The following is a 72,089-nucleotide window of genomic DNA, read 5'->3' as shown; positions in this document are numbered from 1 at the left end:
ATGACTGAGAAGGAGAGACCAATGCACTCCCTACTCATTCTTCCACTCTCAATTTTCAATAAACCTATGATATCTAGATCTAGTCAATATATTTATTTTTTATTTGTTATTATGTCTCTATCGTCTACGAATAAATAACTACGTGTAATGAATTCAACCTGTATGAAATATATAAAGACTCTATCGGTGTATGGCTTTCATTTATCCAACTAATATACCTACAAATGTATTATGGAACAGGTTGGCTGAAATGTTCGTAGGCTAACATGGTAAAACATATTTATTTGGTAAAATTCGATTTATTTTTTTCAATTAAGTTACTTTTGAGGGGGATGCAACATAAAAATCTCTTTTGATATCCTTGGTTGAAGTACTAAAGAATAGTACTTCACCGTTAAGTGTCCCACAATTTGAAGCGTCCGGCGATACGTTACTTAACCTATGTTTATTTGATTATGAATTTTTAAATCAATTTACACTAAAGATAGAAGAGAATTCTTGCTTTAAAGGACCCCACGACTTATTAAATAATGAACAAAACAAAAAGGAAACAGCAGACGCATGAACCATTTTTCATTTCTAAGCCCTACACTTAGTTTCTTTTTCTTTACACAGACCCCATCTTGAGTGATCATTAATCTACTTAACTACTTTGGAACTACTTGCATACAATACTGAGAAAAATGATTCATACTTTTTATCAAGTCCTTATTAAAAACAGTCATGCAATAATCTCTATTATCATGGATTAAAGAGACTGGAGACATAATTAAACGAATTAAGTTCGCAAAATAACGTAGATAGCCTCTTAAAATATGCATAGTACATATTTCCAAGACGGACAAACAGGACATAATCCATTATAAATCCCAGATTAATGATTAATACAACTCCAATTACTATGCCATATTAAAATCCCCTTTTCATTTGCAATATCCCAAAGAGGCATTTGTAAAAGTTTCTTTTGGTTTAAAAAAAAATGATTCATCATTTCCTTCACGAAATTTAATCGCCATGATTGAAATTATATTGTTTCCATGAAAATTTGACTCACGTGAAACATTGATTCATTCTAGTTCAGTACCTATTAATATTACATACATACCTTCTACATATTGATATTTGTATGTTGCGTTTCTTTGTAGAGATCTCCGTCAATAATGTTATGCATTACAAATCCTAATAGAACTGTAATTAAATCAAAGCCACAAATATGTCAAACAGTAATTTACCTCAAAAGAAAGTTTTTAAGATACAAAAATGTTAAATAAAGAAATATTTTGAATGAATTAACAGGAAGTAAATACGGAATAAGGTCGTGGAAAGTTACTGACTCACTCCTAGGAGATGAATCATACATTTTTGTGTTGCGTTTATATATTAGTAAACATATCAAAATGATATTACATTGAAAGTATGACTCGCTCTTTGGGTGTTCAGTATTTATTTCAAAATTTTTAAACGGAAATAAAAAAAATTTCAACAACTTTGATATGAGGTGAATTAAAAGAAAAAAAAATATGGGGACTTTTAATCTTTTCTAAAAATAATAAAGAGCACTTCAGACAAATAATCTGGTTCATTTTCAATCAAATGACAGTTTTTTATAGATATTTTGTTTTTTTGAGTACCTTTTTCTTTGACTCTATTAATATTTAGTTTAAAGACGTTTTTATTTTATCTAGAAAGTATTATTTTTTTTTTTTCAAAGTCACGTCAATCAAAAGTTCTTTGTGATATCCTATTTATTCCGACTCTGATACTCCATGAACAGTCACTTACACCCAAATTCCCCGGACACAATAGCACTGGATCTGAAAATTTGTCTTTCAGAATATTCTTTAGATATTTGCATATAAGTGGAGGGCCAATAATTGTACTTTTTTAAATGATTTTTTTTTTTTGCTCCTATATGTTGAGTGACCGAACTAAGGAAGCAATATTTTTTACATTAAAGTGATTGCCTGGAAATTGACTAAACCCATAAAAGCAGGATGTAGGATGAATTTATAAAAAAGTATTCTGAGCAGATTGTAAAAAGAGTGTAAATTTACGGGGAAATGACTCAATTTAAATAGTCCTCAACGTCCCATTATTAATTATAATTATCATAGATCATCATATGGAAGCGACTTCAAGCAATATGTTCATGAAAAACGATCAATCATGTATGCAGTATAGTGTTGTAACTATTGAGGAGCACAAGAGGGCTCTGTTTCTTCCCCAAAATTGTCCTTGAGTTTCAATAACTCAAATATAAATATACAAATAATTTAAAATTTATTTCCAAGATTTTCCCCCTTAAAAGCAATCGTCTATATTTAAATGATGATCCACTATAGCGCAGTGGCGCCCAACCTTACAAATATAGGAACCCATTTCAGAACAAGTAATCAGAAAACGACCGCAATTATTATTTAGATTTTTTGTAGAAAAACTGCCTTATATTACAATTATGAATTATAGCTTTATTTACTCGTGAAGTAAATATATGTACATTCCATAAATTATTCATCAAAGAAGAAAATAGTCCTGTCAACATGATGTTTTAAGTCATTAAAAAGACTCCATACGAAATTTTTGATGCACTTGGGAGAAGCATTCCCTCTCCGTAAACCACTTTGACTTTCTCTCAGCAGTATTGACGACCCTTGACAGGATTACAAAAGAAAACAGCCACTCATTAGAAAAAAATTGCCCAAATGCTGACAAATTTGTTTAGTCTAGTCCAAAATCGGCTAATCTGTCGATAACAGTTGGAGAAACAACATCAGTGGCGCGATTGAAACAAAAAGGGGTCCAAACATATTCAATACTGGCTCAGACGTTGTGTTTTTGAGTGACTTAAAGAACTCATATATTTAAACTGTATTAATATTTTATATCCGTGTTAAACGTAATATTCTCCTTTGTCTCAAAATCAGTTAATGGTAATTTTGCCTTAAGCTATTTTACCTCAAGGATATTTCACCTTAATATATAAATATATGAGCTTTCCTTTATTTCTGTTTAAAATCCTGGAACTTTTAATTCGAACTATGTTATGTGTATCAACATAAAACCCATTAAATAATTGTTTTCTATTGGAAAAATGATGGAATCATGCCATCAAATTTCAATACATTCACCAAAAAAAACTTACTTTGCAATGAATCTGAACCAGAGACAAAGAAGATAACACAATGAGTATAATAAGGAAAACAAAAATAACTATACACGGAAATGATTCGAAACGAAAAATTGTTAATCACTTCTCCGTTAGTAATTATTACGTCTAGGAAGCACTCATGGATTGACGAATTGTATAAAATTAAATAAGAATAAATAAATAAAAACATTAAAAAACTTATTATATTCAGTATCTATTGGTGTATTTAATTGTCCTCATCCGTATTTCGCAGACAATAGTAAAATTTTATTAGTATTCCCGGAGAAAACAAACATTGAATGAATTTTATAGATATGTAGGTACACAAATATGTTGTAGATAGTTTAATATTAAAAAAGAATTAAATTGAAATTCATGCAATTATATATACATATATTAATACTTGACAAATCTATATTCATCCTCATATTTGGTATACTAGACGTGGGCTGATACCATGTATCGGATGGAAATCGGAAACCTGATATATGGAACAAAATATCTAATATCAACATTGTATCAGTTTCGGAGCAAATATCCAATTTTCTCAAATATTTTAAGTGATATAATCAGAATTTTTTTTATCATAACATTTATTCATTGACAATTTTTTTACTGCAATTTACTCATAATTGTATCTTGAATTAAGGGGAAGGGGTTAAATTGAATTATTGAAAGGTTCACTTTTTAGCCCGTTGAAAACTATTTTTTGGTTATTAAACTAGCGATATTTATGAAGATATATAAGAAATTTTAACGAGGATACAGATTTCACTAAAATTTGGTATGTAGTATTATTGGCAGACGACAGGCGTAGAAATGAAATTTTAGATTTCTAACTCTGAGCTCAGAGGCCTCGCCGATGAAAAAATTAGAAAGTATTAGAAAAAAAAGTCAGTCATTTTGGTAATTCAGTTCCTTTGCTAAGTTGGTTACTTTGCAGTGGTTTGTCAGCGTAAATGAGAATGCACTCAGAGTAGCAAAATAATGCAATACCCTGCGTTACACAAAAATAGGCTCCTTCACCTGAAAATATTTATAATAACTTAACAAAATAGTCAAAGTGAATAACAGTTTTTGAATGAGGTTGATTGATATATTTTATATATGGAAAACATACGGTACAAACGAACGAAACACTCACGCAACTGAATCGGTTCAGTACGTTCACTAAAAGGAATAGTTCAAACGAACAAATCGGTTGCCAATGATACATTGCTACGCATGTCTGTTTCTAAAACTCATCCAAAGTCACATTCATTTTCAATATTTCTTATATACTGTTTCTATAGGTATCTATGCAGTCCTAAGATATACACATAAGTGTAAATCCACAGTTATCTACAAAAATTAATTTTTTTTAGAAAAAAAATTGTTAATTCATAGCTGTTCTCAAAAAATTGAATTTTTTGAAAAAAATCTCAAAAATAACATCTGTTCATGGAAAATTAAATTTTTAGGAAAAAAAATTGATAAATTAAACTTGTAATATTAAATTTTTTGGCAAAATTTTTTAAAAATCCACAGCAGTTTACAAAAATTAAACTTTTTTTGGAAAAAAAATCAAAAACTAAATTCAAATATCACATTTATTGGCGAAAAATTTCAAAAGTCCATAGCTATTCACAGAAAATTAAATTTTTTTGAATTTTTTTTGAAGAATCTATTTTAATTATCTATTTAAAAGCAAAAGTTCCTTAATTTGGGGAGGGGGCTACACCCCCTGCGGACATCCTTCTGAATACACAGGACATTTTCCCAGGAATTATATTTGCTTTTTTACAAAAACTATGAACAAATCTGCATTCTTCTCTAATATTATATTTGTCAGGTCTTACACATACATTTGCTGAGTAGTAGGATCAATTAATAAAGATTGATTGCTTTCTGAATCGATTTTCCACATTTCTTCATAGAAATTACCCGTCTATTACATATTTTAATGAATTAAACATTAGAAGTTTCTCGATATTTAAGGATAAGTCTGATTTTCCCCCAACTTTTTTGTTGGCATGTATCTATTTCTCTCTCCTTGAGAATCGATGGAAACTTATGTGAACATAGTATATTCTCTGCTTGACTTGTTTTCCCTACAAAGGCAAAACAACGATCGGACATTCACACAAAAAATTAAATATATTTTAAAGTAAAACAGACTTTAAAATAGTAATTAACTTCTCAATTCATAGTAAATTCAGGGACGTATGTATATTAGGTTATAGTGGAAAATAAGGAGGGAACTGTATGACGACTAATGTATAGACACAGAAAAATATTAACTCTTCTATAATCCATGTCTCTAAGTATCTTGTGTAAAATGAAAAGCTTTTTTTGTCTACTCACAACCCAATTTGAAAAGGACAGCATTCACCGAAACTTGAGGCAGCTTTGTGATTTTTTAAATGCTAAACTACCTTTGAATAACCAAAGCTGTATTAATACCCTTTTTAATTCATTAATGATATAAAGTCAACTGTTTTAAATCAAAAAGAGTGTACGGATCTAAACAGCTGAAGAGAAAATACATTTTATTTTTGTTTTTTCAAAAAGAAAGCTATAAGAATAGAGTATGAACACCCTTTACTTGTAGTAATATGCCAGACCCACATTAAACCAGCTCAAGAAGGCGATACTTTTAGGCGAACGCTATAAGCTGCAAACCTTTTTTTCACTTTTCGGTTTTTTAAAAGTACCTATTGGTAATGCGGTCCTTATTTTGGACCGATGGCTGCAGTCTCGCTTAGTCCAGTCTAGGTTCGATCCCTGCATATCTGTCCCGAAGCTTATTGATTAAGTTCGGTCCTTCATGACATCACTTAATTTTTTTTTCTTCTTTTATAATTAGTTTTAGTTCTTATAGTCCAAAGGACCGACGGTCTAAAGTACCATTCCTAAGACTGAACTGGACCGAATAAATAAAAACTGGCATTAACAGGTGCTGCGGACATTTTCTATGAGTTTCTCACGTGCATGCTGTGCATCTAATCATGTGAGAACTGACAAGGATCATATCAATAAGTAGGGAGGGAGAATGAAGGCTATAATGTTTTCATAGATATTATCAATCCGTTTTGTGTAGCAGAGTCATTGGTTCTTGAACCAAATTAGATCAATCGGTTACAGCAACTTGATGCAAATCTACGTAACTGTTCTATTTTTTCACATAAAAATCACAAGTAAAAATAACGCTAAATATGGCAGTAAAAGTAACCAAATGTCGAGTCGTTAAAGAACCAAACAAACAATGTTGGTTGTAAGGGGGACAGGTTGATTACCTTAGGTCCACCTTTGATTGTAAAAATAAGGAGCCGGCTCATTTTTGAAAAAATATAAAAGGAAAAATTTAAAAATAAGGAAATTAATGTTGAAAATATTTTTTCAAAAAAAAAAAAAAGACATAAATGTCACCTCAACAATGAAAAAGTACCCCGGATTTTGTCTTTGCTACGGTAAAACTCGCCATTCTTCGATCCCGTAAAATTATTACCTAAACAAATAAATAACAAGTATAAAATTTTTAAAAAGAACAGAGAGGCCCTTTCTTATACATTTAACCTTTGCCCATGCCCAGAGTATTAGCCGATTCTTCTCGGTGAGCAGGGCTAAGGAATACTCTACACATAGAAAATGTAATCTTTTTTATTTGCCTCCCTGAAGTTGGTTAAAGTAGGGGTGATCTTTTAGAGTAGAATAGTTTTACATACAAATAAAGATGGAATATAATTAAAACAATCCTGTAATGAATGTCACAAGGAAATAAAAGATCTTTTTTGGGTTGATTTTATTATTTTATGTCATCAAAAAAGTAATTATTAGAAAGCTACTTTAATTCCCTTAAAACAGTCATTACACAATGGCTTTAATTCAATTTTCTCTTTCATTTCATAACTATGTTCAAGAATAGAAAGAAAAAATAGTTTTTGCTTGATCTTAAAAAACACAAAATCCATGAATTTCGTATTCTTTGCTAGAGCAAAATAATTTGCCTCACTAATCGAAATTCCCATCACTATTTACTTAATTCCTTCTTTCGTGCCGGGGTTTTTGCCACACTATATAATTGCAGTCTTTTTATGTTATGAATTCGATCTTATTGTTGTATCTCAGGCAAAAAAACATTCTCACCGACGTCTTAAATTGCATCATAATGAAGGAAGCGCCATTTTGGGAGCTCAGAGTTGATATTTTTACAACATGAAATGTACAAATTTCCAATAAATCTTGATGAAACTTCATCAAATCCCTCAAATAATAATAAAAGATTTAACAGTGCATTGAATACTACTTCATTCAAATGATAAACACTGATATTTAGCTTAAATCAAAGTAATATATATGTACTTAAAATCCCTTATAATGGTTAGATTTTTATAACAAAAAAATTATGAACAACTAAGGACGAGAAAAGTTGGATAATTAGAGAAAAAATATCTTATCATTTATTATTTCCATTAAAATAGATATTGTACCAAAAATAAGATTGTACATTGATGTAATTACTTATTTTTAATACACATTAGGTAAGAGTATTAGTCCGCTCTAAAGCTTTAAGACAAGTAGCAAAACGCAGTCTCATGAAATACAATAGTGCAGCGTTTTAACACTTTTTCGCAAGATGTCACGTTTCATATGACGTCATTTTGAATACTTTTTTGAATTTCCCGCGTAAGAGAAGAGGCTGGAGTTTTCAATTATACACCTATGATTTATTGATTGTTATTATAATAATATATGTATTATTTAAGATACAATGGTCAATTAGTGTCAGAGGTGGGAATTTGGACTCCATATCATGCCCTATAGAACACCACAAAAATCTTCTCTAGTAAAGCTAAGTCTGTCTTCAGGACTTCGAATGCGCATCTTATAAAAACTACAATATGTTGGATAACATCATAACTCCTAATTGTATCTCCAAATAATAACTACATAGTACCTAGAGCGGAAAAAAAAAGTACATTTTTCAGCTATTGATCACGGGGGTCCTCGTTTCCCTACTTGCTTTAAAGCTTAGCACTCTCTCGCTCCTGCTCAATTACTAATTTTTTTTGAGCGTGTTCCTATTCCAGCTCAATTAAGGATGAGCGGAGCTCATTTTTTCGCTTTTACAGGTATATTTGAATTTGACAACTCTTTATAATTGTACTTCACTTAAATTCAATATATTGCAAGTTCAAGAGTGCGGTATGATTTGTGACAACCATAAATAATTTGGAATACCATATAATAATCCAAATGACTGATTTAATTAAAATGAGTGCGTCAAGAAATTTGTATAAAATTTGGGACCCACTGTCTTTAGGAACATGAATTTCCTAGCAATATCATTCAGTAAAGCCTGATTATAAGCTTGAGTTTGTATAAAAGCTTCTCAAGTTTTTGAGCTTATACTTGTGTGAGATTTTGAGATCCTAAGTCAATTTACTAAATAAAAATATAATGAATTTGTATTTCGGGTGGGAAAATTCGTTTACAAAATATAAAAATTGATCTTCCAACGGTATCTCAAAAAAGGAAGGAGCTGGTGGTGTCTCTGTGGGTAACCATAGCTAAGTCTTCCTTAAGTCACGAGCTAGCTACATAAGAGGCAAACCCATCAACCGAAAACAGCAGAGAGTCATAGATGCAGCATGGAAAAAAAGATTCTAGCTTATGTTTGATGAAAGAGATAGAAACAGAGAAATAAATAAAAAACTTAGATAAATTAGCGAAATTTCGACGATTTTATCACTCTTCTAAAATTATGAGTGAGCATGGAGGTCCTGCTCTCACTCGTTAGGTATAATAATGAGGTCGCTCAAGAATTTTGAGATTCGGTCATTACTGTAGATAATAAAACAAGGCAATAGAAGGATATATTCTTGAAAGTCAAGTCAAGTTGAAGTACTTTTATTTGTTGGTCTCATTTTGATTTCCAATAGCTGACGGTTTTTATTAATAAGGATGAGAAAAGGGTTTTTATTCTTTAAAAAATTGGTAGTTTTGACCTCCAAAATGGCCAAGATCAACAATGCTAACGTCACGTGAAGACGTTCTATAGATTGAAAGTAAAATGGTAAGGAAATAAAGAAGAAATAGTGTTTATAAGGAAGGAATGATTAAGGATTTATTGGGGAGTTGGCAAATCTATATTATTGAGACAAAGTTCATCTGTTCATCGACGCCATTTAAATCCGGTCAATACCGAGTACTACCACTAGTTAGTGCATAAAAAAAGTAAATTTAATGAATTTATAAAATATAAAAAAAGTGATTAAAAAGTTGCAGCATTGAATTTTCCTTTCCTCTTCCGCAGCCTCTACCTTTTTGGATCAGGGCAGCACCAAAGAAACAAGTATTTATTGGGTTTAAGGGATAATTAAAATAACAATTCAGAAAATTAATATTTTTCTATAATTATGATTTAAAATACATTTTTAATTGGGGAAGGGGTCATCAGTAGTGTTGTGTACTATTTAGTGCCACGCACCGGAGTCCAGTCCCGTTTCATTCAGTCTACTGTCCAATCTCACTTGTCGCTCCTTAAAGAAAGTAAAATCAAATCATTGAGGGTATTTTTCCTTTTTTTAAATTATTGTTAAATTTAATTTGTCTATTTTTTTCTCCCAATAGAGTTTGGAAATTTATTTCCTAACAATTTAATATTTGAATTTTTTTTTCAAAAATATTTATATTAGAAATTTAAATTTTGAAATACGTGAACTAAAAAAATAAATATTTTTGAGAGGAGCTGGGGATCTCTGGGATTTTTTCAAAAAAAAAAATCCCAGAAACCAAGCCTCCTACCCCGAAAAATAATCATGTGGACGCCCTTGTATTCTATTCTATTATAATAAAAACAAAATCTTTTTTTACAACATATTTGAAATGATCTTAATACATATCTCATATATCTATTTGCACAAAAAACTATCGACATTTTTTAGAAAAACTAACAAGAACCGGTGCCAAAGATTGGCAGTCTTGACTAGTCTAAGATGTGACTGTAATGGACCGAATACGTACTGACACAGCACTTGCCGTCAGTGAAATCAGAAGTTAAATGTCTAATTACTAGAGTATGAACAGTCAAAATTATGAATATTCTCTTTTAAATCAAGATTAACAGAAATACAAAGTTATACCTTAACGCTTTTCCGACTGAGGTTTGATTTCCACCATTCTTTTTAACAGTGACGTCAAAGAGTATAACTATCGCCTCCCTTGACTGTTGCTGTTAGAATACCGTTGTTACATATCTATGACGTCAATATCTGCCTGTCTTGCCCAGCAGTCGGTACGGTATATCATTGTGAAAATTATAGCAAGCCCTATTACATGATTGTCTAACTATGTATTTCCTTCCATAAAATATATACGGAACATTTCAAAATCACATAACCTACTTAGTTGAAAATCCTAAAAATTCCGAAGCAATGTTTCTGCTGAAATGTTTTATAAACTGTCCACCCCTTTTGCAACTCTATATATTTTACTTATTAGCTAGTACTTCTCTTCTTTAATCAAGTGATGTGATGTGATGAGGAAAAGATGAATGTAGGTAAGTAGCAAGTTTCAAATCTGCTTCATCATTTGCTTCATACATATTTGTTTAATCATATACAAGTGTGCTTACATATAAGTTGGTAATTTTTCTGTACATACCCTCTATTAAAGTCAATAAAACAATTATAAGCCTTCATTCAAGTACACAACTCTCATATCATGAATGAAAGTGATGAAACTAGGTTTTCTCTTCATTGACACTTGGCAAATAAAAGCTTCAAATTTTTTTCTATTATTTTAAATGGAAATTAAGTGAGTGTGCCTCATACATAAAAAAAATCTTATTATATATGGTTATTATGCCCGTAAAATGTGGATTCATGTCCAAAGTCAAATGTTTAGTGTCTCAACAAGAGAGCCTCAGTGTCTCAGTGACACAAGATGGGTCTGTCGAATGTTGATTCACTTCTTGCAAAAATATCATATTAAGGTTCCTGGCTATAATAATATAAAGGGGTGTTCATTTGTGAAAATAGGAATTTTTAATTTTAACAAAACTTTTCTAAAGGGCACATATCTTAAGAGTATTTCAGTGTGGAAAAAAAGTAGAATAGTCTTTTTTAACCAGTTTTCAAATTAATACGGAACAATTTACGTATGTTTTGATCATTTATTCCTTTTTTTTTTTTAACTTGAAGTAATCACTTTATAATATTTTAAATAATTAAATTATAGTTTAACTGCCAATTTTCCTCCATGGCAATCTTCCACGGGCAATTTTCTCTAGGTCAATTTTCCGTGCATGATTTTATATCTACAGATGTAACTCATTCTGATTGAGGCACATGAGCCATTCACCTTGGCAAGCGACTTACTACTTTTATATCAAAAGTCTAGATTTGGAAGTCTTCATATTCATAAAATAGTGATTGTATACGATATTGTACATAGTATTTAAGAGACGAAGGATAATTAAACGGTACATAATTAAATTTGGGCGTAGCAAATTTATTTATGTTGTGTAACATTCCTTTAACTGTCCTGAATGATACCAATTTCTCCAAGTTTATTGAAAAATATACTGGAAAAACTACTCCAGATCGATGGGTCGTTAACAACTTGGTGAGGAAAGTATGTCAATGAGTTTTGAATATGATAAAAGAAGAGGTGAAATAAAATGACATTTTCGTTGTGCTAGATGAGACAAGAGATCATCAAGGCAGATCAATGACGGTCATTTTGACTCGCCAATTGGAATGACATTTCTGCAGGACTTGATGTAAATTGAGATAGCAAACGCCAACAATATAAAGAACATCGTAATAAGCTTAGTAAATAAGTTATTGAGGGAAGAATTTGTCCCGTGAAGACTTAAAGTTTTAATCACTGATGCCGCATCGTATTGTCTCAAAACAGGAGAAGATTTTCGAACAAATTACCCGGAATTGATTCATATTACATGTGTTGCTCATGGATTTCATAGGGTTGCAGATATGGTTCAACACAAGTTTCCTCTAACGAACGAACTTATTTCTAATGCGAAGGAGATGTTTTTGAATTCAGGAAGAAGAAAGTGAGTATTTACTACTTCATATGAAATTAATCTGCCTCCATCACACATTATAACAAGATAGGGAGCTTGGTTAAAAGCAATGGAGTACTACTACCATCTCTTTGACGTCTTCAGAGAATATTTCAACAGACTTGTTGAAGATTTGCGATCAATCCGAAGAGCACCAGAAGTAATTGATAATGATTCCATACGAGAAGAAATTTATTTAGACAGAAAAATTATCGTCAAATACCTTTGGGAATAACTGCTTCTGCGAAAAAAGTTGCCTCTTCTTACCAGCCTGATCATTGTAAGAAATCTGACTCAAGATTTGAAGGAAGAGCCTTCCACGACCAAGCTAAAAGAAGTGTTTTAAAAGAACCCTGGCTACAGAAAACTATATGAAATCTCAACAAGTGAAAACCTTGTATGCAAAAATACTCCTAATTGTTAATTGTGATGCTCAGAGAGTCTTTGGTATGATGAATATGATCAATACGGTGAGGAGGTCCAAACTAAGTACTAAGAAATTGAGAAAATTATTCATAACCAAATGGAATGAATGTTTAGTAAAAATTTAATTGTCAACATGTAAATATTAACAATATTTTTTAAATAATTTGTTACTTTATTGCCTCATTTCTATTCTTTAGATTTCGTGCCAATGTTATCTATTCATCCTTCACATGTATTTCCTTGTATGTTCACTAAGAAGTAATGAGTACACTTCTTGTAATGATGGGTTTGATGTTTTCTTATTAAATAACAATATATTTTGTCTTGTATAAATTTACTGATTATAATACAGATTTATATATTAATAATATACACAAATCCCTCTTCCTTCATGTGTAAATAAATAAATAATTTAAGTTAAAGTTATATTCTAAACCATATTCGTTTAATTGGGTTGGAATAGATATTTAATTTGAACTCTTTATCCCGCGACGGATACAAATGCAACACTTCATATGTAGCTATTATATGTATGAAGTAATTTCCCTGCATATACAATGCATTGATGGGTAATTTTTTTAACACCCTTTGATATTAAATCATTCAAACCAATTTGATTAATTTATGTCGTTTCTACTATTCTCCATTAATATATACTTCACATATTCTATTTGTAGCATCAAAAACTCTTAATTGTGCTTCTTTATACTTCCGGACTCCGGTGAATTAGATCTCCTTATTAGACGTCCTCCTTGAATGTTCTTTCAAATAGGAGCCTCATGCACAAAATAATATAGGTTGCATTTAATTTATTCACATGCTATTTACGATTTGTTATATCCAGCTTGTATATTGATATTCTCAAATTAATTTTTATATTATGAAAATTAATACTGATTGTATCATACAATAAATTATAACTAATATTAAGATATTGTCTTGATAATATTAATTTTGATTGAATAGTACCAAGTTACAGCTATATTTTGGTGAAGGAAAGCTTCTATGTATAGATAACTTTCAGATAAGTTGAAATTAAAAAAAAAAAAAAAAAACATAATTAAGATATATTATAAGTATTTTCGAAATTACCCATTGCCATCGGCCATCAAGTATGATTTATCAATAAAGGTTTGTTTAAGTCCGAAAGAAAACAGAGGAACCAGATATTTAAGTTGTATTTGCGGGTGTGCTTGCACAAACAAGCCTAGGTATAACCTTGTATTTCTATTAACCTTGATATATTGTAAATGCATCTGAACTATGAAATTAAAGCTGGGCATAAAGTTTAAACAAATAATTGTTTTTAGATTAGAAAAGGAAAAACGGCTGTTGTGTGTGCTCATTTTTCTTTTTTTCTATTTTTGCCAAATCATTGTAGTGATAACATCTCCCTCTAATAAAAAAATTATAGTTTGCCGCTCACCTTAAGGAGTCTGTCCAGACTAGTGGAAAAGTTCTTACTTCTTGCAGCGTGGAGAATAAATAGTACCTTTGTTATTTAGCATTCTATTTTGAAGAGAAATCAATGTTTAGGTGGTGACATTACCAGTCAATGCCCAATCTTTTATTTCTGAATTGTAGTATTTTCTCAAAAACTCAGTGGTCATGTGCACAGTGCTAACTGCACTTGGGCGATCCCAAAACAGATGTTCCGAAGTCTGTAAATAGGACTGACAGAATGTGCAGCTTCTCCCCAAATCAACCAGAAACCCCAGAATTTGGCTTTCGGTGACTTTCTTGCAGACACATGAAATGGGTATGGTTTCTAACACCATACAAGGGGATTGGGGAGGGGGTAATAAAACTTTGTATAATACGGCTTAATCGTTTTTTTATTATTCGTTTGATATTCACGAATGTCGTTGGTCTGGCATCTGTGGACTCGCTCCACAATTATCTAATTGCTGAAAGTACTGATGCCTTGAAGAATTCATCCCTAGTGTTCAACCTGTGGCTGAAGTTCAATGTTTCGTCTACGCTCACCATAGGAAGAACAGAGTCCACAATTGATTTCCATGAATAGATCATTTTCTTCCAGTAAGCACTAACCATACTTGAACACTTGAACAGCTCAGCAGGACCCATGAAAATTATTTCGTTGAATGGATTCCTTTTGAAATTGTCTTTCAAGTATTTTGCCCAGAAATCGGAACAGGTTCTTTCTGAGTCTAATCAGCCATGTAAAGTTTAAAGATTTCTACACGGTTTCTATATTTTTTAAACCTATGTCCCACGAGAAATTGGAGCATACTGGTTGCTCTTTGAAGGATTATCTCGCATTGAACCCCATATAATTTTTTCCTGGATGAACTGTATTTTGTCTTTAACTTTCTCTCAATATGGGGTAGAACTAAGTAAGTGGTGGAGTACTCGGATTTTTGCGACTGCATTCCATAATTTTACCCTATCTAATACATTAATATAGTACCGATTGTGTATATAGTGATATTGAGACTCCAAGAAGAGTTGATCAACTCGAGAATTTCAATAACGGAAAACATCCCTTCAAAGTTCTTCCAGTGAAGATGAAAATTCCGTCTTACTGGTATTGATCACTATACCTAAGGGCTCTGAAAACGATTATAGGGTCCGAAACACCTCTCTCATATACTAAGTGATCTTCTTCAAAGATCCCGTACAGTTAATTTATCTGTCTAAAATAGAGCCATCGTTGCCATTTCATTTTTAGAGATAGATCGAAGAGTTTCACGTAAATGTTTGTTTCTTGACAAGGTTGAAGAGGCACAAACTATTAAATAAAGAAATCCAGGACGACTGAGAGAAATGAGGAGAGAAGAGACGTGTAGGAATAAGGCAAAGATGTAATTTAATAGGAAACCGTATATATTCTTATTAATACATAATCATTACACCTCTGACAAAACATACACAATGCAGGGCTATTTATACGAAGAGCAATGAGGGTAGTACTTTATAAATATATTAAATAATAACAATAACTAAAAGATGAGGAGGTAGGAAAGGAGTCATGAATACATAACATACGTAGTCCAACGCTATAAGAAAAAGGCTTGGAGACAAAGGATCTCCTTGCTTGCATCCCCGAGTTATCTAGAAACACTCTTCCCCATACAAAGAGCTAAGTTTAGAAGAAGAGTATCTTAATGTAGCTGCTAACATACGAATCATTTTCATGGAGAATCATAATCTTTTTAGCTGTGACTGTATATATTTATGGGAGATGGAGTCGAAGGCCTTCTGACAGTCAACCAGCATAACCGAAAAGTCCGTCCCATTGGCATTATTTCTATCAATAGCGTCTTGGATCGATCTTGGAACATCTTCTGCCCGTCTTCCTTTCATAAAGCCCTTGTATGATTCCAGTATAATGGATGAAAGTGCCTTGACTATTTTATTGTTGATAATTCCTGTTGTAATTTTGTACGTGGTTGGGGAATACTTTTTGTAAATGTAACGTAGGAAAGTTTTCCTTGGGAAAGTTTGCAGTGGGATTTTGAGCAGAGGAATAACCTTCTTTTATTTAATATAAAATAATATTTACATTAAATAAGTAAGGAGATGGCAGGCGAGCTTTATACAAGGCTAATTTTCCCAGGGAGTGTAATCCCATGGCAAACTTTCTCAAGCAAATGTTACACAGGCGATATTTCCTTCCATAAAATATATACGGAACATTTCAAAATCACATAACCTACTTAGTTGAAAATCCTAAAAATTCCGAAGCAATGTTTCTGCTGAAATGTTTTATAAACTGTCCACCCCTTTTGCAACTCTATATATTTTACTTATTAGGTAGTACTTCTCTTCTTTAATCAAGTGATGTGATGTGATGAGGAAAAGATGAATGTAGGTAAGTAGGAAGTTTCAAATCTGCTTCATCATTTGCTTCATACATATTTGTTTAATCATATACAAGTGTGCTTACATATAAGTTGGTAATTTTTCTGTACATACCCTCTATTAAAGTCAATAAAACAATTATAAGCCTTCATTCAAGTACACAACTCTCATACCATGAATGAAAGTGATGAAACTAGGTTTTCTCTTCATTGACACTTGGCAAATAAAAGCTTCAAATTTTTTTCTATTATTATAAATGGAAATTAAGTGAGTGTGCCTCATACATAAAAAAAATCTTATTATATATGGTTATTATGCCCGTAAAATGTGGATTCATGTCCAAAGTCAAATGTTTAGTGGCTCAACAAGAGAGCCTCAGTGTCTCAGTGACACAAGATGGGTCTGTCGAATGTTGATTCACTTCTTGCAATAATGTTCATTTGCATGATCATCACAGCTCAATCAAGTTTTATCTATATAAAGCGTTCGGTGTCGCGTGCACCATGTCTTATGCATTATCTTTACCTCTCTTTCTAACTACAAATGCATCTCCAATTGGTCTAGGAGCGGTACTTTTCCAACAGAACAAAGATATGGAACCCCATGTTGCCTATGCATAACGTAAATTGTCTACGTCAGAAGTAGATTATTTACATATTGACAAAGAAGCAACGACAATTATTTTTGAATTGCTAAAATTTGAGAAATATTTAATTGGGAGAAAGTTCATGATCAAAAACTTTACAATACATTTTTAATCGGGGAAAAGAACTTCCTCCTGTTGTTTCTGCACGGCTCCCACATATTGCCATTAAGTTATCAATGTTCAATTATAATATATCATATGTAAAAGGGTCAGATATTACTCACGCTGATTATCTCTCCCGTGGTCCCTTGGACAAACCATGTATTAGTGATGATGCAACGTACGTAATTATATGCAATTCGCTTTTGTCGACAGGCATAGATGAATATGAACTCATTAAACAGACGAGTAGCGACAAAATGTTATCTTTGGTGCTATCTATAGCAAAGTCTAGAGCTTTGAATGATGTAGTAGATGAAGTGTTCGTGAGGAAACGCAAGAACACGCACCGGCTCCACCGTCTCAATTTGTCCCCTTCTCTCCGGCAAGCGAATGGGAGCGTATTCACGTGGGCTACGCCAAGATAAAGGGGAAAGACGTCCTGGTTATGCTAGATGCTGGTTCAAAGTAGATCGAAGCAACGAACATGCCCACTACAAATAAACTCGCTTAACTGAAACAAATGTTCGCATAGTTTACGAAGCTTGGGTTTCATAAAAGTGTTCATTCTGACAATGGTCAAGAATTCTCAAACAGCGGGTTCAAGTCAATACTTCGGCTATGGGGAGTCTCCCTCTCACTTTCTCCACCGTATCAACTGCAATCAAATGGGTTGGCAGAACGGGATGTTCACTCAGCTAAGGAAATGATAAAGAAGAACCCTGGCGTTTCTCTTGATGAGATCTTGTTTTCATTTCGAGCAGCTCCATTGGCTTTCGGGAAATCCCGAGCGGAATTGTTCTTCTCGCGGCCTCTCAAGACGAGACTGGACGGAATGCTGCCTTCAGACGAGAGAACGAGAAGAAAAAATTAAAAATGGAACGGAGGGTTGGTACCTTAACTTGGGGAATAGAAATTCTAAATGGCTCCCAGGCATTATCATCTCCAACATTGGATCAACTGTTTTTAAAATTGGACTTGGCACCCAAGATTTAAAACGCCATATAAATCAACTCCGACCTCGACCATCTCATTGATTGGGGGTTAATGTAGCATTTACATGTAAAGCTGATGTTGATCAATCATTTTAAGAACTCTCTTTAAATGTCCAATATTTTATTATTAGAATAAAGTTCTGTTTTGAACCTTTATCGGAGTATTACTTTCTTTCCTCCCGTCCCCTTTTTCCTGTTCCTTCCTCTCTTAAGTTCCTCACGGTGCGTCCTGTGCTCCTTGCCCTCATCACTTCGACGACTAGTTTATGATATTAATTATATCTATTAATCCAATTATTGTCATACACAACACATTCAAACTATATTCGTATTACATTTTATAATTTCTATTGACATTATGGTCACCTGGCGTTGGATGTTGATTTTTCGTGCTTATATTTTTCTAAATACAAACTTTATTTATAGAGATTTAAATAGAGATTAATAATAATGTTCTTATGAACTTAAACACACAAATCATTAGATGACCCAATCACTTTTAACAGAACAGTCCTTCATTTGAATATAATATCCTGTACTGTGGTAGGGACCACCTTTTCTGAGTTCAAGTTATACTTACGACTCTGGGACTACTCAAAGTCCCCATGCCTCCATGTCCTCATACTATCTTACTTGAAATGAGTCTGATGCATCATGATCAGACTACAAGTCTTAAGTCCAATTACTCGAATACAACAGCTCTGCAATTATCCCACTTAATAGCAAATTACCAATACATGGAGAGGATATCTATATAATATATCACTTCGTTTTTGCTATCACAGTTGCACTGTTTAATAATCCTTAGATGCAGTAGCGGCTGGTAACTATCATTCATGGGGTGTGCTGTTACATAAAAATTGGGTGGTTGGTAAGGAATGTGTGCCTAACAGCTGGGGGGTGTTGTTATCTTCCCCAAGAATTTTTTGATAATTGAGTTCTTTTAGGGTCTTTTTGAGGCATATGGAGGGGGTCAAATCCTGAAAATTAAAGGAGTTTTAATATATAATATATGTACAGTGGATTTATTATTTTGTAATTATCATTTCCTATAAATTTAAATGCATTTTTCCACAAATAACTTTTTTATATAGTATTTGTAATTAGGACTTTTTTATTTTTATAATTTTGTTATATTCATTTAACAGTAACCCTTTAGTTCGTTTACATGTTTTTAATATATAAATATGAACACAAATGATCTAATCTTAAGATCTAATAACATATGATATTTCAATTAAACAACACAACTTTATTAAACATCAAGAGAGTTAAATAAAATTTTCAGGAATTACAGAATACAGTAGTGTGCAAAAGTATATATTGTTAAATACCTGCAATTGAATTGTAAAATATATCATTCGAGTATATGAGTACCTTCCCAAGCTCTTCAGACAATAAATGATAATTATTGAAAAGGAAAAAAGAGAGGTTAAAAATTAAGACTATGTACTTTCATATTGTGGAGTAATAAAGATTGAAGGAACAATAATGTGGGGTTATAATTTATGTACTTGTCTGCAAAAGTGAATGATTTTATGCGTAGATAATGACTATCATATTTTTTAAAAGTAAAGTGATTTTGATGATCCAAATATACCCTTTGCTTTTTTGTTTAATATTTGAAATTTAAGTCGAAAATGGCTTGAACAGTAAAAACACTTAAAACAAATTAAAACATAATTTTGATATCTATTTTCAACAAATATGTGTACAAAAATATATAATCAAGTAAATCTGGGATCTGAAGTCTCTAGAAATAATACAACTATGTTTTACGTCTCTTTGATATTCCTTCTTTTAAACCTGGTATTATGTCTTCAGGTGTGCTACAAGCAGGTTTTTCATTTGTTCCTCTCCAATACTTATTCATTTGAGCTGACGTATATGCAGGACTATGATCCAAATTATTTAACTTATCGCATAAACGACAAAGAGTCTTTTTAGCTTCTTGTGCTGTACTGCTAACTATATAATGACCATCTAGTTTCCATTGGAAGTATTCTGCGTAGGCAGTATCATTTTTATCAAGATATGTGAGATATTCGGCTAAAGCCTTTGGACTCTTGAAATCCCTTACATCGATAAATGAATGTGGAGGTGAGATTACTGTGTAATTGGCCTTACCATATACCACAGGCACAATAGGGAGACGTAGTGCTTGAAAATACTTTTCCGTCACATAGTCATTACACAACGAATTTTCAGATGCAAAGTAAAATTTGTAATAGGGAGAAAAATGCTTCTTACAATCGACTCTCATGGGGTTGGGTGAGTCAGGACAGTAATTAGGACCTAATGCTCCATATTTATCTGCAGAAATATGTTCAGTTAGAAGCTCAAAGTAATCGTCTCTTTTCCCCCTTGACAATCTGTGTGTAGAAATCCAAAATAGAAGTTTGTTTTTTTTCCTCAAAATACTTTTAATGTTCGGAACGGGCTGTATTTTTTTCACCTTATAGGTATTACCGTACATTGATGGAATGTCAGCATTTGGGAGATAGTCCATTGTCCAATTGAATACGCCATCATATAGATTAAAATCAAATTGGCAATCGTGTACTGGACTCTCAGTTACATAATAGATGAAAGCGCCTTTCATCCAACTTCGACTGTTTCGTACGCGTTTAGCAGCTTCTGGACCACAAGTATCTTTGACAGAAACTATAGTTGCCGAATATTTATGAAATGGAATAGGTTTTGAGGAGTCTCCGGAGAGATAGCAGTTACTAAAGGAATATTTATATTTAATTATGACTATAATGATTTTTTGTACAACGCTTAATATGTATAGAAATGACAGATATATTAATAAAATATGTATTGACTTAAAATACCTGAATTCGCAATTCTCAAACGGCTGCTTTCCGTAGCCAAATACCAGTTCCCAACTTCCTCCGTAAGCAGTGGAGTAGTAATAAATATACTTGACATTTTCTTCTCTCTTTGGTGGCTTATCATTGACAAGATTTTTTTTAAAATTTGAGTCTTCCGCACTAAATGTATTTAAATTCAAATGGCTTAAAATAATTCCGAATATAGCGATAAGAGACAGTGCTAATATAATCTAAAGGAAGTAAAAAAAAACATATTTTAATGTTAAATGTGTTTTTTTTTAACTCAATATTTACTTTATTGAAAGTTGGTCTCATGATATTCAAAAGAATAATTAATGTTGATGACAGCTTTAAATAAGAATAATTGAATTTAGGATTAAAACAACTTTTAAAAAATGACTTTTACTATTTGGAGAACACTTGTTAGTTACCATGTCCGTTTATTTGAGGAGGAAATATACTATAATGATGGAGAGCGCACTCCTTTCTACATGTTTTTTTTTTTTTTTAAGTACTCTTGTAGTCATTCACGGGCATTTTCCACATTCCCGGGCAATCTAAAAAGATTACAAAGGAGTGGTCAATTTACTTTTATTTACATTGTCAGGAAAAATAATTTAGGAAAATCTCAATAAATTTGTCAGCCTGCGTCCCTTGAAGACAAAAACCGCTGAGGAGGTTGATCAGTATTTATTTCCCATCTTTAGTTACAAGGGGGCACCACAGATATTATAAAGTGACAAAGGTAGGGAGTTTACTGATATAATAATGATTGAACTGGTTACGATGTGGCCAGACTGCAAACTTGGGCATGGAAACCCCCGTCGCTCAAAATCTCAGGGATCCGATGAGATAGCCAATCGAGACATCCAAGGTATTGTTATGATGTGGCAGCCTGACAATATGACAAATAAATGGGCTGAACGATTGTGTTTGTGCAATATGCAAAGAATTGCCACTTTCACTCCGGTATTGGGCGAACTCCATACGAAGCCATGTATGACTATTCAATACAGGTTGGACTTGAGAGATTGCAATTATTAAAGGTGTGCAATATAACCACAGAAGAACAGCTGTTGGAGATATGGGGAAATAAAGACAAGCATAGGCCGGAAGTGGAAGGCATAGAGCGAATACCAGATGTTGATAATAAATGTGTATTCTGTCAGTAGTTTGTAACTAGACAACAAAAGCGTTTCATCTGATGCTATCAATGCCACTTTTGAGCACTATGTGGCGTTGTAATTGGGGGAAATGATTGGACAAATATAAAGTGATCGCATTGCCAATCTACTGAGGACCACGAAGAAAAACAAAAAGGAGCTAATAAAAAGAGCAAGCGAGCCAAATGAGGCAACTCTCCTCACGGCGATAAAAGAAGGCTGAAGTAGGACAGTGTGTCAAAGTCCCAGTTCCCAGCACGGACACCTGGAAAAACAGATTAATTGACTATTATTTTGATTGGTTTAATAGAAGTTACAAATGATGTAATTTAATAAAAGTTACAAATGATGTAATTTAATAACTTGCCACACTTATTTGAATTAGACATACAAAATGCTTGAACCCAATTTTTTTTATTAACTAATAAACTATTCAGTGCGTATGCTGATGCAACATCAATATCATACGAATATCTACTCACACTTATCAAGGGATTGTTGCAATTTGAAACATTATTGTTGAATATTATATCAAATATACGTTTTGTTGGTATGTTTCATATGTGCAACAAAACACATTCATTTGTTTAAAAGTGTAATATTAATCAGTAATAGCTGATGGTTAGTGAATTAATTATTTTTACTTATATATATGTATGTCGTAGCATATTAGTGCTAGTTACAACTTGTACTTATAATTATAGTTGATAATATTGTAGAGAAAAACGCGTGCGAGGAGGAGGGGGGAAAAAGACATACGGTATCATTGTTTAAAATACTGATGTGATTATCATCTGCCTGCTTTATTATGATTTTTGAGAGTATAACTAATGTATTTATTAGCAAAATGTTTAATGAAGATATACTACGTATAATTGACTTCGACGTTTTTTATCCGTTACAGTAAATTTGAAAACGTCACACTCCATGAAATTGTAATTCATTATGAACCTTATTCTCAGAATAATAGCTAATGAAACGACAAAGTAGAGTATTTGAAATATATTTGAAGCTCAAAGTTTAAAAAAGAAGGCTTAAATTAAATATAATCTACATACTAAAAAATAAACCATCATACATTTATGTTAAATATACAAAATTAAACAATTGGAATCATATAAATAATAACAATAAATTATAAATACAGAATATTGAAATAATAGATTGATCCAAATAATATTTTCTTGTTCTGACATCGGAATTCAGTTAAATATGTCATAACTTTAGGTTGCAATACACAAGCGAGACGTGGAGTTTAATCAAAAAGATAATCACCCCTCTTCTTCATGTGGAAGTTGCTATATACAATTGTGCACAGGATAGATATATCTCTACCGATGAGATCTAACTAATTATTAATAATAAAGTAAATGTCAAAATCATAAAATTAGACAATAAATATACTAATAAAAAAATGTTACAAATAAATCCATCTTAAAGATTTAGAGCAAAAGCTAATTATGTAGTAATGTCCGGCGATATTACTCTTTATTAAGAGCAAAAAAAAAAGACTTTCCCCCCGTTATTTATGCTTGGATAACAACATACTATTATCATGAAGGATATACACAATTGCTAATTATAACGCTACACCCAATGTAACTACCCCCGTTGTTGTGACCATTTAAGCAGTTGTTTTGCCTTTTATGAGTTTTCTGAACACCATTTCTTGGAGTCTATCAACCATAGCTAAGCCTTAAGTGATAAAAAAAGTAATATTTATAGGTTATGTAATATTGGAAAACCTAATGATCATACCCAAGTCTTTAAGTGAGGAAACTAGTCTCAGACAAACTAGTTGCGAACCATCCAAAGCTAATACCCCCGTTGTTGTGACCATTTAAGCAGTTGTTTTTGCTATTTAATGAGTTGTGTATCATAATTATTGATATGTTTAGCTAAAATAGAATCATATTTTATGGTTAGATTAAAAAAAAAGTTGAATACTTACTGTTATATAGTACAAAATTCAGAGTTCCATTTCGAAATTAGTAAATATTTATATTTTTTACTGATAACTTGATCGTCATTTGGTGTGGATGACTCAAAACATTTTTATATGTATTTCTATAAATGACATCAGTACCAACATCCTCCATTAATTTAATGATGGTTCCTCGGGAAGGGATATGTTTACCCTTGTATTTCTCCATAATTTTTTTGAACGTAGATGATTAGCAATGGATATGGTTATATTACATGCAATAAGCATCGTTGTGAGATCAAAGTTAAAGTCTGACTTGATGTAGTCATCGTCAAATTGATTTTATAGATGAATATCCATACTCTTGTTATGAGATGAGGATAATGAGTGGCGTGTAATTCTAGACAGGGGACTAAAGGCACATTTATATCGACAAATCCGACAAACCATCTGTTTCTCATCTGGTAAGTAATTCCCAAATTCCTGGGCCTCCATTTTCAGAAATCCAGACAGAAGGCGACTTTATTTTAGGCATTTTATTTAGTTCTCTATCGACTATCACCATCTAATATTATATTAATATTGAATAATAAAGGCGGGAATGATGACGTTCTTGATTGATAGAAGAAGATGTATATTATTTAATCAATGATGCCATAAGTATTTCTTCTCTTCTGCTCGCACGCTTTTCTATTCTTACCAAAATTATCACCCTTACTTATAATACTTTTACCAATCTATCTTTTTGTACGGTTCTAGAAAATTTGGCCAAAAACATTTCTGCCGAACGGACATTTTCCCCAAGTACCATTTGTACCATGAATAATATTGAATATATTGATATATGTGATCTAAAATAAAACTAAGATAAATAGGTATTGCTCATATGCTATATATGCCAGACATTTAAATTAATTAATGATATTTTCCAGGAAATTTTTGTGTGCTTCGAATCTTTACTGTTCCATTATTTTACGTAAATTATGTAATAAGCAATCAAAAATACAACTCGTATGGAAGAAGTTATTATGCTTCTTCGTCAATCCATGAGTAATTTCCAATATAAATAATCAAACATGTTAAAATGATAATTAATTTATAACGAAAAAGTGATTAGCACTTTTTCCATTCGAGTTGTTGTTGTGCTTATTTATTATTCAAGTTATTTAGAGTACTACAACGATAAAGGTCCGAAATACATTCGAGACTACTGTGTTGTATTTAAAATAATATTAAATAATATAATTAATCATTCTATATGGAGTATAAATCGTATATAATAAATATCATTTTTCGAACAAATGTCCAAACGGTCCCTCGGCAAATTGTCCTTTGGTAAAATGTACATTCAGAAAATTATTCTTCGGCAAAATATCCGTTTGGCAAATTGTCCTTACATGAAATGTCATTCTGCAAATTGTCCTTCAAATTGTTTTCGGCCAAAAGTTAGTTGTAGGTATAGTGTTTAGTTCAAAATCAGCTAATACACTGATGGGATTAAATGTAACTCAATATGTGGTTTTCATTAGTAGGATTGAAAAATAATTTACCGATTTGCATCCCTCGATTCAGAATCAAACAATAAAATTGATTCTCCTGAGTTTATAACTATAAGGTTCGGTAGAGTTTCATATCCACGCCTAGACGCTGGCGAGTACTGTTATATCTCCTTATTCCTCTTATGGTTTTAACTAAATTTATCATTTTTCCTAATGATAGTGGAAGCTACATCACTGATATTTTGAAATTTTTGTGTATGTCTCAATGTAGAAATATTTTCAAAAAAAAAAAACTAAGCCCCAAAATATAAATCTGCGTTCACCCCTAATAAGGTAAATCATTTAATTATTCTACATTTGATGAATAGAAAATATATTCTGGCAAAAACTTGATAGACATTAAAGTTCGAATTTATAAGACTTCTTAATGAGTAATTCCTGGGTAAAAAAAGTAAATGAATACACTTTTTGCAAGTGCTAATTCGTATAATTCAGTAGCTCTTAAAATTTTTAAACTCTAAATAAATCATTTTTTATCTTTTTAGCTATTTCCCATGATTTTAGACACAAGTTCTGTTTTTCTAGCACATGATGCATTCCTTTATTTGGATACCAAATCATTATCAAATTAAGAATGGGTTCTATCGGCAGCAGAGTGCAAGAATATACCACTGAATTGAGTATTGTAATCTTGAAAGATACATAAACAATTCCGACAAAGGCTTTTCCATGAATTTAAGCTAAAAAAATGTAATATCTCCAATTGTTAAGTATTATATCTTGAGAAAATGATTGAAATGATTATTAGAACATTTATCTTCCCATCTGTAATTAAACATAATCTAGAGTCTTATTACACCAGTTGATACCTGGGAAATAAATGAAGGCTATAGAGCAGCATAGGAGTTTGTTAAGTCAGTAAAAGTGACCAATGAGGTTGCTGAAAGTGGCATAAAACTTATGAGTGACATTGAAACTAAGATTACTACCGATCAAGAGCAAAGAAATTGTTCACTGCAAGTTGTGGAATATAGCCGAAATAAATATATTAGTTTCAAGAAATCTCATTTAAACTATTTAGAATCAATGTATTTCTAGTGTGATATATTGTATTTTTTTAAGTATAGAGTTATTAGTTTTGTTCAAGGAAAAATTTCATTTTTTATATTTTATTCTATTTTTGTATTCATGAAGGAACACACCACGTAGAATTACTAACTTAAACTGATTGCATTTCATCAAAGTTATCATATATAATATAAAATGGAATACAACCTGTCTTGTCTTAAAAGTCCTATAACACTCCCCAAGAGTCTGCGTCTATTATAATCATTAATTTATGTGTAAAATAAATAAATTAGTTACATGCGAATAAATTAATAAGGTAAAACGAAATATGGATTAAATAAAAGAATATGATTTTAGATGCAGATTCTTATCACTGAGACTTGTCCTTGTATGTAGGAAGAATAACCCTAACTCTGAAAGCCGGTTTCAAGCAGTCGATTGACACAAAGTTGGTTCGATGTCCCATGTCCAGACTAAAGGTTCTGTCCGACTTAGACAGGACTTTAAAAGGGCCCAAATATGTCAGAGCCAGGGATGGTTTTATCGTCTTATTTCTGACCGAAACATAATCCGACTTCTGAAGAGCTTCCAACGCGGCCCTCATTTTCGCCTGAGGCTCGGGAATAAGTCTTGGTGGAGCATGCTTAATCTCATTAAATCTCTGAAACAAGCTTTAATCGTTTGGCGCACCAGTCCATTCGGTTAACGATAAAGGTAGCCTTGGAGCTGAACCTAAGACGTTCAATGTCGGATAAAATGTTGCTCCTGGAATAGCTGGGATGGCAGAACGACGTCCCAGCATCATGAATGGAAGAGCGTCTACCCAAAATTTACCTTCCTGGTTCATCCTTGAAGCGAGAGAAGTGATCAAAGTACTGTGAAACCTCTCAATAATGCTGACGGACTGAGGGCTGTACGAGGTGGTAAATAGGGTAACCGAACCGAGGAGTTGCCCCACCCATTTCGATAGGGAACCAGAAAATTGAGCTCCCAATCTGAGTGTATAGTCTGAGAGACTCCGAATCTCAATACCGATCCCACGAAAAAGACACTCACTATATTTCCTGCTTTAGTGTCTTTTAAAGAATGCGCTACTGTTCATCTCGTGGCCCTATCCAAAAACGTTAGTAGGAATCGATATTCCTTTGATAGAGGCAATGACCCAACGAGTTCGACGTGAATGGTACTTAGCCTACTAGGATTCTGATTAAATGGCGTTGGGCCATTAGGTTGTGTGTGCACTGAGGGCTTGTTTCTTTGACAAGACAAACACTCGCCAGTCCAAGACATGACGTCTTTGCCATGCGAATCATTGTCCTATTTTACGTAGAGTCAACTTAAATCCAGGATGTAAGAGACCATGTGCGGTTTCAGAAACTCTTTTCCTTATCTCTAACGACGACACCATTGCTTTAAAGTTTTCTTTTGAACGAAAACCCAAAGTGTTTTGTTCCCAAAATTTTCCTCGTAAATTGTTGGGATTTAAAATCCAAACTCTGAGGATCAGACAATACCTGTTCAGGTACAAGTTCCTCGAAAAAGGGAAATGCATCTGCTGTGACCTGTGCTAAAAGCCGTGATAATGTATCCGCCACAAAGTTCGACTTGCCAGAATTGTGAACTCTGCTATGAATGCAAAGTATCTTAATTTTGTCGAAGTACAGGATGGATTTCGAGACTCCAAAGCCGGTACCAACGGCTTTGGACTCTCGAAATGCCGTTGTTCCTCGAGTTACTTAGAAAGCCACCAGAATCTCATCGAGGTAGTCGAAAACTCCCGGAATGCCACGGAATAGCGAGTATATAAAGCGTTGAAAGGACTGGGCTGCATTTTTCAATCTGAATGACATCCGAGCGGACTCAAAGAGTCCCCTTGGAGTTACAATGGCAGTCTTGTGCACCTCCTTAGACTCTAGACTCTAAAGGGAGTTGATGGTAAGCCTTACAAAGGTACAGCTTGGAGAATACACGCAGCCTCCTAAGCATTGTGAGAAATTTGCTCATGTTAGGGAGCGGACATCTATCAAGTTCAGACACTCTTTTGAGACGGTGGTAGTCCAAACACAACCAGAATCCTCCCTTAGGTTTTTTCTCTACATGTACAGCCGAGAAGAACGATGACGAGGAGGGACGAATTACTCCAGACTTGAGCAATCCATCTATCTCCCTCTTAAGAAAAGTGAGGTTAGGCCCGCTGAGTCTTCACGACTTAACAAAAAAAGGTTGCAAGAGGTGATGCTATTGTACGTAAAAAAGGTTTTTTTGGAGGTACATGAGCAGTGACTTCAGAAAACAGCGAAGGAAAACTAATAATAATTAACACAATAACTCATACTTTCAAAAGAGATGAAAGGTTAGGTGATTTTTATATTTTAAACGTTGCGATATTGGAAATAACGGTCTATTTTTTAAATCAATGCAAAAGCCTTTCTCTCTTAGGAAATCGACATTCAAAAGAGGTTGTGCCTGATCAACAACGTAAAAGGTCCAAAAATATTTAGTCCTCTCCTAAAATATTTCCATCGAAGATATTCCCACTGGAATGGCTTTCTGTCCTCCAAACGCAACAAAAGAGGGTAGATTTGATTTGTTTAATTTATGAGGGGCTAACTTAATTGGTATAATAGACACTTGTGCACCTGAGTCGATTAGGAAGTTAATGTCCTTGTGGTAGTCCTTGAAATAAAGTAAATCTTTGTTCGATTTGATACCTCAACTCAAAATAGCTGTGGACTTTGCTAGTTTTTTTATACCAAAGAAGTAAAAAGGACAATGTTATCAGGCGCACGTTCTTGCCTTGACTCCATACTTTATATGCTGCCTATAAATTCTTTTTTCTCTATTTAGTAATCTATTTTTCTTATTAAAAACAGATGAAACCTCTGTTTCGCCTTCGTGATTTAAATCTGGGGATGGAGGACAATGAGTAGGGTTTATCAGGGTGGCCACGCAATTTGAATTATAGAAATCCTTAAGACCGTCGCAATATTTGGTCAAATCTTCCAGATCCAGCTTGACCATCGTAAAAGCCATAGGCCAGTTGGAGATTGGAACAAATCTAACGAGAATTTCCTTGGGTATAATCCCTAACAGGTTAGGAACGAACAATAGGTCCAATATACAATTAAAGATCGCAAGAACTTTCTTGGACGACATCGATTCTTCCCTAAGAAGATCAATGGCTCTTCTTAAACGTTCTTGAGGTGAGAGGCACCTTGTTTTAGGACTTTCAATTTTAAACTTTCATACGAAGAAGTCAAATCCACAGGAATTACATCTCTTAGGATATGCGAAGGCAGCACAGATACGACAATGTTTAGCTTGTCAGAACACTCCTTTACCTTATGGGATTTAAAAATCAACTCTGCCTTCAAGAACCAGGTCTCCGGATCAGCCTCGTCGAACCTTGGAAATCGTACATCAGAGCATCGTACGGTGTGCGCTTCTCTGAATGAAAGACTGCGCTCGGAAATCGCGATACAATCACGCTCAGGGTAAAGGTTCATTGAATAGGAAGAAGACATTTTGCAGTTAAAATCGGGGTCACCAATGAAGGAACACACCACATAGAATTACTAACTTAAACTCAATGTATTTAAACAAATTTTTCATAAATAATATAAAATGGATCTCAACTTGCCTTGTCTTAAATGTCTTATATACATATACGTCAAGGTAATAATAACTTAGGAGATAACCTAAAAAGACAGGAAAAAAATGGAAAAAATATAAAAAATTAATATCTGGGGTAAAATTTACCCATGGTCACAAATAAAAAGTTAATAAAATATTTATACAAATTAAAGCACAGTTTATTGGCCTTGATTTGATACCCATATTAATGTTATACGATAGGTCATTGTGAAACAATAGTCAAAAGAATACAAACAATCACTTGTTCTTCTTTTTTTTTTTTTGCCTTTTTTTAGAGACACAAACATTAAATTTTCAAGGCCCATGCGGCAACTATAGTTGCTAACTAATCGAAATAACGTATATTTAGTTTCTATAGACCTTGGAGAACGGAAAAAAGTTAAATATTAAAAGGTTTGAAAAAAAAAGTTCAGATTTAAACAGCTCAACTGTCCATGCTGTTCTAGGACACACTTCATGTGGGTTTGCACTAAAGTTGCAAAGCTTGCATAGTAAATACTTTATTTCAGGTATATAAATCCAAATCTTGGTGCCACCGAGCTTCTTAATGATCACTGAGGGATCCACTATTTTAGGCATGGTCAATTTAAAAAGATGGGCTTTCTCTTTGAATGAATATAAATATATTGAAAATAAATTCTACTGGATGCCCGTTTATATTTCTAGAGAATAAACAGAGTGTAAAAAATATAAATAGCTTTGGAGGGAATTTAAAGTAATATTCTTAAAATCAATCTTATCAAAAATAACGGTAAACATGCAAATTAACAATTACGATAAGAAAATTTTTAACACCATTTTTAAAATATTCCGATGATTCAAATTCATGAATTCAATTGAGGTCCAAATTTCGCTCAAGTTATCTTCATGAATACCACTGCTATTCAATTTTATACCCAAAATTTCCACCATTCTTCTAACTTTACAACTTCCGACTTTGAGATCCTCTTCAGGCTTCCAGGAGCACAAAGGTAAAATAGAGGTTTTATTTTAATTAGCAGCCAATCTTTTTTTTTTTTGTGAAACTTCCGAACCTAATTCAGTAAGACTTTTATTCTGGCAATTAGCTGAGACTCAGGATGCACCTCTACAGTTAAAGTTACATCATCTGCATACAAATAAATATTATGCTGATATCCCTCAAAGCTCATCCCAAAGCCTTTTTGTAACACCCAAAACGAGTTCTTCGATTGCAGCTATGAAAAGAAGTGGAGCCGAGGAGCATCTCTGACGACAGCTCTTTTCTAAGGTGATTGACTGGCTTTCTAGTCCATCCAATGAGATTGTTGAAGTGTTGTTATAAAGCAAGGCACGTACGGGGTTAAAAAAACGTTTCGAAAGTAACTTTTTACAGATCTAAAAATATGCCTATGAGAAATAGAGTTGAAAGCTTAGAAGAAATCTATTCCTATTATTGCTCCAAACTTCTTCCTACTTTCCACTGTGTCAATTGCAGCTTGAATATTGCGTGAAACATAAGAAATTTTCCTATTCTTTAAAAATCCTTTTTGTTCAATGACAATTTTTTGTTGAGAATTGGTTGAATCTGTTTAGCCAATACTCCAGAGAGAATCCTATATGATTCATTCAGAACCGTAATTGGTATCCAATGGCTATAGATTGTCCCATGTCTTTTTTTGGAATCAATGCAATTCTTCCTTTTCTTTGAGATTTGGGTAGTCGTCCAAACTTTATCATAAAACGTTCAATTTTAAAAAAAGGTACGGAACGACTTCATTGCTAAAATTCGAATAGACTTTACCCCAGACTCCATCTGGAACATAGGCTTTATCATCCTTATAATACTTTCCAATAAAGTTAGATATAATAGTCTTGGAGAAGATATAATTCCCTTGAACAGTGGAAATTACATCTCTTTTCGGCAAGTGGCCTCTTTTTGTGCCAACAATGTTTTGGAAATGGGAATGAAAGTAGTCTAACACATCTACAGGTTTAGTTATAACTTTTCCTTCATGAATAATGTTATTAACACCGGGGGCAGAAAATCTGTCTTTCTTAAAAAATTTCTTGAGTCTTCTGTACACAAACCCTTCCAACTCAACTTTTTCTTTCATTTCGGCCTCAGCAACTTCAGCAGTTCTAAAGAAATTCAGGGAACCCCAAAAAGACATGCGTGCAAAAATTGATTCATTATTAAGACATTATCCACTTGACTGGCGTATAACCTTGTTTCTTTCCTATTTTCCAAAAGAAACCGTAAAGTCGTTGAATGAATTATTTTTATGAGCTTTTGAGTTGCTTGGTTGGATGAAAAAGTGTCATTAAAACCTCCTATCAATTCTTTTTTTATTTTATTTTTGTATTTATCGTCTTCAATCAACCATTTTGGTATACTTAACTGAGAAATTTTATAAGGTTTGTGTAATTCCAAGCAGATCAATTTATGATCAGAGGAAAGTTCAGGTTTATAAAATGTTTTTTTAACTATATGAGTCAATGTAGGAGAAATCAAAGCCAATTCAATTCTGGAAGACTGATTCCCTCTTCCGGACTGAATTTTTTTGTTTAAGTCAACAAGATTAAACTTAAGAATTATATTTTGTAGAGCAGTAAGATTTGGATAGTGTGAACTAAATTTATGGAGATCAACATTTAAATTCCAAATTAGCAGGCACGGAGTTGAAGCCTTTATTTGGTTATTAAAAAATTGCTTGAAAAAAGGAAGTACACCTTTTATTCGGCCCATAGGCATTTATAAGACTGAAGCTCATCCCATTTAAAGAAATTCAAATTTTATGCCACTGGTTTTTGTAGGAGAACTCTTTAATACAGGATTATTTTTTTTTTTTGATTTTCTTTCAAATAAGAGTCAAGACTCCTCTATTGGATCCATTTCCACTAAAGAAACAATGAAATCTTTTAGTTAAGCAAATGGGACTGTTATTATAGCAAGAAGAAGAGATCTCTGATTTAATATCCTGAAGACAAACGATGTCAGGATCCAATGACACCAAGTGATTCATCACTGCATGTCTCAATTTTCTATCTTTACCCCCTCTTGTATTTAAAGAAATTATTCTATTGATGCTCATATTCAATTTTTGTTCTTTGGAAATTTTAGTCGGAAAGAAGTCCACAATTTGGGTCTGTATTTTTGTTTGATAGCTTTATTTTATAATAATGTAAAAAATAAATAAAAGGATAACAGGAGTGGTCGACCAACTATCAAGAATCACCGTACTCAGAGCTTTTTGACTGTTTCTTCTCTCTTACAGGGAAAAGATCTGTATCCTGTTTACTTCTTTTTGCTACAGAGGAAGCACGAGTACGACTTTCCAAAATTGTATGGACGTCCAAATTAGGCTTGGATTTTTTGTTTTGTTTTCTACTTTCTTCATCATTCGTCTTATCATTTTCTAAAAGAGAGCATTCGTCTCCCTTATCTGAACAATCGGTATGCACTTGTTCTACATCATCATTTGCCGGATTTTTGTTTACTTAACATATCATATTTACAAATACACGTATATTTTCATTGACTAGGTCCCCATTTTGATCTTGATTTATAACTCTAGTTTAGTCAGTGATGTAAGTAGAAATTTCAATATCTATTTATGGCATTTTGATGAAAAAATGGATTGCATATGAATGCCAATGATTCTTTACAACAAAACGTAGATGTAACACTCTGTGATTCCTTCCCAATGCTTTGAAACCTACGTATTATAATTAAGGTTTGAAGAATTGTGATTGTGTATCTTGTTTACCTTTTTGTTTCTAATTCCTTAAAGCTGGAATCCAACGGTAAAATTCAACCAACAAATATATAACTAAGAAGAAGTAGTTTACCCTCTATTAATATTATCCCAGGCAAACAAGGCTCAAGGCGAAAACGTTGTAAGGTGAAACTGTACAAGGCTGAAAAAGTCTCAAGGCGAGAATGGCATAAGGCATAAGTCACAAAGCGAAAGTGTCACAAGGCAAACATGTTTAAGGCAAACCCTCCTCCTAGAACCATTCATGTCTGGTTACTAGTTACTACACAACGACAATAAATTTCTATCTGTTCCTCTTGTCAATTGTGCATGCAGTAGGCGTGAAAGAAACCCACGAAAGTATGTGGCTAATTTTTGAAAAATAAAATGCATTATAAATAAATGGAAAAATGTGTGATGATTTTAAAGGTATAACACTTTTTCTTAGCATGCAACTTGGCTATACTCAATATGGCTATTTTTTGTGTAACTGTATAAAGCGTTTTCACGTGTATAGAAACATTTTTAATGTCAGTCTTTTTGGGGAGCCTGAATAATGAAGTTTTATATCAATGAAAACTCTTTTTTTTCATTATTGTTATGGAAAATAGTGAACCATTGCTATGTATTTGGACGTAAAAATGGAACCAACCAATTAAAGGCGTGCGAGGAGACAGGGGGAGAAAGACACATGGTATCATTGTTTAAAATACTGATGTGATTATCACTGATAATCACATCAGTATTTATCAGTTGCCTGCTTTATTATGATTTTTGAGGGTGTAACGAAAGTATTTATTAGCAAAATGTTTAATAAAGATATACTACGTATAATTGACTTAGACGATTTTTATCCGTTACAGTAGATTTGGAAACGTCACACTCCATGAAATAGTAATTTATTGTGAACCATATTCTCAGAAAAATAACTAATAAAACGACAAAATAAGAGTATTTCGAAATATATTTGAAGTTCCAAATTTAAAATAGAAGGCTTAAATTAAATATAATCTACATACTAAAAAATAAACCATCATACATTTAAGTTAAATATACAAAATTAAACAATTAGAATCATATAACTAATAATAACAATAAATTATAAATACAGAATATTGAAATAATAGATTGATCCAAATAATATCTTCTTGTTCTAACATCGGAATTCAGTTCAATATGTCATAACTTGAGGTTGCAAAATACAAGCCAGACGTGGAGTTTAATCAAAAAGATCATCACCTCTTTTCCTTATGTGCAAGTTGCATATACAATTGTACACAGGATATATATATTTCTACCGATGAGATTTTAATAATTATTAATAATAAAGTAAATGTCAAAATCATAAAATAATGTTAGATTTAAATCAATATCTTCTTCCAATCTTAGTAAGAACAGCTTTTAGAATCCCACTTTCATTTATTTCATATTTATCTAAAAAAAGAAAAGTTAATCCATGCAGTCAAATTTAACTGATAAGACAATTCAGGCAACCATTCTTGACTTATTGTAGTTTTCTAACATGACATCGTAAAGATTTAGAGCAAAAGCTAATTATGTAGTAATGTCCGGCGATATTACTCCTTATTAAGAGCATCAAAAAGATTTTTTTCTCCGCTATTTATGCTTATATAACAACATATATACACAATTGGTAATTATAATGCTACAACCAATGCAACTACCCCCGTTGTTGTGACCATTTAAGCAGTTGTTTTTGCCTTTTATGAGTTTTCTGAACACCATTTCTTGAAGCCTATCAACCATAGCTAAGCCTTAAGTGATAAAAAAGTAATATTTATTGACTATGTAATATTGGAAAACTTAATGATCATACCCAAGTCTTTAAGTGAAGAAACTAGTCTCAGACAAACTAGTTGCGAACCATCCAAAGCTACTACCCCCGTTGTTGTGACCATTTAAGCAGTTGTTTTTACTATTTAATGAGTTGTGTATCATTATTCTTGATATGTTTAGCTAAAATAGAATCATATTTTAGGGTTAGATTTAAAAAAAGATTTAATACTTACTGTTAGATAGTACAAAATTCAGAGTTTCATTTCGAAATTAGTAAATATTTTATACTTTTTACTGATAACTTGATCGTCATTTGGTGTGGACGACTCAAAACATTTTTATATGTATTTCTATAAATGACATCAGTACCAACGTCCTCCATTAATTTAATGATGGCTCCTCGGGAAGGGATAGGTTTACTCGTGTATTTCTCCATAAATTTTTTGAACATAGATGATTAGCAATTGATAAGGTTATATTACATGCAATAAGCATCTTTGTGAGATCAGAGTTAAAGTCTGACTTGATGTATTCATCATTAACTTGATTTTTTAGATGAATATCCATTCTCTTGATATGAGATGAGAATAATGAGTGGCGTGTAATTCTAGATAGGAGACCAAAGGCACATTTATTTCGACAAATCCGACAAACCATCTGTTTCTCATCTGGTAAGTAATTCCCAAATTCCTGGGCCTCCATTTTCAGAAATCCAGACAGAAGGCGACGTTATTTTAGGCATTTTATTCAGTTCTCTATCGACTATCACCATCTAATATTATATTAATATTGAATAATAAAGGCGGGAATGATGACGTTCTTGATTGATAGAAGAAGATGTATATTATTTAATCAATGATGCCATAAGTATTTCTTCTCTTCTGCTCGCACGCTTTTCTATTCTTACCAAAATTATCACCCTTAACTACGTTACCGTCAACGGCGAACGTTATCGCGCCATGGAACAGACTTTTTGGTACCTCAAATTGAAGCACATGGTCTCCACGATATTTGGTTCCAACAAGACGGTACCACTTACCACACAGCGTGCGTAGCAAAGGACTTATTGGGGCATCATTTTGGTGAGCAATTAATTTCACGTTTTGGCCCGGTGAATTGACCACCAAGATCGTGTAATATCACACCCTTGGACTTTTTTCTTTGGGGATACGTAAAAACAAAAGTCTATGTGGATAAACCAGTGACGATTGAAGCATTGGAAGCAAATATTGAGCAAGTTATTCGTGAGATTCCGGTCACAATGCTCGAACGCGTCATAAAAATTGGCACGAAAGAATGTACCATTTAAAGACCAGTTGCGGCCAACATATGAAGGGAATTATTTTCTAGAAATAATTGTAAAGAATTGTTTTTTCGGTTCATAATAAAGTTTCGACCATAATATAATATTTTATGTTTTTTTATTTCTACAATCCAAAAACTGCTCGTTTTGAATTACCCTTTACATATTAAAATTATGTTATTACATCGTTATAAATTCTGTTTGTCATAGTGACGACAATAAATTAACTATTACAAACAAAAATCTATCTTTATATTGCCTAGTTTTATTATACATATTATGACCAGTTCTACCCTAAGAAAACTATTTCATTGATAAGTGTCCTTGATGTAGAAATGTATGGTCTCTATGGATAATTATATAACCTGCCCATTTTAAGCCTCGCCCCTGATTAGAGATTGATTTATTACTTATTACAAGTGGAAGATAATTTTAGACTTTAAAGATAATGTGCTTTTCTTTTCTTGATAGTTTTGTGAGCAAAGCATATTATTGCTTATAAATACTTATTGGGAACTATTAAGTGAATATGTGTTAAAAAATATAAGTGACTTCCTAACTGATTGTAGATTTTATTAGAATATTTAAATGTCGTTGCAATTACCAAACTTATTGACTCAGGGATTCTCTTCTAAGCAGCTAAATTGCTTGTCAGCATATTGGAATATTACTCTTTCGAAAATTTGGAATCTTTATAAAAATTAATAAATTACTATGTGTGTGCCATAGGAGCTATTTATAAGTTGTTTCATTGAAGACAATATTTAAAATGTACAAATCCAAAATTATATTTCGATTATTTGATTCATTCGGTTTTATTTTGGACTTGCAAATACTAATTTGTTATCGAAATTCTTGTCAGGCATGTTGAGACTTCAAAATTATTCATATTATTAGTTAAATAACTATTATTGGTCAGTATTATTAACTATTTCATGCTATGGGGATGGTTTAGAAAACTTGATTTCCCTAGTTATTAAAATATATATTTATCTCTAGAAAGAATAGTCAAAATTACAAGGCAAAAGAGGCTTATTCAAGGCATCATATTTGGTTATATTAGCGAGATAATTGCATTGAACTCTATTTTTATTATATTCAAGATGAATGAAAAATTAAGATGTTATTATTAGTTTATCTTTTTCAAACGAGCATTTCATGTTTAGAGCATAATATCCACTTATTCATAATGTTTCATTGATTTCTTCGCCATACTATATTTATTTGAAAATGTATGTTGTGAACTATTTTTTATTTTTTTATTATTCAAAATAGCTTTTAATCTATTTTTTAAAATTAATTTTAGTACCGTAATCGTCGGAGGATAACAATGTAGGAATTGTCGAATAAGGAAATTAAATACTATTAAATGATGTATTAATACAATTAGTTATATAAATTTGAATTTCCTCCTCTGTGACGTCATCAAAATAGCCAGTACAATTGTAAACAAAAGCAGAGATATCTCTCATCGACACACCTTATACAAATTAACCTTGGTTGCGTATGCAGTTACACATATTGTTAGCTTTATTTGTGGTGTATATGAGAAATTAAAAAGGGGTGCATAAGTACCACAGTGGCATTGTCTATTGATAAGCCTTCATTGTATATCACCCTAAAATGTATTAAAAATATGTTATTACATCGTTATACAGTTATTTTTTCCGTTATTTCCGTATGGAAATTAGATTTATTTTTCTCTTATTTTCCTAATTTTTTTATCCCTAATCCCTCGATAGAAAACACAACACACATTTTAAAGCAATCTTTAGGAATTATTACTTTGATTTAATTCAAATATGACTGTTTATCAGTCACATTAAGTAATATTCAATACTGGTATTAAGTCTTTATATTTATATGAAGTTTCATCAAGATTTTCTGGAAATTTGTTGATTTATGTAGTAATTATATCAACATTTTCTCCCTAAGATCGCATCTCCTTCATTCAATTATAATGCAATTTAGGATGATGCAAGAGAAAACGCTTTATATAATATAGAAATGTGTTTTTTTAAATATGCTTATCAAAATTTGTTATGTATGGGCGCTAAACATTTAGCATTTCCTCTCACTGTAGCTAATGAGATCTTAGTCCATAATAACAATAATAGTTGAGTTACCTTATTCTTAAAAAAAAAGTTTAATTAGTCAGTTATCAATTTCTAACCAATAATATGTACTGCTCAAACTATACATATTTTATGCTCAGTTGAAGTATAATGACGTTTCAAAAGAGAAGTTAAAAGACATCGATTCTTTAATTGGTCTAAAACATTTTATCTACTAGTGATAAATATTACTTAATATTATTTCATTCATATGTATTGGATTATGAAAGATTTGAATCAGTATCGTTGAATTGAAAGGCTTTTAAATATTTTGAAAAAATAAAGATATAAGAATCATATGGACTAAACTAAAATAATGCCGACGAGGATGGGATTCGAACCCACGCGTGCAGAGCACATTGGATTAGCAGTCCAACGCCTTAACCACTCGGCCACCTCGTCTACCCGAAAGTGATATATATGAGTGTGTCAATATACAATATCTGTGATATATCAAAAGAAATGTAGTTTGGTAAGGATTTTATTTCGATATTAAACGTAATCCAAGTTTATGATTATGAAATAAAATTATTTTGTGATAAATAAATATTTTTTGAATAAGTATGCAATTGATAAATTTGAATTAAAGTCATAGTTATTTCAATGACCATACGAGATCTATGCCATAGTATTTTTGAATACATGGGTTCAATGTTACTTAAGTCAAAATTGATTAATTTTAAAAACAAATTTAATTTAAGAGTTTCTTTATTACCAAAAATTATAAATGCTTGCAACACGTCGTGTGCGAGGCACATTAGGTACGTATCTCTTGAGTTGCGGGATTTGCAGGTTCCACTATGTCAGTACTAGAATTTATGGGATTTGGAAATATACTGATTATTTCTAAAGAGATTAAAAAGAAAAGGAGTAGGCAAGACGTTTGAAATAAAATGTAAACAAAAACAATGTTCAGGATTCACGTAACCTCGATGAAAAAATATAGAATATCAATACTCTTGTTGAAACTCTGTTTAAACTTCGTATAACGTCATTGTACTTGAAAAAACAAATTATGTCATCTTATAAACAATTTATCTGTTTTTTGGACCGAATTAGTTCGGTCAAACAAAAAATATAACGGTCTCAGACCGGCCTAGGATTTCTAGACCGAAACCCAACACTAATAATTTAATGACAGCCTGCGTAGATGATTAGGGTTATGTATTTTTGTTTTAAAATAACTTACATTTTTTTAGAGCATAATAATGATTCAGATACATTGGTTTTAATTAATAGTTTAAGTTTCTAGTTTATTCTAAAGAAAATTACATAACCCTCTCCAAAACGTTGACTTATATTAAATTACATTAGATGAATCTTAGCCTAAAGACGTGAAAATAATGAACTGTGCAAAAGAAGTTCAAAGAGCATATACAATATTTTAGACGAATCAGAATTATATAAGAAAAAACATTATTGATTGTTATATATTAGTGTGTCTCATGAAATATAACATAATTTTTTTTCTCAAAAATTGTAAATGTATACCTCCGATTTTTTTTCGATTTGATCTCAAATACTCAAATATGAAAAAAAAAAAAAAAAGTTCTCTAAGACAACAGGTTTTCTTAAGAGTCACGAGAGTTTTCTTTTCAAAATCAATAGATAATTGGAAAAATATAGATTCCTTCAAAATAGACTCCTCACAATCCCTAGTACACAGTAACTTATCACATTTAGAAATTTAAGATTTATAAGAATATTATCGTTGCACTGAACTATCAAAAGAAATTGTGTGAGATGATTACATGGAGATCATAGAACTATATATTATATTTTTAGGTGGAGACAATTATTTAAAAATATTCCTCCCTGTGCCATGTACCAAGCTGGTTGGATGATCAGAGCAATTATACTCTGAAAATATCCTTATTAAGTTACCACCTTAAAATAAAAAAAGACGATAAATTAGGATTATTATATATATGTTTTATGTTCATTGATTGTAACAATATACGATAAGCCTTGCCTTCAATGTATTTTAGCAGTCAAAGCACAATATAATGAATTATGATAGTTAAAACCAGTGAAAGCTTACGAAAAAATATCAAAAGCTACCTGAAAGAAAATTAATCATCATTTATGTATTTGAATGATTGCCCTTACATTCTTCAATGATGATGTTGATCAAGAAACTAAAGAACAAATGGTCGAAAATTTGAATAATGACAATATCTCGGGACATGGCAAAAGATATGTTACATCGAATGAAGCATTTGATGGTTCTTGGTTTGGTGTGTGAATGTTTTTAAATCTAGTGATAACTATATTTTTTTGGTGAAGATCTATCTTTTTGGGATAGTAATTCTGGTTGAATTGAACCCCAAAAAAATTGTCAAAGCTTAAAGCAGTTAATGTTACAGCTGAGATATTCTTCAACAGTTTGCAAAATACTTCCTTGGTTTAATTACAACAGATGAGGCACGAAAGTAATTCCTACTAAGTTGCGTTCATGAACACTAGAATATATATCCTGGAAGTAAAATATAACACTGAAAATAAAATATATCAAAAAAAAAAAAATAATTTATTGCAATATTAAGTAAAAATAATCCTATTATTTATCAATTTTGAAAGATAAACTCAACATTATCACTTTATATAGAGTGGGATGGACCGAAGAAAGTTGAAACACGTCTTACTAAATTACTTGGAGATACTTCAAGTTAGACATACCAAAGGTTTACACAACAGACATGCATCTATTTACTAATAGTGAAAATAGTTATAATAAGTACTTTTTTGTGCAATCATTATTAGAATGCAAATTTCCCGATCCACCCTACGAAAAAGTCATCCAATTGACTTTAAGCTCTCGTCGAGATTTTTTTTTTCATAATTGAGTAGCTACGATCAAATAGAAATAAAATTGAGGGTAGGCATTTCTGAACAATTAATTTTAATTTTATGGGACACCTTAATATATGTACTGGACTGCTCTTCAATTATTTCTGTTCATATGTATGCTCTTATGTTTTAAAAATTAATGACGAAAAGAAAAAATTAAAATTCTCCCATTTATACAATGTTTGTTAAGTTTGTGAAATTTTTTTAACGACCCACTGATGGGTCAACTCGCACGCAACTTGTTAATATGAACTATAATAAAACCTCGCATCGTAAGGACCTGTAGCTATACTAATATTTGTGCAAACCTTCTGATTTTTGGATTCTGAGTCTTATCGTTATTTCATCAGCCAAAAATTATTTATATGAAATTAACAGATTTTAATTTACACAGCCACTTTTTTTTGTTACATATTCATACGGATTACCTAGCTAATAAAATAATTATGTACTATATAGAAGAGCCTGGTATGCTACTGAGTACCAAATTACAATCTTTTGCACAATTTGCAATCATTAATTGCTTCAAAAAATATGAATTCCCCTTTAACATGTCTTCAATCAGGCAATGTTAAATAAAACTACTACATTGCACAGACGATATACGATGGAGTATGCAATTAAAATGAATAAATATTGTAACAAAATACTTCCTTGACATTTAAGTGAAATAATAATGGAAAAATAGGTTTTAAATATTTATTTCATGATATAGGTTGAGAGTAGTATCTACATAACAACTTGAGCCTCTGGTTTAGCGGCCTTAGGCTCTGAGAAAGGATTGGCGGGAATGTCTTCTTCCTTGGGCTCAGCAACCGAAACAGTGTCAGGCAGAGGCTTACGAGGTCCACTCTTGCCAGTGACATCGAAGGGCAACATGATTTTAACCTTGATACCCAAGACACCTAAAAAATATTGGATGTTGGAACACGGATGTTATCAAGATTGAGTATTAGAATACCTTGACGAAGAAGAACGTGCCGACAGGCAGTGTCGACGTAGTCGTTACATGGGTCTCCAGAATGAATCATGAGACCATCAACGAATTTCATTGACTTGGCTCTTTGTCCACGAAGTTTTCCACTGACGACGACTTCGCAGCCTCGTGCTCCACTTTCCATAATGTAGCGAAGGACACCATAACATGCACGTCGAACAGCAAGTCCACCAATAAGTTTGTATCGGAGGGATTCGGCTTGAGCGATAGCGCAAAGTCCTCTAGCGGCCACCTTTTCGGCATAGAGTTCCACGCTATTTTCAGGGAAACTGAAGCGCTTCTGCACAACAGAGGTTAACTCTCTGATTCTTCGGCCCTTATCTCCAAGAACATTTTGGGTTCTGGTAGCCATAATGATAATTTCCGTTCGTAAGGGTGCAACACGAACCTCAACGCCGGAGTAACCATCCTCAGCTAACTCTCTCGTCAAAAATTCGTTGAGCTCGGCTTTGAAAACGCCGTCGGAAACAAACTGAGCATAGAGAAGATCGTTAGATATCCGTCATCCCTTACTAAAATATGGGATCGGCTACGTACCTTCCTCTTTTTTGGAGATTTGAGTAGACATGTCTCAACAATGCAGAGATCCTCGTAAGAAAGAAAGAAAAAGGGAAAAAAGAAAAGAAAAAGGAAATGACATCATTCATCTAACTATTGTGTAGCTGTGAAATAAATAAAAAGGCTAAGAAAATATCAGTTCTGCCAACTGGATTCATAGCTAGTCAATTTAGTATATATTAGCAATCATAGAGGGCCAATGACTTTCATAAAAAAAAATACACTTACTTTTCATTAATACATACATCTTATGTAAAGTCATGTGAAATGGCGACAGTTGTAACTTAAAAAGTTCTATCTTTTGGGGTTCGGCTCACCTTCTGTCCATAAACGGTGTTAGGTAAAGTGGTTTAAAATTGTGGCTATTCAAAAGTCATACTTTAGCCAAGATATTACTTATTATCTTATCTGCACAAACAATTAAGGCATGCATGCAAAAACTGAAATTTAATAATAATGATGAAATGAAATCCCAGTCTTTTTTTTTCCTTTAATATAAAAAGGAGCATTCTCGTAAAAAAAAGAAATAAACACAAGTCTAGTTTCTCATGAAAGAGAATATTAAATAAATCCACTACAGTCAGTCGTAATGTTTTAAGATTGAACCTGAGCTTAATATAGGTGGATTTTAATTTCCTTGTTTTAGTTATGGAATTGAAAGTTTTTTTTTACTTTTTTAGTTTATTCTCTTTCTAGATGATTATTGAGTACTAGTATGAGTCGAAAAAGCGTCCTTTTTAGCGGGTTTAATCAAGATAACCACTGCTTCATCGTGGGGACTTGTAAAGGGTTTCGTATCTTCAATTCGGACCCTCTCCGTGAGATATCGTCCTGGGAAGATGAAGAAAAAGGCGGAGTGACTACGGCGGAAATGCTTTTTCGAACGGATTTTATAGCTCTGGTGTATGAATCACATCCTCAAGAGGTTCTCATTTGGGACAATTTTAATAAGAAATCCGTTATTACCATTGAATTGCCAACTGAAATAAAGACGGTTCGTCTGAAGAGGGATCGAATCCTCATTGGTAAAGTAACCTCTGTGCATTTCACAGATTAAGTTTTTTTAAATATGCATACAATGTCAAGGTTCGGGATCAGGGGTCTTTTATCTTTTTTAATCCCTTAAACGTGAAACAAATTGAACCCTTTTAAGTTAAAGTCATATATGATGTTTTAAAAAACATCCAAATTTAAACCTAGTCTGTAAAAACTTTTATACAAAATTTAGTTCACCTTTTATGTTACCTTTTTCACCAATTTATTGACTGGGTTATTATCTTGCAAGATCCTTATTGCAGTAACTCCTCGCGTTTAATGATTTTCTTAATTATGAAATTAAATATCTAATGTCCAGCTTGTACCAAATCCAGGAATATCAAAGTATGAATACAAATGTCATGGTTTTAGATCAGGAGTCTTTTATTTTTTCCATCCCAAGGATCTTTAAAACGTAAAACAAATATAACTTCATATTTTAGGGCTTCTTGGTTTAATTTATGTGACCTTGTACACCAATTTATTGAATGAATTTTTATCTTAGTCGAAAGCATTGAAATATCCGCCTTGATGTGCGATAAATGCAACAATGAACAAAGTAAAAAATATTTAATTATTTTTTTAGTTATCAAATAAATATAGCGATAAATGAGACAAGGCTATATAAATTCCATTTATAATCTCGTACCATGCTTGTTTTTATTTTGAGCTAAACAATCTAATGTTTTTGTGCTTACAAACTACATTAAAATTGTGGATATATATAGGCTCGAAAGATTATTTTAATGTTAACTTGTAAACTTGTAACCGTTACTACATAATATTTTTTTTCAATTACTTCTTGACAAATTCTATTATTCATTAAATAAATATTAATGCCAGAATCGCAGAGTATATCTGTTAAGTCCAGTTGTTCATATGTTAAGCAGAAATGACTGCATGTCTAACTTTTCTAATTTATATTTATCTTTTAAGGTCTAGCCAGTATGGTGAAAGTATATACATTTACATCAAATCCGCAGCTACTACATTCCTTTGAAACAACTCACAATCCGTTAGGAATTTGTTGCTTAAGCCCAAGTTCATCCAATTCTTATTTGGCCTTTGGGTATAAAAAAGGTTTTGTTCGTATAATTGATTTATCCAATACAGATCGATCCCCATTGGACATTCAAGCCCACGAGACTTGTATAACCTATATTACTCTGAACGTGCAAGGAACAAAGCTTGCAACAGCATCAGATAAAGGAACACTCATCCGAATTTTCAGTACATCTGATGGTGCACTTTTGTCAGAATTACGTCGTGGCTCTCAACCCGCATCTATAAATTCCATTAACTTTAACTCTGATTCATCCTTGATCTGTGCTACTTCTAGTCATGGAACTATTCATTTATTTGCCGTCGATGACTCAACAATGAATAGACACTGCTCCTTAGCTTCATCGAAAAGCTTTGTACCCAAATATTTTAACTCAGAATGGAGCTTTTGTCGCATTGATGTGCCTGGTGGGAGTCCTTGTATTTGTGCTTTTGGAGCGGATAAAGATTCCATAATCGCTATTTGTATGGATGGAAGTTACCACAAATTCAAATTTCAGAAAGGCTCTTATTCCAAGGAAGTCTATCATATGTTTTTAGATTCTTGTGATATATAGAGAGTGATCCTGATCCTCCTTCCTATTCTGATTAGTACAGTATTTACAGATTATATTCGTGTTTTATTTATGTTGGTATTTATCGATTGTTTATTCTGTTGAGAGCAAATATGTTTTTATTAATAGTATTTAAATAGTTTTTTAATAAATTAAATGAGATGTTATAACTTCTGTGTATGATATAGTACCGTTTCTTTCTTAGGTTTTAAAGAGGTTTTAATTATAACTACACCATCCAACTTAGGATTGTACTAATTGTGGATCTTTCACAGATATATAAGCAAGATTAGTCTAAAAAAATATTTCTTCTTAAACCATCAAATAAATTGATTAAATTTCACAAAATTTACTCATCCCGAAATTAAAAAAATGACTTCCGGGGATCTTGCTGAAAAACAATATTCCAGTAAATCTGAAATGCGAGTAGATACCTAATTTAAACATAATTTGAGTCTCAAATGATTACTTAATTGCCTTATATATATTCTTAAAAAATCTGTCGATCATTAGTTATTAATAATGATCTCCTTTAATAACTATCAAAATATACTTACGAATAGTAGGTATGTAGCTAGACTGTCAATGCTAGGCCACTTCATGACTTTGATCAACAAAATGTAATTAGATTTATTCTATATATTAAAGAAATATTGATTCCATAGAATTATCATACGGAGTAATTAAAAAAAAAAACACAATTAGTGAAAGTATTAAAAAAATTGTGCTGAAGCCGAGTCTGTGAACATGATGAGTTTCATCAAGTTGTTAAAGGCTTAGAAGCATTTAAAACTTTGTCTTCAATGAGTAAAGAAATGGTGCTGTAATTCATAGTATTTTGAATGACATTTAATGATGTTTAGGGCTAGACTTCAAAGATTAAAAAAAAAAAAACTGATTGAACAATTCAATGGAATTAGTGTTCATCTAAATGAAAGTATCTAATCTTTCGAATAATTTTTTAAAGAGAAGCAGAGGCAATTTGAAGAAGTCCAAACTAAACGTTTCTACATGGAAAACGAAGCAAAGACTAATAAATACAGTACCTCATCCCTCACACAGAAGAAAACAATGATAGCTTGGAGTTTATCCAACATCAGTTCTAGACAATAACACCAAGTTTATTTATATAATTTAATGCATGTCAAGGACCATATATTATATCATACAGATTGTTTCCTCTGGGTTTCATATTTTATTAATTCATTCAAGGCATTATGTCTGGAATAAGCTAAATTACTTTTTTATAACACAAGGTATTTAAAAAAAATGAATCGTCGAAAAATTCATATTATATTTATTTTTATTTGAAATATTTAATGATTACTTCATTACATTTCATACATTTTAATATCAAATAAAATAAATCAAAAATTCTTTTAAAAAACTACCTTGACCAGCTTAATTAATAAAATCTATTCTAAGGTAAGGGTTTTTATTTTATTAAAAAAATATATATATGAGTGCTGAAAAATTTAATTTTTGATGTTAAACAAAAAAATAAATAATGAATTAATATTGTACATTGCAACTTAAATATCGCAACAAAATAATATAAAACACGCAACTTTACATCTTTTAATGAGATATTTATATTTCCTGTTAATTAACTAGTAAAATTAATTGTGTACTATTAACTACCTAAAAACAATTTTATTTTTCATTATACTCTTTATAATATGAAATTTAACAAGTTACAAAAACTTGTAAAAATACATCCATGGATGAACTTTTGTGCCGAGAACATATATTGATATAATCCTCCTCAGGCGCTGATTAAGTAAAATGTCTAATGATTAATGATAAAAGTACTAACATTGGATTATTTGCTGGATTTTTTTGGGTTGGTGGGTTGCTAATTTATAATGAAATCCTTAAAAAAAATCCCTATTTCCTTATTTTTTAAATTTTTCCGGCAAAACGATAAATTTGGGTCATAAATTCAAAAATTGTTCTTCGGCGAATTGTTCTTTTGCGAATTGTCCGTTAGGCAAAATGTTCTTTGGCAAATTGTCCTTCAGCAAAAAAAAAATAGGCCAATTGTCCACTCACGGTATAAAACAGAAGAAAACAAGGAATTAAGTAAGAGCTTTGTGACTTGTTTTTTTCTTTATTGTAACAGTACTTATCTTTAAAGCATGTTTAACTGACCCACCCTGTTTTTTCCTCTTGGTGGAAACATAGTTAGTAATAATTTCTCATGAATAAATAAACAACTTACAAAATTGACGTAAAAAAATATATTACATCGCATGAGATCAGATTTATTGAATTATTTATGAAGGGCTACTTTCTTATTGCTTAACTGTAGCTTTTTATGTCACTCCATTTCTAATTTTGACTATTCACGTAGTAGAGACATTCATACATTAACATAGTTAATACATAATATACAATCATTTATCTGGAAGGATTGCTGAACAATTTATAATTGTGTTTAAGTAAATCGTGGGGCTGGTAAACACGATTTACGTGTGTGTAATTAAATTAATGTGCCGCTGTTATATGTCCCTATGTATTTGAACAAGCTATGACTATGTCTTACACTACAATTATATGTCATTAAAATGGATGTACAAATGTAATCAATAGGGATGCAGGTGCTGACATCAAATAAAGAAAGGGACATAATAATCATTAACCAATCATATTAATCAATAAATATGTAGAATTTATTTAAAAAACAACAACACCAGACTCAAAATCTCAAAGGTACAGAGCGTTCTCACTAACTAATGTCACAAATTTCATCATAATAGAAAGGGACGCCATTTTGAAGTACATAGTTTTTTTTTTTTTTCTACATATCTGTAAATCTGTATAATATATGAGTATACAATAGAGTTTTTGTGTTCGTGTGTCTTGTTTGTGTGCCCACACCGTTGGACCTAGCAGGCTTAAATTTTGAACGGGTGCCTCTTTTGCACTTGGTTTGAACCTTTTTTTGGGGGGGAGGGGAGGGAGGGCATTTAAGGTGGGCTTATTCTATACCCAAAAGTTGTTTTTTGGAGCTCAAGGAGATTAGATACGGGGTTGAGTTGAGATAAAAATCAAAATGTTACTGGCGTATCAAAAATAACTATCCAAATAATGACGTTTTCTAAATTTATTCAAAATCAAAAAAGTTATGGACAAAATAAGAAATCGGTGAAAATTGTGCTTTCGTTATTATTATTTTTTTTTTTTTTCAGGTGCAAAAAATTGACTTTGAATAAAAAGTTAGTAAATAAAATAAAGTTTTTGGAGATTTGTCCGGAAATTTGGTTGCATATACATTTGACACATAAATTATTCAGAAAATGACAAATATTTCAATTTAACATCATTTTTTCTCTTATATTCATCACACGTAACTTTTCAATTTTTAAGATGAAATTCCCCAAAACTAAACACTTTGTAAATAATATTATAGATGCTAACACTACCTTACTTAGTATTTTCAATTTACAGAACATTTTAACTCATATTTTTTGCAATATTTGCAAAAATGAACTTTTTTCGACAACACTATTCTCTATAACTTTTTGTTTTTGCAAGTTTGAAAAATATCTTGGTAGTTTTGGGATCCTCTTTACAATACCAGTTAATGCTATTCACTACTTTTTTTTGCAAAATTAGTGCAATTATGTATAAATTTCTTTGCAAATTTTAATTTGACAATTTACCGACAAAAATAAAAGATGGATTTATCATCTAGACATATTTTTTCGTGCATATATGTCGCTATGTTATTTGAATTTTATAACACAATTTTTATAAAGTTCATAATAACACATTTTATATAATATGCAGGCGCTATATTATAAATTATAATGTATTATAAAATATTCTAACGCTCGCCCGCTCCGAAGGGATTTAAACATCAAGATTTTTTTTTTTTTTTTTTACCATTCTCAATGTTGTTTGACACTCGCTCTTTCCCCCAAGCAATGCAACGCCGGGTAACCCTTTGCTAGTATTATATAGAATAGACAAATTAAAAAAATATATATATATTGGTGTAACTCCATTAAACAATGAAAAAGACTAGACTTGTATATAATGATTACACTATTTGATGCTAAAGAAAGCCTAAACCCACGAATTACGACTATTTTTGTTGTTGAGGGTTCAAGGGGCGATCAATTTAGAGTTAAAAACAAGGAGACTTGAATCAAGGAGCAATAAAATATTATATACTTTTTTGGCGTGCACTTATTTTGACTGAAGTAGAAAAATATTATTATAGTAAATGCTTTAATTAAAACTTTAGAACCTCACATCTTATATCTCATTTTTAATAATAATCTTTTTTTTTTTTAATTGGAAGTTGAACCATTAAACAATTATCCTTTCAAAGACATCATATGTAGTATAAGATATATATTTTTAATTCAATCTAATTTTAAAATGAGCATATATATTATGTAGAATATACATTTTAACACTGAAGTTCAATTTGGGTTAATTCACAATTCAACAAAACTATAAAAAAAAAAAAATACCCCTTAAATAATTTTTTAAACACTTTTTCTTTTTGTACTTGAATGACATTGGCTATTTGCTGAGATTATAAATTGTGTTATGGCGTATATTGTAGATGAAATATGTTATCCTAGTATAGAAGTGTGTGTAGTAATCATTGCCTAGAACAATAATGAATATCCAGTGTGGAATGGGCATGTTAAAAAAAATCAATATGGTAACCCTAACAATTTGAAAAATGTTTTGGAGGAGAGAAGAAATAATGCTCGTGACGTTTCATTAGATCAGCTACATTCCACTGTAACAAAAGAGAGGAAAGGAAAAAGGATATAAACAAGTAGATTGGCAAGAATTACTTCCATGTTGATCCCCAATTCTACTCTGAGTCCAACAAGGACTTACAATTATAACACCGCAACAAATCCTTAGGGTTACGCTCCGTCTTTTCTAGGCACACACGAACGCTCTATTTAGGAATGGATGTTTGTTCATTATTCTGGAATTAAATAATAATGACAACTGCTGAGGAAAATAAAATTTCTTCTTTACACTATCAATTACAAATTAACGGGCCAGCCAAAAAACACATCGGATTTACATCATTGGTCTTGAGTATTTAGGTGTCAGCAAAAAGGCATATTTTGTTTTAATAATATAGAAGAGAAATCTCATAAAATTCTCATTGTTCTCTTGTCATTTATCATTATGGGGTAATTAAAATTTTTTTGGAAAAAAATTCCAAAAATCCATAGCTAATCACAAACAATTAGCTTTCATATGTTAAATTTTTAGGGGAAAAAAATTACAAAAATCTATAGCTATTTTCAAAAAATTAAATATTTTTTGACTGTTGAACAAAAATTAAACTTTTTGAACTTTTTTTTTCTAATTTTAAACTTTCTAGTAAAGAGCAAAAAATTTCTTAATTGGAGGGGAAAGATTACATCCCCTAGAGTCCACCCCATGAAGAAGGTCCAACATGATCACAGTCACACGTAACAACTCAATATATATTTTGATTCATAATCTTCTAAAGAATGAAAAAATAGTAATAAGATTATGAGGAAAAAAAAAAAGCACTTTAGTCTTAAGAGCGCTCACTAAAAAAATCATTTTGAATATACCACCGTTTATATTTTATTAAAATCTGTAAATCTATATGAAATAAAATAAAGGACTACCTTACCTTTATTTTATTTTATTTTTTTTAGAGGGGGGGGAGGAGGCTTAAGGTTACAATACAACAACCGCTTTTCTTTTTCTAATTTCTAAACTTAGTTTTTTCATTACAATAATGACATATTAGAGTCTGATCAACCATATTAATTAAGAAAAGTTTGTTAATTTCTCTCAGTTTTAAAAATGAGAGTGTGTAGCTTTGTTCTACGTGTGTCATATAAAAAGAAAAGGAAGTAAATTTATCCTATCTTTGCCTTTATAGCGTCACACAACCTTTCTCCGAGAAAGAAATATAAAAAAGGGCCAAAATCAATCGTGAGTTAGCCAATCCTTTTCATTCTTTTATAACTGTTTGGAATTTTTGACAGCCTAAAAAAAGGTAGTTCATAATTCAACCAATTAATGGTCAGAACACTAATTAGGAGAAAATAAGCATACACATCGACAGCTGACTAAATACAGAGTATATTTTTGTATTGGAGCGGTAACGTCGGGATGTAAAATACAAACTAATGAAGGCCACTTTACAATGATGATGTTTAACAAGGAACAAGTGTAGCTAAAGCTCAGTACGTAAAAACAAAAAAAGAAATAAGGTGTACATATATAGAGTTGTATAAAATATGACCTAGAAGGCATGCAAATATTTTATTAGTAGCAACCTCAACATGATTTTTTATTTTCTAAGGATGTTACTACTACTGTTTAATTCTGAAGAATGGAACAAAAAAGTATTAATTAATAACTAGTGCATGTGGATGAGATTAACAATTTGGGTCTGCTACAGAGTTATGAGTGTAAGCCCTTGTTGGATTTAGAGTAGAATTGAGGAATCTACATCGTAGTTATTCTGCCCTATGTATCCTTGCTATATAAGGAGTTGAATTTTTATTGATTTGCTTCCCCTCGTGGATTTTCTAATCAAACGTCATGAGAGCTACACTACTCTCTTTCTCCAAAACATTCTTCAAACTGTCCGAATTACCACAGTCATTTTCTGTTTCCTTTATTTATTTTTTATTTTTACATACTGGCAGCACTATACAACACTTTAGAAATATTTAGAGTAGAGTAACACTGATGATTACTTCGAGAGTTATCTTGTATATTAGTAAAGCAAATCTATATTAAGGAAACAAGCTTTCTCTGTTCACCGACTCCTAATAACTCCAAGCAATGCATAGGTACTACTGCACTAGTATAGAGGGTGCGGCAAAAAAATATTTACACTTTCAGTCTTGAACTTTATCAAGATTTATATCAGCAACCAGTTGTAATAGGTTATGTCAATAAAATAAAGATAGCTAATATGATGTCTTGGATACTTTAATAATCGATGTAGTCCCCTTGGTAGCAATGATGGTTTCTAGGCGGCCATGGAAGGCCTTGCACCTATTGCAGATGTAGTCCTCGGACATGGCATCCCAGTGCTGGTTGACAGAGCATTTACTCCATCTGAACTAGGAATCTTCTTTAAAGTCAATGTATTTAAACTATATATATCCTTCTCTAGGAACGACTGGGGCGTGAACTTGCGTACATGGTAGACCCGATGTTTTTGACTCTTTATATGATTACACCTAATGACCGTTAAGTAGCAGTAAATTACTGTAGTATTTTTCCAAAACATTGGGTTAGTAGTTGAGAACATGTGGTACTAACCAAAATGGAATCCAACGACTTCAACCCGTCCAACAAGTGGAAAAGAATAATCGCAGTTATGATTATTTGCCCCGGGTTAAAGGAGTATAACATCATGAAGGGTGTCTGCAGGGTGACGAAAACAGTGGACCATCTGGACCTTTTGTCTTATTTTTTCAGCCACAATTCTCAGATGTGGCTGTTTAAGAACTTCGAGGACTACACCAACCCCAACATCTGGCCTCCTTACTGCCCCGGCTACAATCCCTGTGACTTCTATCTGTAAGGTGCAATTGACCAGGATACCAATTGAACCTCGTGCAACACGAAAATTTCGCTTCTACCTCATATATTGAGTTCAAGAGAATAATTTATCCCGAGTGCGTTGTCCATTAAGCACTTTTTTTCATTACAAACTACTCAGTTATACTAATCCGGTATCAAATGGATGGATCTATACTTTATAACTCAAATCTTTTTTATTCAAATATATTTGTTTCCCAGGAATGAGCCTTTTTGATCAAGTAAAGCATATACCTACAAGGACTAAACAAGAGGAATATTCTCACATGATTGTAATGTATAACTCCAAAATGACCAGTCAGATTCCAGATCCCAATAGGATTGGGAGGCAGTCGTTTATGAATCCGTCAGGAAACGGAACAAACAAAAACTTTAAGGGATGTGTGTACATCTAATTATTTGTAAAATATCAAATACGAAAATATTTTTAAATCAGCCAATGTCTAGTAAATATAAGCTATAGTTTAACTTAACCAATAATTAGATTCATGCAATCATGGATAAATGCTAATAACCTTCTTTTAATCAGTCATAAATAACCCTTTTCCCTCAAATTTATGTATATATGAACATAAAAGTCCCTTAATGACTTGCAAAAAAATTAATGTTCGTAATATTATAGATATAAAAAGACTTGATTTATGAAAGCTACAGTTATTAATGTTCTTTAATGACAGGACATTCAATTTTCCGCTTATATACAATACATTTATATTAAATCTCTCTGTTCCCCCCCCTCCAAAAATATATACATAAATTGTAAACGTTAATTTAGGAGTAAATTAAGCAACAGATTCAAATATTTCCGCATATTTGATATTTTATTTGAATTCAGAGAGTTCCTTCTACGCTAGAGTCCTATAGATTTTACTCTCTCTAAATTGACATTTTTTCCTTATGATAGCTCAATATAAAGACTAAATACATTAATTATTACCTTGGCTGAGAGACAGTCCCTAAATTGCAAGTCCAAATGGGACCCAAAGTCTTCGATATTGATTATCTAGTGGAGTCTCAATTCTTCGTTCATATGTTCAAGTATAGTTCTTAAATATTTTTATCGAGTCCTCAGATTTATTTCATGTTCATTTCAAGACTATAAGTATTTATATCTTGATATTACAGTTTTTCTTAAAACTAATAAAAATAAGTCATAATAAATCAACACTGATGACTACAATTCATCAATTAAAAAAAATAATGGTATCAAGTCATTGACGGAAGAATGTTTTTTCAAATAGGAGAGTCAAATAGTATATTGGTGACGTCCCCATTTAAATTTTGAAATTTAATTTAATTTTTCAAAAAAATTAACTTTCTGAGAATAAGATTTTTGAATTTTTTATTCAAAAAATTTAATATTTGAAATTTGTTTTTTAAATTTTTTGTCAGTAGCTGTGAATTTGTGATTTTTTTTCCAAAAATTTAATTTTCTGTAAACAGCTAAGGATTTTTGAAATTTTCCGAAAATAATTATTTGAAATTTAAAGGAAAAAAAAATTATATTTAAAATTTTTTGATTTTTGAAAAATCCATAATTTTTCTAAGAATATTTAATTTCTAAGAAAAAAATTTAATGAAAATTAAATTTCTAAGAAAAAAATTTAATGAAAATTAAATTTCAAATATGAAATTTTTTTCCAAAAATTTTAAAAAATCCATAGCTATTTAAAAATTTAATACTGCGGACCCCCCTGATGACTTTAAATACTTACTCCATTAATTAATTGATTAATTATTATATTATTTTTAAGAACTGTTTCACTTTTAAAATTTATCAAACATTCGATTTTGTTTTTTGTGAATATCCCAGACTTTTGTATTGCTCCGGGATATATAACAGGTTATCCCGTTTCTGATTGAACAGATAATTTATTAAGCTTAATTAGGTTCTCATTGTATTTCAAGGAGAGAGAGCAATAGATCAAAGTCATTGAAGAAGTTGGGTTGGAATCGACGTAGCTCATGTACAGCACTCTCGGGAGAAATTATTATCCTGTACTCTATGTGTGTAGGTTCGAGCTCATGTAATTCCTAGATAAAGAAATATACTTTATTTATATGGATTTCATACAAGATTTCTAGGTTAGATGGAGTAATTGTAGTATTATAAGGTTTACTCAATCAGTGCATGGACCATATTGTACAGATTTTGAATTTAAAAAAAAAGGATATCCTTCAAAACTTAAATATAAATGCAAAAAGCAATCAATCTTTATTTATTACCGCCGCCACACTGCAAATAGAGAATTCAAATTTGATGATAGTTTACGTAACAATGCAAATATAGTCTCTGCGAAAAAGTTCTTCTGTATTCCTGATATATTTTGCTACGAAAAAGAGGGATCACGTTTGGCAATATATATTTTGTAAATATTTCATAATTTATGAAAGACAAGTCTAATTAGAAAAGCATACATTTTTAATATCTTTAAGGACCCATAAGTAAGACTAGACCACATTCCTCCGTCCTACAAAAGAGCCGACTCAACGCTAATTACAGGTAATTACAAAGTCAATATTAATTATTAAATCATGGCAATTTTTATAATACTTCTTTAGTATTGGTTAGCTAGAGTTGCAGTGATTAAGTATAAGTAAAGATTATAGAATTAGATTGACTCCTTCTGACCTAGGAATTGCCTTTAAAGTCTATATACACAACGTATACCGGTAGTTGCATAAATACACGGACTATTTGTGGCAAATAATTAAATGTGTAATAAAATTCGTACCACATATCTTTTTTAAGAATTAACAGAGAATTTATTCTGGTATAAAATTTAATATAATTACTGAATATAACCGCAATCAGCTGCTATGACACCCTCCAAGCGCCCACGGAAGGCCTTGCACACATTGATGATGTAATGGTCTTCCGTGGCTGCCCATTGCTCATTGACGTTGGCCTTCAATGAGTCCAAATTGGGGTGGCGGGTAGCAGAGGCCTTCTTCTCAATTTGCCACCACACACACAAATCAGGTGATTGAGGTGGCCAAATGTTTTTGTTCCAAAATTGCATGTTGGTAGCGAGCCAATCCTGAGTCATTCCAGAGGTATGAGCAGGTTTTTCAGATCTTTTCCCTCCTTGACAAGTTTCTGGACCTTGAACACAGTAGTTCTGGATAGTGCAGTGTCCTTGATTATCTCCTTGACAGACCTACCGGCGCGGAGGAGAGTGGCAACCATATGACGTTTGCCCTCATCATTCATCGTAAACGACTTTGTTTGATGGGAGTAAGAAAAACAAAAACAAAGCCAAAAGATTTACCGAGTTACTTGTGCAGGATTTTTTTATTTCCGGTCACGGAACCTTTACATATAAGCATTTAAAAATTGTCCGTGTATTTATGCAACTACCGGTATTTCCTTTTAAGGAGTGACTGTGAATCATTGTCCTTAAGTATTATGAATAATTTTAAATCAGAGCTGACCAAAAAGGGCTACATGAAGAGAAGACACAAATATTTACATACATATAATTGAGTAGGAAGCAGGAGATAATATTTTACATGATTTATTAATTTATAGTCCTTTTCATTTTTTATGGTTACACTTTAATTATGAACAGACACATTCGATAACCCTCTTTCAAACAACACACATTGTCCATAATTTGTTCAAATACATATATTAGGCTTAAATTACGAAAGAATAATGAGAAACTCTTATATATGCAATGAAGAATACTTAAAGTTTAATTCAATGTGTAAAAAGAAGTCATGTTACTATCTTTATTGATGGAGCTCTAAATACCTGGAATAAAAATACGTATGGTTGGGACCAACCGTCTGGGGAAATTACTACTCCTACCTGATATTATTTTTGTTTGTCAATCCATGAGTATTTTCCAATATGAATAATCCATCTGGTCGAAGGATCATTAATTGATAAGGGTGAAGTGTTGAGCACTTTTTCCTTTCCAACATAATCGCTTTGTTTTTTATATACAGTTTATTTAAAGAAGTACAACGCTAAAGACATAATACATTAATTTACCTCATATATAGTATATTAAAAATACTTATTTATCATTTTAAATTGAATTAAAATTTACATTAATCACATATATGTATCAATAAATTCAATATAATTTTTTGGTCAAATGTTCCACATGGTTTTTCGGCAAAATGTCCTCCTGCAAAAATGTTTTTGGACAAAATTCCGCTCACGATGTCAATGATAATTAAGGTTTTACAAAACGAATTCTTTACTCTAATATTAGTGAAAATGGTGCCTTATAGAGGGCGTTCTAATACTTGGGATTTCTTTCAGGACCCATAAGAGGGACAGGTCCGATTTGAAGTTCAATTTAAAGATCCATAAAATGTTAATATTAATTAATTAATTACAGTTCTATGGAAATATATTATAAAGGAGTAAATCCTTTTTGAAATTCGATATCCACATTACTATTTCTGACACTTTCAAAAGAACATAATATTATTTTCTTAAAATAGGTAGAACTATGTATGAATAATAATAAAAAAACTTTTCAAGTCTCTCACTGTCTATTTTTTATTATTATTTCAAACATGGAAATAAAGACCCCATAAAAAAAAACTTTTTTTGATGTTAAAATAAAAAATCTTTTGACTTATGATGAAGTTCAAATAAAATAAAAAACTAACCTGAATTGTTAACTTTAAAATAAAGAAAAAAGTCTTTTAACCAAGTTTTTTTTATTAATTAACCCTTCATATATGTATGTACTACAATCTACATAATATAAGAAGACTCGACTCAAGTTTTATATCTTAGAAATTATTATTATTATTTTAGATGATGAGGGGGGGTAAGAGGGGATGATTGTATGTAGATTGTACTTACATTCATAATATAGAATTATCACGTACCTCCAATCTACATATACATTTGTTGATCCAGGAGAATACTTTATATCAGGACTGAGCAAACTGTTTAATGAAAGGGCCATATTAATCCTTAAAATATCAGACAGACATATAATACGACTAGGGTCCATTCAGGGGTGTCCACAAGGGGTGGGCTGGAGGGGTAGTAGCCCCATCCAAATATACAAAGAAAAAAATCTACAAATTATATTTTACAAAAAGATAATTTTCGTTGTATAACTATAGATTTTTGAAAATTTGTACTAAAATTTTCAAAAATAGATATATAATTTTTCAATTTTTTCCCCAAAATTTTACTACTCGATATGTAATTTTCCAATTTTTTTTTTCAAAAAGTTTAATATTTTGTAAACAAATGTGAATTTTTGAATTTATGTCCAAAAAATGTAACATTTGACCTTTTTTATGATCAATTTTGGATTTTTGAATTTTATTGACCAAAAATTTAATATTTGGAATTTAATTTTTAAATATTTTTTACCAAAAAATTTAATCTTCGAATTATTTTTGAAAATTTTGAAAAGAGGAGTGGGATTTCGACTTTTTCGATATATTCGAAAAATTAGGAATTAGGAGGATCATGAAAGTAAATGGAACGTCTCATTATGTGGGGGAAGTTGTGAGTTTGTCTCTTATTTTAAGGTTATTTATATTCTACCTGTACTTGAATATATTCTTACCAGCTAAATTGAATCCTAGCTTAGCTTTTATATGTCTACTGCACTTCTCATATCAATTCGGATTTGCTCCGAGTTGCTATCATAACAGCGTGGTACGTTATAAACAAACACTTGCAATGATCATATGTCTGAAAACAGACGACCTCTTTTGATTCCTTCTTTCATGGAGGAGGGAGTCGGAGGTTGGGGAGTCGATCCGTGGACTGATGGATGAGACCAGAAGAGATCCCATCTCATTAAGTAAAACACTACGACTTTTTCATGTATCTACTATGAACCAACCATTATAGTTTAATTACAGGATGCCCGTAATAGTAGTTATCATGGAGAGGAACTTCTTTGTCATCAAGTGCATTTTATTGGGGGGGGCCCCCAATGTCTACACTGTAATATAATCATTTATATAAATAGGTTTTTATATATATTATACGCATTTTTGGGGGGTAGCGACGCCACTGGAGCCTACATGAATAGAAATATACCGTATTAACTCCAACGATTGTTTTATCCTACGTGGAAACCTATTCAACCAATTGGGATTGATTGAGTCGAAATCCCTGTTCTCCTAATCCCATTATATATTATTCGCTTTGCAAAGTTATTTCCTTATTATTCAACCCGCATAGACATCCCTGTTGTCCTATTAAGAACCCCTGATTAATACTACAGTGTATCTCACTTCCATATATATTTTTTTTTCATCCATTATATTTCTAGATGACGGTATTAGGATTTTTTAACGGGAATTGAGTATTTCCTCATTGCTTAATAGATATTGGAGCCAGTCCTTCCAGTACCACAACATTATTAAAAAAATGTCCTGTCGATAAACGTAAACACCCCAAAATTTGTGAGCCAGGAATTTATATATATATACATACGAAGTGAGGACCCAAAACTTGCAGCAACATGAATAAATTAAGAAAAATAAACGTGATTTTTATGGAGTCCAGAAAAGGCAACCCAAAACACATTTTTTATTTAAAATGTCCCCTTTACAATCAATAACAGCTTCGACACGCCGACGAACAGATTGGCATCTCTTGACAATGAAGGCTGTGTCTATAAAGCACCTCGCTGTCATGAAAGCAGCTCGGAGCAAATCCGAATTTGGATGCGAGATTTCTCCAAGACACCCTAAACTGCAAAGTCCAAGGGGTTGAGGTCCGGGATGGAGTAGGGCCACATGGAGGAAGACCAGAAGTCAGCCATATTTTGTTGCTGGATAACTTTTGGTTATTCTGGGCTGTAATGGGCTTGTTTATGTTTTAGGCAGTCCATATGGATATTGCTTTTCGGTAATGACACCGATGTGGCACACGCATTGCCTTTTTTATTGTTGCTCCGATATTTTTACACTTAGAGAGATGGAATTAAACAAAACTTATTTATTTTTGTTGCAGTTTTCCTTTGGTTAAAAGGTAAATGAAACCTTGTAGTTAAAATATAATGGAGATAAAATCGAAATTAAATGCTTCCACAGGGTTTGGTTTCCCACTCTCTCTACATATACAAAGACGCAAGAATAAAGGAGACCTGAATACTAATTCTTAACCAATGAGTGCACTTATGAATCATAGGCACGCTCCTTCTTTACTATTATAGATAAAGAAAGACGTAGAGGTGACGAAGGGATTTGGATTGGTAGTTGGACAGGTTACTAAGACGATGAACATTTATAAGTAGATTAAAATCTTCAGTCTGCTGCAATGAACCATCAGCTATTGCAATGGGTGTGAAGGTGTATTATAATTTCAACGTCATCTAAGATAATAAGTTGATTGGTTAAATTTTTATTAGACTATCAGAAAGAATATCATTTCTCTAGCCGATTATCACATCAATAGAGTTTCGAACCTGTTAATGTAAGCAGCAGAAACAAACGTGTGGACATTCAACCTTTGTATCCGATGAAGTATTTGCTCAATTTGCTCTCTAGGTTTGTATTTCTTTCTCTATGGTTACACCAAACACAGTCTGAGAATTACAAGTTGCAACTTTTACGTCGCATAAAGTTTTATTTAATCATGAGACAAGTTATTTTAATTACCTACTATTAATTAATAGCAGTATTCCATTTAGACTTGTTATATTGTCTTATTTTTTATTTATGTATGTATATAATACGATAAATAGGCCTACTATGGTACTTTCTAATGTGTCAGAGATACACATTAATATGTAATTTTCATCAAAAAGTCAAGTATTACTATATTATCTTCTCGATCATCTAATAGAATTCCAATCATTATTGCATTATCCCCAACACAAGCTTTGTAAATACTTTTGGAAGATGCTTCATTTGGTCCCTGGTTGCTCAGTATAATATGATTGCTGCTCGTCTTTATGTTAGATGGAAAAATACAATTTTCAAAAAAACTTTTTCATTAATAAATAAACAATATTTTTCTTATCAAGCGTTGGTGCGTTTGTTCATACAGTTCATGTACAAATTTATTTTATAATCTTAGCAATTTTATAACAATTAGTTTTTAACAAAAATCTTATTCATATTGACTCACAAACACCAAGGTTAGAAAAATCGAATCAGGGTTTCCAAATAGAGAGCCATGGTAAGATTCAATCAGATCTCAAACACCATAATGAGAACAAAAGTTTCTAATTTCATGGTGAAATATGACATCCCCTGTACATATAATACCAGAAACCTGTAAGCGAAGGCTCAAGCACGCCCGCTACAGATGGGGTAAGAACTGATAAATTACTATAATGATATAACGTGAGTTCTAAAGGTAATTGCTTACATATTTCTAGTGTTATATCTGAACGATATGTTAATACCTAGAGGTGAATAAAACTTGTCATAGATAGCTAGAGCAGTTTTTTCTAGTTGAGAATCTGAAGTTGATTTTCCAATGCTGTGGTCAATGTTATTTGATTCTTAAAGACAGAAGATCTAAGTATAAAGAAATAACGAGTGCGTGTGCTCTTGAAAGACGGAGAGTATAAATGAGGGTTTCCTCATCGTGAATTAAGATTGTATGACCTTGTTAGACTCAGAGTAGAATTGAGGAATCTACATGGAAGTGATTCCGGCCTATGTGTCTTTACTATGTACGGAGTGAGATTTGTGCTAATTTCCTTCCTGTAACAGCTTATTGTAGCTGATCTCCTTCCAAGTATTCTTCGAGTTGTCTGGGTGACCATCTTAATTTTCTGTTTCTTTTATTTTTACATACCAGAGGGGCATATATTACGGCATCACTGTTGATCCCTAACCTCTATGTGTTAATCTAGAGTAGACAGGCTTTTATCATTGATTTCTGCATAGTCTATGACCAAGCCAACATGCAGGATTTGAAAATGGCTAAAAATATGAAATATAACAACAACAAGTTTAACTCAAGCATAGCAAAGCAAAGTGTACTTCTCTTACATCCCTATAAACAAAGAATTGCCAGGGCCCATCTATTATAAGTGGTCTACACTGGAAAAAGTAGATTTTTCATACACATCAATAAATGCCGTTTTTTAAAAGAAATTCATTCTAAAACAGGTTATTTGAAAATATAATACGACATATCTTTCCTTAAAAAGGTCATAAAGATCCTCATTTTTTTTCAAAAATGTTTATTGAAAAGAAACGAAGGCAATAAAAGAGCCACCAAATAAATCTTTGCCGTATGTCCCACTCACAGTAAAACTGGTCTTATCTGCGAGCCACCATTTGAAAAAATGCAGTGTAGATGACATTAGTTAGGTTGGTTTTTTTGTAGAGAAAAAACACATTATTAAGAGTAGAAAGGAAAAACCGGTTAGTGCCATTTTTCTGTTTTCTTCATTTTTTTAATGGATCGTTGTGGCTTTAAAATAACGATCTTTCTCTTTTTGGTTTTTTTGAAAACAATGTTAATCAAATGAGAATATATATGAATTGAAATATAACCAAAATATTTTCAATCTATTGTTACTAATTTAAATGGAGAATGTTTTCTTCTTTATCGCAGTAATTCATTTTCATATAATCATTTAACAGTTTAACAGTCAGATGATGTAAAATAGGTTCATTTGTACCATAAGCAGTGATGAAAATCGGTAGAATTTTTTAGTTGGGCTGATTTTTGGAGTTGACAAACATAAGAGTCAATTTTTTTTTCCTCAGCTGTTAACAATATCATTTAATTTCTGATCTTTTCTACTACTATATGCGTCATAAGTCCTTGTACACTTTTACTTTATTAGAAAGAAAGATTAAAATAGGTTTAATATTAAAGATACGAAAAAAATGATAAAAAAAGAATATAAAGGATATTTTAATTTCTATTATTTTCAAAAATTCCACCCTCTGCCACAATACAGAGCGCCCGGTGGGTTCAAAACTTATGACAAACTTTCCTGAGGGTGTCTCTCGGAATATTGACCCATTCCTCCTCCACCTTGGCCTTCATGACCTCCACGCTGTGGGCGTTGGCCTTTATCTATACGGTGTGCCACACATAGTTGTCAAGTTGGTTCAGGTTGGAGGAGTTGGGCGTCAACATCTCCTTGGACAAAAATCGATTCGCCCTAATTTGTTTTCAAATACTTTTAGGTGACCTCGGATGTATGGCACGATGGTTTGTCCTGTGTTCCTACCCTATTTCCAATGTCGTAGGTTGCGTTGAGAGCGGAAAACACCTTCTTGGCTATGATAGATTTATATTCATTGGCCTTCAAGGTCTCTTTTATCCACACAGGTGGAAACGCCGTACCGTCTGAACCAATAACACTGAGCATTATAGTATTGGTTGGGTATTTCGAACCTCCGGTGAATTATTCCTCTAGAAGGGCGTCTTTCGGTGTCGTGGCGATGTACCAAAGGCTACGTGAGTTGCTGAGTGGGTCGACTGTGATTTTTTTTCATCTGAAAAAACGAGGACTTTCCTATTGGGTTTCTTCCATTTATTAAGGAGGATCTTCGATCGTTCCAGCCTCTTTTGTCTGTGTAAAGCTGTCAAACCATGAACTTTTGTGATAGCCCTAGACTTGAGGCTCAAATCCTCCTTAGCAATCCACAGGACAATCGTTTCATGAACCCCAAGGTCCATGACCATTTGGCAGATGTTGTCACAAAGGGTCACGTCTATTTTTGTCTTCACACTCCTTATGAGGCTTTCTGTGCGGACCAATTTTGGTCTTCCCTACTTGTAACGAAGTTTTTCCCATTTCTGTAGATTAAGAGCTCCTATAAGACCTACGGATGATTTTATTTCTTCAATAAATTCCTTAAAGAAAACCCTTTTTTTGTTATTTCTCCCTTTTTATGAAATTTAAACGTTATTATCTGTATAATAAGTGTACACGGACTTATGACGCATATGGTATACACAAGCTATCATTGATATATACTAAACTGGATTAAACATATGAATGCTCATATAAAATACCACGAGTGACCTTAAGGATTTGTTGTGATTTATAATTGTAAGTCCTTGTTGTTGGACTCAAAGTAGAATTGAAGATTGACATCCGAGTAATTCTTGACTAAATCCTTGCTCATTTCCACACCCCCTTGCTACAGCTGATTGTAGCTGATTTAATGAAATTCAGAGTTACCAAGTTGACCAAAACGATCCTGATCAGATTTACTGACTAGTGATAGTCATTGAAGTTCTCTCCTTCCCTTCGTGCTCTGCTCTACAGAAATTCCATCCATACCCATTAAATGTAATGAATATATCCAAAATACACAAATTCAATTTAAGAATCAACTAAACCAACCAAATATCTTTCAATTAATACATACATATATAGTAGGGTCCTTTAAGCAAAAGATGGATAAATGTATTTAATGTATTATACTAAAGATGAATTCGTGTCTTTAATATTGTACCTATATAGAAGATACATGCATAAATACTAGCTTTTCTCAGTTCCATTAAGGCATACATTATACATACATACATGGGTATATATTGAAGAATATATAAAAAAGTTTAAAATTCATTTTGTTCAAAGGAGATGTATGTAACATATTAATACATACTTACATATAATATATTTTCTTCTTTCTAAAGAAGATATGAAGATGATCATTATGTATTATAATAATGTCACAATAAAAAGAATAAAGAATATGAAAATATAGGTATGTTTTTTTCATAAAGGAAAAAAAAAACTTTATATTATTTTTTTTCTTTAGACTTGTAATATATTTTTGCATAGAAATAACTTACTTAAGACTTTTTTTTTGTGAATGCTTTTTTCTTCTACTTTTCTTAAAACAGAATAAGCTAAAGATGAAACAAGACGAAGAAAGAAGAATATCCCCCTCTACACCGTTGGCGTATCGATCTTTTTCAATTTCAAAATTCCATTTGAACATATTTCTATATGTACCTATATTTATGTTCAGGAATCTTAAGTTGACACCCTGACGCACAAATTTATTATAAATTTTTGTGTCAGGGTGGTTGAGGATACACGGACAGACTACAACCTTTGATAATGAACGTGGAGTTAAAAAACGAGAATAAGAACCAATAATTAGATCAATAAAATCTTGACTTTAAGTTAAAGTAAAAAATTTGTGTATTGATCACTTAATCCGACGCATTCGCATGAATGATTGTACAATTGGTTTCTCTTGTCTTCGTAGCCACTCAAAGTGTCTTTGTTATGCAGAAGATTCAAGGAGATCTTCACAGGAAGTCCATTACAAAAAAATTAAAAACTCTTAAGTAAACTATCAGTTTTCTTTAAGAAATCTCTATTAACTCAGGTCTCGAAATCAACACTGAGAAATCCTAAAATAATAAGTGAATCATCGAAAAAAATATGGTCCAATTATAAAATTTCTAGGATTATAAAAATGTTAAGGTCCTAAAAAAATCAAGAAACAAAAATATATCCTAAATTAAACCTTACTTATGTCTAGAGATGATATTTTTGTAAGCGTGCGAGGAGAAGGCGAGAATGAGACATATGGTACACCTGAATTAAGACCCTAGCTAATATTAGCTGCCTGTTAAATGATTTTGGGAAGAGAAAATGAATAACTGTTATAAGGAGGAGAACCTTCTTCATGTAAAATGTCATTGGTGAAGGGAAAATATAGTGATTACATTTTAATTAATATGATGTGAAGATTTATCGGAATCAGGAATTGGGGAATCAAGTGTTTTTTCTGGAATCGGGATCGGGGAAATAATTTTTACTTTGGGATTCTTATGTATTATTATTTATTAATGATGTAACTATTTACTACTTTTTTAAGTTATTTAAAAAAAATATATTAAATATATCTGTCAAATTATAAAAAACAACCATGTGAATTTCTTACTTGAGTGTCATAATTTTTATTATATTTCAATAAAATAATTGATGATAATAAATGCTCGAAAAATGAGGAGACACTTATTCAACACAATCTAAACGTGTTCTAAACACATGCAGTTGGTGCAGATATTGTTATTTTAGGGGAATAAGTTTTGTAAAGGGATCTAGGAAAGCTAGCATTTGCTAAATTTGACAAATGTGTGGAACCCGTCAAAACCTCAGAACTCTTCAAAACATGGAATCCTCTGTTATTTTTTTTCGAGCCGATTATAAAATGCAAATCTTCCAAAACTGACTTCCTTTCTCTGTGAAATTTAGGATGTAGACTCTATGTAGAAAATTGTACACTTTTGTGCAATGTGTAATCTTAATCCCAGTTCGTTCGGTTTTTTTTTTGTTTAATTTTTTTAGACTGGCAGGAATAATCGACATTGATTGGAATTACGCAGTTAATTAAGCAATTCAGTGTTAGGGTGAGTAACGAGTATTCAAGAGAGACCCGAGTAAAACTCGTAATTAATCGATTGTTTTTTAGAAACTCGAAAATATTCATGCAGCTAAATTCAGCTCGTGGAATATTACTATAAATATTATTTAAATAAAATAAAGGAGGTAGATTCATTTTATCAATTGTAATTCTTAGAAATTTATAGCAAAGTTGTATTTTTAACTATAATTTAAAATATTAAAGAACCAGAATCAGCATTGGGAATTTCTTTGGAATAATTCCATCAGGAATTCAAATATATTTATTTAATTATGCATTTGTAAAACAATTTGCATCAGGGAATGCTTTCTTTAGAGAGAATACTTAACACCATGACGGCTCATTAAATAATAAAGAAGAAAGAGCACACGCAACAACGGTTTTTCTATTTTAATCGCTAAACTTAGTTTTTTTTATTTATACATAAATCCCTTCTTTAGGTATTGTTTAAAAGTATCACTCTAAAACGTCTTAATGAATAGTTTTTTTAAAGAGAAACAAAAAACTATTAAATACTAAAGTTCGCAGTTATATAATTTTCAAAACTGTGTAAAATAATCCTTGTAAGATTTACACTTATTACGTCACAAAATCAGGCGTAATGTTAAATCTTTTCCATGGAAACAATGTATTTGATATATCCGAGGATGGGATTATTGAAGAATAAAAAAACCCTTTAGCGATTATAAAAAGAAAAAATGGTGGGTTTGCTCTCTTCTATTCTTTAATTGATTCTCCTTGTGTTAATAAATCTCTCAAAAAAAAGAAACTGGCAACTGTTTAAATTTATGCATTACAAAATAAATATACATATATATTATATAGTAGAATATAATTATGATATTATACATTTACTAATGCTATTTTAAATATAGAAGGATCTACTCTTTATAGCACTTTGTCATTTTATTTCCCCAAAATCATAATTCAGGTACAGGGTCTTAATTCAGTAATATTCAGTTTATATTCTTTTTATTGAAAAACATTCGAAAGAGCATGACAGGTCTCCAATTTTCAAGGTAACTTGAGTAGAAGAATACCAATGAACTAAATGTATTTAAAAATCTCTTAATATAGGTGAATTTTTGGAATTCTCTCTGTTTGCTGAGTTTATACAATCAAAACTAGAGGATAGAATGAGCTGATTTGTAGCATGTGACTCCTTTGGGACACTACATTGAAAATGGACTAGTTTTTCTGCTCTGGACCCCAAAGTGTCTTTAGGGAGTCTGTAAATTCATTTTTTGTTCAACTCTTTGCTGTACTCTTGGTGTTTCCGTAAAAATGTATTTAATGCAAACATATATAGCATTAGACAATTGTATGAACAGTGATGTGCTTTAATACACTGCCGTAGGTCTCTATTTGTAAATAAATTATGATTTATTTACAAATAGAGACCCACAATCACTTCCTATATATGCACTCTTCTCCATATATGAACACTCATCTCAAATTTGGGATCCTACTCTGAAAATTGATTTCATTTCACACCTTTTAAATTCTACCGCCTTCTCATGTTTTCCCTCTCTTTCTTCTTCTTTTATTTTCTTTCTCTTCTATGGCACGCAAATATTTGGACTTTTCTTATAAGATCAATTCAAAAATGTATTTTATCCTTAAATTATATTCGTAGTTTTTTTTCTCAAATTGACACAATATAGAGCGTTTTTGGAGAGGCTCTTTTAAAAAAAATTAAAGTTCAGACTTTCAGCTATCAAATGAGATACTTTTAACCTTTCTGAAGATGTTCTTCTTAATGCTATGAGCCTCTTTATAAAAATCCCCTATTTTAAACATTAAATAAAGATAACCCGAGATATAAACATGATACAGATATTTTAAGAATGGTTTGAGAATGTAAAAAAATGGTTTTGAATATGTTCACATAATTTATCCCTATCTTCAACACCGAGTGCTTAAAAATGCCTTGAACCTTAAAAATTGTAAAAAATAACAAAAACTTTATGGACTCTTTCAAATGGTCATGAGGGTAACAGAGAAATAATTAGGTCAAACTTAGAATCAAGGGATCAAACTATACTAAGTTGAGTATATACTTTTCTTGTAAATTTTTTGCTATTGAATAGTGTTATTACTAAAATCATCTAAATAATCTATGGACTGAGCCACTTTTTATTTCCGCCTCAATTTATAGCGTTAAAGGAAGTGGATTTTTCATATGGTGAATTATATGTTGGTTTTTCTAAAGTTGAAAGTCTTATAAATCTTATTAGTAAATCGCCGAGACTTTCATTTGAAAATATTTTCGGAAGAAAGCATTCAATGCATATCCAGACTACGATATTATAGCATAGTTCCGATGTATCACCATCAAGTTCTAATTTATGCACATGAGTGTATTGCAATTTCTTGTGAATTGAATCAATGCTGTTTTCCATTTTTTTAATTTTAGTTTTTAGCTTCTGAAGGGATCCATGTTAGTAGGGAAGGCAAAGGGGGGCATGTCAGATTTACCGAGTTCACAGACTAGGTGAAATAATTGTATTAACACCGAAAATGTCATATAGGAAGTACCAATCTAGGGTAGAAATACCAAATAGGTTCTTAACTTTTTTAATAAAATAAATAGGTTCTTACGTTTAAAACTCCACAATTTCTTAATATTTTTTTTTTTAATAAAATATTTTTAATGAAATTCATTCATGTGTAGTTAAAAGCTTCAAAATGAAATTTCGGAACAAAAATTGCCCTTCTTTTCTGCTCAAAAACATTGATTGCTTTTCTAGAAGAACTAGTAATATGTAGTTCAACATCCTCTGAAATATCCTTCATAACTTGCATATTTGATCACTGTTTCTCTACTTATATTCCTAAAATTGGTTTCAATTTTTTCAACCGTGTGATGATATCCCACTCCCCATAATCTAGCGTTTACGATTTACAAAAGATAAAGTAAGGGGCAGTATCAATACAACAGAAGAATTCATTCAACTCAACAAATGATTGTCCTTCCCACACTTAATTTTTACCCTAAGATCATAAATAATGACTATTCAATAAAAGTAATGAATAACAAAATTAATATAAATAATTAATTTATGTAGTTTGTTTGGGTATTAAGTGAAATGATTAAGGTCAGAGATAAGTATAGTTTAGGCTAGGTTAAGACATCTATTGAGGTAACAAAATTTGTTCATAGTATGTAGGTGCAGAAAAGGGAGAAGTTAGCCAAAGCATTAAACACAAAAGGATGTGTACATTGTATAAGTTTGCCCACACGTCATAATTTATCTTTCTATCTCAAAACATCCACAGCGGATAGAGTAAATTCAATTATCGAAACTTTTGAATGATGATGAAATCACATTGCAAAGTGAAGAATATATTATTGGATTAGGAGAACTCAATTGATCACAATTGCTTGAATAAGTTTCCACGTAGGATTAGACAATCATTGGAGTTAATACGTTGTATTTCTATTAATGTATGTTTATAGTCGATTTCTGCTTTAGGAGTTAATGGATTTAATGATGTAGAAGTTCCAGTCCTTGACGCCTATCATGTTCATACTGTAATATTTCATGGTAGATACAAGAAAAAGTCGTCTTGCTTTACTTATTATTGAGATGTGATCTCTTCCGGCCTCATCCCTCAGTCCACAGATAATCTTATGATCCTCCAAAATGCTTATTATCTGAATATCTCGAAAAAGCTGAAGTACCTCTCCTCTTACCCAATAACATATTCTTCACTTTGCAAAGTTCTTCCATCATTATTAAAAGTTTGTAATAATTGAATGTCTCCAATTTCGAGAAAGAAGAATAAAGGATGACATTCTGGCAAACTTATACAACAAATCCCTAAAAGGATTGACGGTAAGATATCATTTTGTATTTTTGCAAACATTTGTAATGTTCCATAGTTTTTACTAAGATTGTTTGAATAATGCCTGCTCTTACATGCTCTGTTTTGGCTTCCATGGAATACTACCACCTATGTTATATAACGTAAGTAATGCACAATAAAAAACAATCTTTCAATTCGACACGTTTAGTCCGGATAGTTTTTGAAAAAATGGAGTATTCGTTGTCACCCAGGATTTGAATTCACCCGATTCTCTCTTATTGATAAATTATCTTTGCATTGATGTACTCGAGTCTGAATCTTTAATATCCACTAAAAACTCTAAAATAAATATTTATAGACCACAAACGTAAAACTTTTCATTTAAAATGCCCATAATGGTGTTTTTTTATTTTATTTAAAGATAAATGGAAATATCAAATACCCATAAAAACCCCTATGTTCTTGCATAGTGTTCAATCAACGGGTTTTAAATGCATTATTTAATTAAAACTACAACCATTTTAATTACAATCTATTGAGTGATGATATCATTTATTTTTGATAGTTAAATTAAGGAATTATTATGTATTTGAAGGATTATATTGGCTTGGTTGTTTTGAATTTTTTTGCGTTGGTGTATAATTATATTGAATAATCTTTTTTTGGAAAATAAATTCTAAAAAAAAAAAATGATTATCTTTTTTCTCATGAATTTTTTTTCTTCCAGTGTGATAAATGAACTATAAAAAATAATAGTACAAATAATTATTAATCAATGGATTAAATATGCAGATATATAGCAGTAAAAACGCGGACGGAACAAGCTAGCATATATTAGTTTGACCTCTATTGCTCACGCAACGAAATCTTTGCTTTAAGTACATAACGTAAACATTATTCACCTGTCTTTTGATTATAACTTTTAAGTACATTATTTTGCTACAATTTACAACCTGTAGGGAAATAACCATATGTACATATCGTGTACAAGTTTCGATCACTTGTATACACAACATTTTCTTGTATTCAAATGCA

The 72,089-nt window shown here is 31.7% G+C and overlaps 3 protein-coding genes, 1 long non-coding RNA gene and 1 other non-coding gene across 9 annotated transcripts; 1 reads left to right on the top strand and 4 right to left on the bottom strand.

Annotated features, from left to right (window-relative positions):
- Nucleotides 1–19,878: 19,878 nt before the first annotated feature.
- On the bottom strand, nucleotides 19,879–21,358 carry LOC121119351 (alpha-(1,3)-fucosyltransferase fut-3-like). Its single transcript, XM_071889066.1, has 3 exons — nucleotides 21,338–21,358; nucleotides 21,044–21,273; nucleotides 19,879–20,935 (listed from the first exon to the last, which is right to left on the bottom strand). Exons 1-3 carry the CDS (start codon nucleotides 21,356–21,358, stop codon nucleotides 19,975–19,977), a joined length of 1,212 nt encoding a protein of 403 aa, XP_071745167.1. The 3' UTR covers nucleotides 19,879–19,974.
- A 13,655-nt stretch (nucleotides 21,359–35,013) lies between these two features.
- Nucleotides 35,014–40,596, bottom strand: LOC139905689 (uncharacterized). 2 transcript variants are annotated; one of them, XR_011780696.1, is made up of 3 exons: nucleotides 39,997–40,152; nucleotides 35,905–37,210; nucleotides 35,014–35,842 (listed from the first exon to the last, which is right to left on the bottom strand). It is a non-coding gene; the product is annotated as an uncharacterized lncRNA (long non-coding RNA). The 2 variants fall into 2 exon arrangements; XR_011780695.1 differs by having other exon boundaries at nucleotides 35,905–40,596.
- TRNAS-GCU (transfer RNA serine (anticodon GCU)) lies at nucleotides 39,602–39,683 on the bottom strand. The gene has a single exon. It is a non-coding gene; the product is annotated as a tRNA-Ser (tRNA).
- A 2,220-nt stretch (nucleotides 40,597–42,816) lies between the features above and the next one.
- RpS3 (ribosomal protein S3) lies at nucleotides 42,817–43,655 on the bottom strand. Its single transcript, XM_040714221.2, has 2 exons — nucleotides 43,093–43,655; nucleotides 42,817–43,036 (listed from the first exon to the last, which is right to left on the bottom strand). Exons 1-2 carry the CDS (start codon nucleotides 43,478–43,480, stop codon nucleotides 42,861–42,863), a joined length of 564 nt encoding a protein of 187 aa, XP_040570155.2. The 5' UTR covers nucleotides 43,481–43,655; the 3' UTR covers nucleotides 42,817–42,860.
- Nucleotides 43,656–43,857: 202 nt separating this feature from the next.
- On the top strand, nucleotides 43,858–46,507 carry LOC121119532 (WD repeat domain phosphoinositide-interacting protein 3). Of its 4 annotated transcripts, none has more exons than XM_040714217.2 (3): nucleotides 43,858–44,026; nucleotides 44,383–44,711; nucleotides 45,658–46,507. In XM_040714217.2, exons 2-3 carry the CDS (start codon nucleotides 44,402–44,404, stop codon nucleotides 46,338–46,340), a joined length of 993 nt encoding a protein of 330 aa, XP_040570151.1. In that variant the 5' UTR covers nucleotides 43,858–44,026; nucleotides 44,383–44,401; the 3' UTR covers nucleotides 46,341–46,507. The 4 variants fall into 4 exon arrangements, with proteins under 4 accessions (XP_040570151.1, XP_071745116.1, XP_040570154.1 ...); XM_071889015.1 differs by having other exon boundaries at nucleotides 43,914–44,026; nucleotides 44,367–44,711; XM_040714220.2 differs by having other exon boundaries at nucleotides 43,941–44,307.
- The last annotated feature ends 25,582 nt before the right edge of the window (nucleotides 46,508–72,089 follow it).

Source organism: Lepeophtheirus salmonis, chromosome 6, assembly GCF_016086655.4.
Source record: "Lepeophtheirus salmonis chromosome 6, UVic_Lsal_1.4, whole genome shotgun sequence".
NCBI lineage: Eukaryota > Metazoa > Arthropoda > Copepoda > Siphonostomatoida > Caligidae > Lepeophtheirus > Lepeophtheirus salmonis.
This window is presented reverse-complemented; position numbering and strand designations above follow the sequence as displayed.

Bases quoted from the DNA above. Each gene is read 5' to 3' on its own strand.
- LOC121119532 (XM_040714217.2), top strand. From the start codon at position 44,402: ATGAGTCGAAAAAGCGTCCTTTTTAGCGGGTTTAATCAAGATAACCAC. The intron at 44,712-45,657 runs GTAAAGTAACCT...TTATCTTTTAAG, and splicing joins GAGGGATCGAATCCTCATTG to GTCTAGCCAGTATGGTGAAA.
- RpS3 (XM_040714221.2), bottom strand. From the start codon at position 43,480: ATGGCTACCAGAACCCAAAATGTTCTTGGAGATAAGGGCCGAAGAATC. The intron at 43,037-43,092 runs GTATTCTAATAC...AATATTTTTTAG, and splicing joins GCACGTTCTTCTTCGTCAAG to GTGTCTTGGGTATCAAGGTT.
- LOC121119351 (XM_071889066.1), bottom strand. From the start codon at position 21,358: ATGAGACCAACTTTCAATAAA. The intron at 21,274-21,337 runs GTAAATATTGAG...TACTTCCTTTAG, and splicing joins TGAGACCAACTTTCAATAAA to ATTATATTAGCACTGTCTCT. The intron at 20,936-21,043 runs GTATTTTAAGTC...ATATTCCTTTAG, and splicing joins TTTGAGAATTGCGAATTCAG to TAACTGCTATCTCTCCGGAG.